Source organism: Polyodon spathula, chromosome 23, assembly GCF_017654505.1.
Source record: "Polyodon spathula isolate WHYD16114869_AA chromosome 23, ASM1765450v1, whole genome shotgun sequence".
Lineage (NCBI taxonomy): Eukaryota > Metazoa > Chordata > Actinopteri > Acipenseriformes > Polyodontidae > Polyodon > Polyodon spathula.
In genome coordinates this window covers 8,075,175-8,147,263 of record NC_054556.1, presented here as the reverse complement: position 1 = coordinate 8,147,263, position 72,089 = coordinate 8,075,175, and the positions used below count along the sequence as shown (strand labels likewise).

The 72,089-nt window shown below is 33.9% G+C and overlaps 1 long non-coding RNA gene across 1 annotated transcript; it reads right to left on the bottom strand.

Annotated features, from left to right (window-relative positions):
- Positions 1-56,061: 56,061 nt before the first annotated feature.
- On the bottom strand, positions 56,062-64,582 carry LOC121297953. Its single transcript, XR_005947245.1, has 3 exons — positions 64,486-64,582; positions 64,289-64,385; positions 56,062-56,097 (listed from the first exon to the last, which is right to left on the bottom strand). It is a non-coding gene; the product is annotated as an uncharacterized LOC121297953 (long non-coding RNA).
- Between the last annotated feature and the right edge of the window lie 7,507 nt (positions 64,583-72,089).

The following is a 72,089-nucleotide window of genomic DNA, read 5'->3' as shown; positions in this document are numbered from 1 at the left end:
TGATACTCTGTAATGCAATGTTTTATAATGTAACATTTTGTAATGTGATACTTTGTACTGTGATATTTTGTAACAATTATACGTTGCCCTGGATAAGGGCGTCTGCAAATAAATAAATAAATAAATAAATAAATAAATAAATATTTTCCCTTGAGATTGATAACATTGGGTTCAAAGGGCTGTTTACATTGGTAGTGATGCATCTTTAATGACTGTGAGAAGCAGTAAGCTGTAAGCTTTTCTCCTACAATGTTATTTGTGATTCAGATTACTATTACTCAACATGATGTAGTAATGTAAGTATTTTGTAATTACTGGAGTATGGAACATAATTTATGCACACTAATGAACTCTTTTAATACTGTCTAATTATTTTATTCAGTGAAGTGCAGGTAAATTTTAATAAAAAACAAACAGCTTACATTTTTTTTTTAAGTAGCATTTATTATAAAATGTTTTATTGTGGTCTTTTAAAACAGATTTAATTCAGTACATACGCTGCAATTAAGCCAGTACACATTTCCCTCCAGAAATAACTCATTAGTTGATGTCACTTGTAGTGACTGATAACCTAAATAAACCAGTGTAAAGGTGAAATCATTCCCATAAATAAATATACAGAATGGTTGTAAAACCACTAGACCACTTTTAACACAATTCCTCAAGAGGTGTTGCGTGTTACTGTGAAAAGGCGGCATTCTATTATTCTTCAATTTTATCTCAACTGCAGAAGAACTTGGTTATAATCTAAAAGGAGCTATAATATAAAGTTTGCTAATATAATTGAAGTTAATATATCGATTCACAACATTGCCCAAGTGAGTGCACCATTATTCCCTGATGCCATCAATGAAGCATTTTACTTGTGAGCAATTCATCCAGGGGATAAAGCTAAATTAGTGCCAGTTCCAAACGGCCTCATGTGCAGTCTGGTACAGTACTGTAAGAGCTGTGCTGAGACCAACTAAACGCATTCATTATGAGATGGTCAGAATAATTCAAGGTGACTTCCTCTTGGATTTCATTCAAAAACTGACTGCCCTGAGGTTTCAAAGTCCTACATGAACATCCCAGCTGTACTTCTGTCACAGCTTGTAGCTTTTCTGGCCAAAATATTGTTTAATTAAGCACCTGAAATCTCCCCCGAGAACATGTAATTATAAAAACATAAAATATAGCAATGTTCTTTAAGATATACATTTATTGTGGGGACTGAAGTTGGAAGAGGACGAGAAAAGGATAACAGCCCTGCTTAGAAATGGCCTTTTTAGTTCTGTATCACATATTGGCCAAGTATATCTGGCAACATTCTTCAGCTGTTACAGATTGCTACACTGTGGTCTCTGACTAAAGTTTAATTGTTTTACTAGAATATTGTACTTTAGTCTTACCCAAGACTACATTGTCTTTAGTTTTATAGTTTCCATACACTTTTCAATTGATAAACTCTCTGACTTCACTTATCTGAATGTGTCATGGTCGTTTCTCCTCCTTTTAACCTAAATCAAGCTGGACACTTTCTAAAGAAGGCTCATCTTTTCCTTCAAATAGACCTGCATAATGTGCTGACGTTCAGGACTCAAATTTAATTTGTAGCATACCCTCTCTGGAACTTTATTTAAATTCAAGGTCAATTCCCTTAATATAAAATCATAAAGGTGGCTGCATTTTTAGATATTGTTGGCAGTACAAAATACAATATAACTGTTTTGTGCCAGCTCTGCTCAGTCTCTGGACCCGTGTAAACAAAATAATAATTTGAAAACTTAAATTGCAAAACACATTAACTTTGATAATATTTTTGCTTTTGTCACTACATTCCAAACACTCATAAGCAGCACATTCTCATCACTTTTTGTGCTAGTGTGGTTAAATTACTGTACAAGTAGATGACCTGGTTGACTAACGGTCCCTATACACAAAGCTTTAACTCATGAATTATTTAAATTATCTCTCTCTCTCTCTCTCTCTCTCTCTCTCTCTCTCTCTCTCTCTCTCTCTCTCGTACCATACCAAAAGACCTATATATAATATAATATATATATATATAATCAAATATATATATATATAAATATTTTGTGAGGGATTAAAAAAAAAAAAAAAAAAACAATTTTGACATTTATAAAACTGTGCAAGAAGGTTGTAGGTTTCTTTACCAACAGTCTAGTTGCCTAATCAGACTAAACAGACTTACTCTTACCAGGGTACATTTTTCTCAGGAAAATTGCAATTGTAGTATTTTGGATTAACTTTTTAAAAATAATTTGTGAAGTTTTAAGTTTTTAAATGCTAAAATGACAAAAATCGAACTATCAAAAGAAGTTGGCTTGATTACCAGTGTGGGCCTGCTTGTTTAAATCCCTGTGTCATACAGAGCCTTGTAAAAGTCGCATAACTGTATTTGTTATTATTAAAACCATGCCAGTCTTCATTTAATACAGCCCATGTTTATTAATGAAAATATGTCAAGCAGGCAGCACACATTTTGTAGAGTGTGGATTCAGATAAAAGTTTCCTTAAATTAATTAGAGAGAATGTGTAACAGCAAAAGCAAGAAGGCAAGAAAGAAAAACATCTGCCAACTGTAGCCACTAGCAATGTATACCAGGAATAGCAGGTAACATTAATTGCACTGAATTACATCATGATGAGAGAGTTTTGACCAATCACACTAGAGCACCCAAATGTTACCAGGCAATAATGGCAGTGTTCAAATGCCCTCTTCTTTAAAAAAAAAAGATGAAGCAATGTTGCTCTACAAACTGGTCCGACTGTAAAAAAGAAACTATTTAAAATAAATAAATAAATAAATATTCAAACAGGTTAATTTTATAAAATGTGGAGTCAACATAGGTCCAGGATTTATTTTTTTTTTTTCCAATCAGAACATCATGGGCAATCATCCAGTGCATTTGCATTTATTTATTTATTTATTTATTTATTTATTTTTAAGAGCACCAAACATATAATTACAGTCAACATAAATTATGACACATTTTCTATTTTCTGTCCCATTATTTTCTATTTCTCTATTTTACCAAAATCTTGGTTGAACAAAGCAACCATAACCTTGTTCTAATGTGTAATATCTATTACCTTATATACATCATTATAAATGCAACAGAATTGCAAACCCTTCCTTACTGCTGTAGATGCAGCTGTCTGAATCATGGATTTAAATAGTCTTGCAACAGCAATATGTCTCTGAGCTCTCATTTTACTACTTTGTGTGTGACATCTCTAGCATTAATTACAACCCACTTTCTGTTCAATACGTCTCTTACCTGATGTGACTGAAGCATGCTTCATTATTGTTCAATCTCCGCCTGCCCTGTTAGCACCTTTGCAAGCAGCCTCCCCATGGGAGGACGACAAATTTAGAATCATTAAAGCCCTTAAATTTCATTTGTGTTTATTTCTAGTTTTGTCTGCCCTAGGTTTCATAAGGGTTTGAATGTTATCAAGAGGACCTTGAAGAGCGAGGTCGTATTGGAAGCCTGCATAGCTGTTTCAAGGCCATAGTGCTGTGTTCAGAACGATGTGCACATAAAGAATCCTGACACTGTGTTTCAGACGAGATGAAGAAGATTGATGGCGAGGGCATAGTTATTTTAAATGGCATCAAACCAGCCAATCAGTACCTCAACAAAGGAGTTTAGAGGGCATTCAGCTTCAAATATAAATAACGTGTGAGCGTTGAGAATCCACAACTTACCAAATAACATAGCAGGTTTCATTTCAACCTGACAAATTAACAAAATGTACAGTATCACACTCATTGGCAATATTGGGACATTGGCATATCAGTGTGTTTAACAGTTGCAATGTATAAAGCAAAATACTACAAATTATACAATCATCATTCATAGCTGTGCAGGGTTTTTATATGTAATCAAGATGCCCTTTGTCTGACACTATTTTGTTTTTACCAGTGCATTTATCTTTACGTTATTAACCAGTATTGTTTATTTATATTTTTCATGCTAGGGCATGGAGCCTAATACATTCTTAGCTATATGATGGTGTTTAACCTTCGTTATTTTTTAATTCTGAGATTGGAATGCAACACAACTACTCATATAATATTTCCTCAAGTACGTGTAAAAGTGACTCGAAAAAATGTGTTTATAATGCAATTTGCTTCATCCTGAGTATAATTTTTTTTAAAAATTTGTGTGCCTTTCTTTTCATATCTGCGGTGTAGATTTAAAGTGTTCCGATAATTTCTGCTGAAGTAATGATTGCCTATTCAAACATATTAAATGACATATTTCAAAGTCAGTTGTAAAACTGGTTCACCCTACCTTGATTCTAATTTAAATTTAAATGTCTAATATGCTATCCTTTTCATATTAACATAACGTATATGTTGTGATTTTTAATAATACTATTGTCAAGGAGTTTGTATTTGTTTCCAAAGTACTGTAGATATAGGTCTAGATATATACTGTAGTGAATAAAAAATTTAGTAATTATTACTGGGTTATATAGAGAATCCTTTATTGTCAGAGTTTTGGTCTTGATTAAGTAATGATGCTGCAATCCTTTACAATTATGGCTTATTGCTAACAAGCACAAGAAGTATACAGTATTAGATATTAAATTAATCACAGCTTGTGTGCAGCCATTTACAATATGTACAGTGTATTACTTATCTAATTACTATATGTGCAAAAGGTTATAATGGGTAGTTAGTCTTGTATGGAAGGGCTTCTCCTTTGCATGCAATACAATTTAAAATGATAAAACACCTTTCATGCTAGGCCTCACAAAGCACAGCACATCATGGATTTAGGTGCCAAGAACTGCAAAGCAGAGCAAATACAATCAATTACTGTATAAGCTAAAGAAAGCAAATCTTTTTTTTTTTTTTTTAACTTCAAAGGAGGGCCTCAATGTTTACAGTAATTCTCTAGGTACAGTAATACGCTTCATGGTGCAGGTAAGTTGATCAAATTTTCAAAGCTCAAAACCGGGACACATTGTTAAATAACTGATAAGACTAATTAAACCATTTAAATATGGCTAATGGTTATTTAAATAGCCATCCTCTCAGTATTCTTCTTCTTTTTTTTTTACACAGCTTGATAGTTTCAGTAAACTCCCGGGTGTATAATTTGTGGCTAATTAGTTTAACTTGCCATATTGTGTTACATACGTAGAGTTTATTATTAATAATAATCAATTAAATAATGAATTATGTAGATTTTTGTTAAAACACATGTATGTTTTGGCATTTTTCTTTGTTTCTTTTACTCATTGCATCAGGATGGCCCTGTTTATCCATGTGGTGGATGTGGTTTAACCTGGTGGATATGGATGCTTACAACCTCTAGCTGCTCTGCCTCTATCTAGTCTCTGGGCTAAATCCAGCCAGAAATGAACAACTACAAAATTACTGTATTACACAATTGTAGATTAACATTGAATACACTTTATATTTCAAATACAGAAGTCATGAAACAAATGCACAATGGAATATAGTATCACAGAGCCTGTTCCTAGATGTCTGATACAACCTGTACTTGTCTCGTCATATACAACTGGCAGTCAATACATTTATACCTGCTCCATTACATAGGTTTAATGTTTTTACCCTTGACAGGTTTTTACATTTTATAGATTTCTCTGCATGAAACTTTTCTGTCAAAAAGATTTAATCAATCAATGTCAAACATACATTTTAATAATAGAATATACGAGAATGAAGATAGAAAATGCAAAGACTTTTTTTGAAGAAGAAAAATGCAATGGAATCATACACACTTCTTGTATGATTTAGAGAATTAAGTCATTTTGATTATCCTACATGTCAAATTATAAAACTGCATAACCTCCCCATCATTGTTCAGCGTGCAAGTGATTTGTCTTCTTTACACTCTTGCAATGGATGTCTGTGCCACAAAAAAGTAATGAGTTACATATTTGCCTGAATTAGAAAATTTCAATTACAAAGCTAATACTGCCTGGATGAAAAAAAAAAAAAAAAACATTTTTCACAGAGTAGCAATATCAATTCAATAATTTAAAACACATCATGACTTAGTTTATTAAACTGCATGGTAAAAAATACAGTCGGTTGGACTGTTGCCTCTTGTAATTAGATATGGAAACATTATTTAAAACTTTAGTATATGACTGTGGCATTTTTATAAATAAATCCACACAGCCGCTGTGATACCAACTGTTTGACCTTCTATGCCAGTCTTTGTGCTAATGATGCTTTTCACAGATTCTTAACTTTGTTGGCCTTTTCAATGCTGAAATATAAATACACTGCTCAAAAAAATGAAAAGAGCAAAATTGTTGTTAATTGTGCCTTGGAAAAAAGTTTGAAAGGTTGCCCCTTTAATTTCTATCTATCTATCTATCTATCTATCTATCTATCTATCTATCTATCTATCTATCTATCTAATAGTATTAGCATCTTTATTGTTAGTCCCCATGGAAGGAACTAGACCTTATAAACAACATTTATCATACCCTATATAAGTTTATGACAAATTAGTTAAAATACATTTGAGGAGCCTTTGAAAGCAACCTGATATTAAAATTAAGTGGGACATTTTAGTTTGTGGTTTCTTAGACAGGCTGACCTTTTCAATGTGATCTTAATTAATTAATATTGTACAAGCAAACAGGAAAATAAGTTTTTCAGGTTGAAGGGAAGCCAATTTTCATTAAATGTTTAGGAGTGTTCTATATACCGTATATACTTGCAATAGTACATTTTATAGAAAAGCTTGATGCTGTGCTAATCTCTTGTTATTTAATGATGCCACATGTTTGTAACCACAAAGGTATTTTAATTAAAGTTAAGCATCAGGGATCAGTAAGCACCAGTAAGCCCTTTCCTTCTCTTTAGTTAGTTTAATTAGTATCCAGTAGCATGTGCCATCATACATTGTCATCAACATGCCACTATCATTAGAAGCTGATTTATTGCTTTATAGATCCGTTGAGGATGTGACCTATTTCTTTAAAAAAAAAAAAAAATCTTAATAATGCTGCAGCAAAACTAAAAACTCTGAACAGAATATGTAATATATATATATATATATATAGCCTTTTTAAATTGACGACATAATAGCAATAAATGAATCGGTGTATAATTAATTAGAGCACAATTATGCTAAACGTTTTTATACTGCAGCAGCAACAACTAAAAAAAAAAGATTGGAATGGAGCCAGCCTAAACAGCATGCATATGGAAAACAGGTATACTTGCATGATATGTGTTTAAACATTGAAAGGGTGATATTACATTCAGATACACAAGATGGAAATGAGGTAACACGCTAGTGTGCAACTCATTAGACACTATACAAAATAATAATAATGCTATGAAAAGTTATATGTTTTCATTAGAAATGGTAACACTAACTGACAATAACATGTTATAAGAATGTTCTAATATATAACCCTTTTGGCTACAATATTTCACAAGATTTCCATTTCCCAGAGAGATCAAAACAGGACCCCACGTTGCCCAGTAGAACCATTGTGTTTTTCAAAGAGGCCACACTTGTTGTATTGTAGGTTACACACTGCTATAGCCTTATGTTTTAGCCTTGTATCTGTTTTGTTTTGTTTTGTTTTTTTCCACTGAATGCATAAATCTGCTTGCAGCATTCCACTTTACTGTATACGGTACTGAACTGGCATAATGGCACATTCCTGGTTTTCATGCTCAGGATGCCAACACAGTCAACTGAATATTGTCTTAAGTGGCTCACTGGTGTAAGTCTTTTCAATGGGTTGCCCAGAATGATATGCTCAATATAATAATTAGTCAGTTTACTGCTAATACCTAATATTAAACTTCAGTAACATTATGCTTAATACTGAATAAGCAACATTGACCTATATTCCAGGAAGACCAGCACACAGTCCTTACTTCATTCTTCTTGCTCCAACAACAAGCTTTCCCATTGGCCACCTTTGGGACTTTTGGACTATATGAGGGACAAATAAATAAGCCTGTTTTATGCAGAACTTGATGTGTACATCTTTCATAACTGCTTCTTTATTTCACCCAATAGTCTACATTGTTCTGGATACATCATTCTGTTTGCTTCAAATCCTTGTCACTCATGCTAGCAAAGCACTTCGAGTTCACACCAGCATTAGACATTGAGACCTTGCAGTTGCACAAACTCCTTAAAACTCAGTACATTCTCTTATTCAGTTCATATCTCAACGTTATACTATATGTAATCATGCAGTAACTCAAGCAATTTCCCCATGGATACATATTGCATACCTGTTCATTAAAAATACAAAATGGTTATATGCCTTTAAATCTTACACACGGTTATTTATAAATGCTTACACATTTCTGTGTCTATAGCTGCAAGCTAACACTGCTAACAAACATTTCAATGCAAACCTTTCACATACCATAGTCTAGCTCCTTCTCAGTAATATTTCACAGACTTACTTGCCTTTGTCTTGTGGAAGGTCATGAAAACAGTACTTACCTTATCCTAGTACCAATTTAAGTAAAATAAAATACACAGACAAATAACACAGTTTTATATTGCAACAATGGTACTGTTACTAATATTGAATTAATGTAATTGCTGTTTTCAAACTTTGGAATGACAGAGATCAGGTCTTTGGTAACAGACATTTCATTTATTGGCAATATATCAGGAATTCTCATCTCTGTTCATTATTACAGTAAGAAAAATCAAATTAGTACGCTCTGTTTCGAAAAGTTTAGGTTATGACCTTGTGGGTTTCCATACTTTTTACCCTCCTTAAGGAAATTAAAACTGTGAAAATATAGTTTATTACTCTAGTAAAAGCAGCTTTAATGTTCTTCATGAAGAAAAGGTCAAACTATATGTTATTACAAATAAAATAAAAACTCACAACTTAACAATATTAGATTTAACACGTGACATTTTAGCAAATCTCTTTTTGGTTAATATCTTCACAGTCTTCTTATTACCTTAACCTCAGTGGCATTAATGCTCAGTAATTACACATCTTATGGATATGTTTGTTCCATTAGTCTTGTAGAGCTGTGAATGCAATTCATTACTTATTAATACATGCCTGAAAGGCCCTCTGGAAGGTCTCACTTCCGTATGGGTCCAGAGCATTATTTCATTTAAAAGTCTGCACATGTTGCTCTGTTCCCTCATCATACCACCTGGACCCTTTGATAGGAATGATGAACGCAAACAAGCAAACACTCATTTACAGGAAGGACTATTCTGTATTTAATTAGTGGGACCTGGCAGCAGCACTTTGCAAAAACCCACCGGAGGCGTATGTGGGTTGCAGTTGTCATTCAAATAGAGTCACATGATCACAAACCTGATTATTTGGTTTTTTGCATCACATAAAATACAAGTTTGGCAAGGGGAGAGGGGAGAGGTTCATAGTTGATCAAAAAAATTTAAACAAAAAAATAATAATCTCAAATTACTAATGGTAAAATGCACAATAGATTACTTGTGGACTAACCCATGTGCTTGACATCATTGTATTGCAGCTAGCTTCAAAAAATTGTATTTATGCATTGTTAAACTTTGAATTCTTGGTTGAGTGATAAAAGTACAGTGTGATGCTCATACTGCTTAGCTGCAGGTTGTAGACATGAATGATACGGCTGGCTGTTTGGTAAAAGTATGATAGCTTTTCTTGGTTTGCCTCTCTGAAGGTTTAAGATGGTGTTTGTGGAACGTGGGGAACTTACTACATTTAATTGCTGTTTTCTTTGTCAGTTTAAAACTAAAACATACATTTACAGATCTGGATATTTCAGAAAAACAGTCTGCTGAGAAATCAAATAATTCTGTCAAGAATGCAAGATCGGTTTCTTAAGGCAAACACAGCCAATACAATTATATTGTTGGTTGAAAAATAAAAAATATTGTTTTTGTTTAACTTTAGGGGAAAGCTTGCAGAACATATTAAAATGAATAACACAAAAGAATTGCCTTCAGGCTAACATATGTTAATATGTTATTTGGCTACACTTGAATGTGCTGTTCTGTATATAAGCCTCAAGCAAATGAAACTGGAGTTAGAATTATGCATGTGCATTAGCAGAAAAATAAAGCAATGAATTGTAAAGTTATTAACATTCATGTCCTACTGCAATATCAAGCTGTAGTTATCCACTCCAGCATTACAAGTACAAAAATGTCAGAATGAACTAGAACACAATTTTATCAGAGTGATTTCTAAAGGTCATTCATGTAGTACATGAAATATTATCCAACCATATTTCCATATATTACATTGAAATATACAAAAACAACTTTATTTTACATGTAGTTAAGTGGCCTTATAACGTAAAGTGATAGTTCTGTAGAATATGTGTGATTCCTTTTTCCCCAAATAACATTATTTTTCCTCAGTTGGTTGAGGGATCTAAAAGTGGATTTTAAAAAAAAATGGAAAAGCTTTACTGAAAGGTTTCAATGTTAATCATCATGAGTGAACATAGCAATTGGATGGTAGCAAGTTTTTGTGATCTTGGTAGTGAATGACTAATATTTCTCTAGTCATCATAAATCTATTAATCAACAAATGTCAGATTTTTAAGTAGATGTGCAGCATTATTATTATTATTATTATTATTATTATTATTATTATTATTATTATTATTATTATTATTATTATTATTATTAATAATTATTTATTGATTGATTTCTTAGCAGATACCCTTACCCAGGGCAACTTACATTTGTATACAAAAACTACATATCAAGAATTACAGTACAATTAAGAGCAAGATACAAAATACAGTGACTTTAGTCCTAATAAGAGCAAAAGGCATTTAAGCATGGGGTGGCTATAAATGAATGTTGATTAAGTGGAAAGCTTATATACAGTGTAATGTACTTTATATTTTAGATGAAGTGTTCTGAAACTTACTGTTCCATAATTTGAAAGTATCATACAACTCTAATTTAAGTACAATTATATATATATAATATAATACATTTCAATATAGACATGGACTTACTTAATATATGCATTATTATAATTTGTATTATATAATAACATAGTTGGTGCTTTATATGTACATTGAAAATTCCAGTTGTTTTGCCCTGAAAACACGTGCCAGTCTATTAAGTACAGCCAGCTGGGTTCTAATTCATTTAATCTTTTGAGACAGCTCAGCTCAGCTCTCACTTTCTATGTGTAACGCCTCCTTAGGAACCGACAGAAGAAAGCGCCTACAGTAAATGGCACAGGATCAAAATCAGTAGTCACTGAGGGAATTGCGCCCTCAGAATGTGAGAAATTATGGTTAACACATCCGATTAAGTCCCTTATAATTCAGTTTCTCACAGGTTTGTTTTATAAGGCAGTGTTACGTAACTGGGGTATAATTAGAGGAGAAAAGGTACAGAATACAAAATCTTAAAATATTTATTAGGAACACATAAACTGAAAGTAGGAGGGTCAATCCAGGTAGGATATCAAAATTTACATTAAAGTGGCCAATTACTACAAACATCAACAGCTTCAAATAAATAGAGCAGTGCAGTAATGTGCTGTAGTTCAGGTACAGAAAAAATGAGCAAACTAACAAAAGTGCAAATATTACTTATACTAATAACTAAAAGAGGAGAAAAAGAAGAGTCATAATAATAATATTTGAACACATCAAAATATATCAATATATCAAAGTACAATTTCAACCAAGGATATACAAACCAACCAAACCACACATGTGCAAAGTGCAAACCTTGCAAATATTTAACTATATTTAATTATTAAGTCAATAGTAAATATGTATTTATATCAATTGCAAATCAAATCAGGTCCTTCACTGGATATTATCTTAAAGCCTTCCCACGGAACACAATACATAAAATAGGATGAAAATTCAGGTGTGTTTCTTTACAAGAAAGAGAACAGAAACTAAAATAAACCCAAACCTCCATCTAATCTACATAATGACTGTGGGGGGCTACACCATACAAAAAGGCTGCCGAAGACTACACTGTATACCAGTCCTCTGTGTTACTTTACAAGTAGCCGGCCACAGTAAAATTAAATTTGCTTAGTTTTGAACAGTACAGTTCATCAGTCGCTTCCCTTAAGGCCTGTCCACATGGATGACTTGTTGAGGGCAACAAGAGGAACACACATTTATTGCCTGTGTATTGCCTTGCATTTTGGGGTGGTCACAGGAGTAACAAGCATGTGGTCTGCAAGCTGGCAACACACAGGCAACAATGTAATGCACTTTTTTTGTCACAAGAAGTAAACATGCTGTGCAGGAAGGCTGCTGCTGCTGCTTTAATAGCAATGTTAGATGAGGAAGAGGAGGAGAGTAGAAAAAAGAACGTTTTGGGATCGGCCCTGGGTTATGAGACGTGAAGAAATATTAGTGTATTACTTGTTTATAAAACTTGCACAAAAAACAAACCTTATGACTTTTTTTTTTTCTAAAATCATTCCAACCATCTTCCAAATCATGCGTCTCATCGCCATTTTATCATGTGACACTACTATCAAATATGATTGGCTGGTATTGAAAATTTTTCCCCACACAAGGCAACAAGCCAGCAACAGCTGTTGCCCCCTTGTTGCTATGGACACAAGTCACCCATGTGACCAGGCCTTTAGGGATTTACTCCCATCAGCCAACTATGGCTGTAGCTAACCAGTTACTAAAGATATATCCAAATTGGTTTCCTCACACCCTCTTGTGATCTCGAGAATAGTTTGCCTGTTACTCGTAGATCTCATAAAGGCAGGTTTACAATAGCTATAGCTAAAAAATATAACAGCCACAGGATTATTTTGTGAAGAAAGTTACACAACACTCGTTCCGGCGACATGACTACCTCTCATTCTCTACATTCATTCTTGTGTCTGCATGGCAACCCGGCCTTTAAAAAGCGAATCAACATACCTGATAGGAGGATGGGACAGGGAGAAAAACTAGGTGGGGCTGTTCTAAAGCAATAACATAAATGACAAAAAATAAACAAGCTTAGTGGTGACCCACCACATACGGATTTGAACTCTTCAGCTGACACTGTTCATTATCAAATGAAACTCCAGGCATATCACTTCTTTACATGTTAACAGACTGACCTTTGACTAGAACCCTTTCTCTTTCTGTGTGTGATATAAACTGAGATTAACAGACAGACCTCTAACCCACAGGTAATTGCCTTTTCTAAACAAAATGCTCCAGTTACTTTGCTCCACATTTCAGTTCACATCTTGCCAACAACTTTTCCATTTTGAAACCAGGACAGTCATAAATAGTTTGTATGAGATAATGGTACAACAAATAAATAATACTTAGAATGCTTATACAGTATAGAGTGGTGCATTCAGGGTAAGAATAATAAGGCAATGCGCCATTGGCTTTGCAGTACCCCAATGTATTACTGGCAGTATTTCTATTCATATTAGTGTGTGAATACTTTTCAGCACCCTGGACACTAATTATAATAGAAGTAAGCTACTGTATTTCTTAAACTCTAAAGCATAGGAATCCTCTACTCTTCACTACTTCTGCAGTTGCTCTCACCATAAACTTTGCCTCATTCATGTATCAAGTAAATTACTTGGATTATCATTTCCCTCAGAGAAATATGACATCAAATAAAGGGCTGTAGAAGCAGACCCCCCAGGGGGAAAAAACCATCAGGTTCACAGACTCCATCCTCTGCTATCAAGGTGATGCAGGACCCTTTAAACAGAGCTCTGAACAGAAATTAATCATTTGCTTCAGACTTTCCAGAAGATTTTTTTTTTTTTTTTTTTTTACATTTTAACAAAAGGTCATAACTGTCATTCCTGAACAGAAAGTCATTGGGTTTAGAATTGCCTAATTAAACAGAAGAATCCCTGTCAGGAAGAAGAAGCAGATTTGAGACAATAATAGGAGTTTCAAATTGACTGGACATCTAAAAGAACGCATTATTACTAATAAATTTGATGATGTCCTTGGGGGTTTTAAAGGTGTGTTTGCACGCATTTAAAAGTCGTTGTTCAACATTTTCTTTGTTAATATATCCAATATTTTCTCCTAAGTTAGTCTCGATATTCAGTCTATTCAAATCTCTGATTAAGGATCAGTCCACAGGAAATATCCAGTAAAAGATTCTTTCTTTCAGCATACTGTTTTAACATACTTTATAAAAGTAATGTACAAACAAAGCGTTCTGATTGTGTGGTAAACCATAATTAAGTTGCTTTGGGAGTACCGGATAGATGGCCTAATGCAAGGGTTAATATGGCAGGTTAATGAGGAGGCAGTGTAGTAAAACATGAAGATTTGTGTGTGTGTTATTCTCTGATTAGATATGTCCAATTTGTATATCTGAACTATAGTTGCTATCATATCATAATTGCATGCAAGTAAACTGTTAAATAACAATGAAATAATATGCAAAAAAATAATAATCCATGATACGTAAGAAGGAAAATGTAAAGATTTCACCATTCTCTTTTTAATGTCAAACATTATCTGTTATACTCACCACACTGTATATAGGCTACTATAGAAGATATTTTTCAGCACTGGTGTGAGCTTGTTACCTTGGTTACCAAGTCCCTGATTTGTTCAGGTTCTCAATTATCATCATCCCCTATACAGGTGTGATGCTTTATCTGTTCCATATATTAATTCATATTTTTTCTCCCCATGTGCACATTCTTTCAGTAGACTACTGTACATTTTACCTATAAGTATTTTTTTTTCACCAGCTGCCTTTTTCCATTAGCACTTATATCTTAACAGCTTGGTACAGAATAATAGTAGACATTCTTATAGTACTGTATGGCTGAAGCATAGCCTGTTTCATTAGTAATAATTGTATAATAGATGCATTATTGATGGATCCTTAAACAAAACTTTTTACTACTGAGTCTGCTTATTGTTTTTGTGATATACTGGTTCTTATAATGAATCAGTCAACTGTTTGTATGGCAAGACAAATGAGATACTGTCATAACAATCTTGTTGAATGCTTTTAAACATTCTATATAATATATCCATGAGGGATTCAGTAGCAAATGTTAAACTAATTTAGTCTTTAACAGATATAGCCAACAGGGGAGTGGGTTTCCACTTGGGGAATTCTTCTTATTACATTTGCCATTTTATAAAATTTGACAGAAACTATGAGAGTTTATATGAAGCCATTTGGACAGCTGTATAAACCTTGAAGAAAAAACATTTCCCTTTGATCAGGCATACAGTAATAAAACACCTCCCTATAGAATGTATTCATTTACTACTGCAGTCCTCTGCTTTAACCTAACACGGTTTATAAAGAAAGCAATAAAACAAACACCTTCCAACTAACATGGCACCTATACTCCAAAACCAGTGCAAGGTTCCTAGTTTTTTGCTTCTCCTTAACGAAACATTGATATATTGAGCCAGAAGCTGGGAGATTGAAGTGGCAAGTTACCTCCCAACTGAAAATGTTAAGATTGCAGAAATACAGAGTATCTTCCCTAATACCATCTGTCAATACCTTGCAGTGAGTTGTTCTGGGCATACACACATGGCTAGGTTGGGTGCCACTAAGGTGCCACTGGACTGGACTGGTACAGGCACAATGTCACTTTATTAAAAAAAAATGTATTAAAAAAAAGTGTAACAAATGGTCTAAACTACTGCAATATTAATAAACACATATATATACACATACAAAGAAAACTGTCAGGAAAAGGCTGGCAGAAGCCAAATGTTAAGATGGTCTGGGCATTGAGGCTGTGTGGTCCAGTGGTTAAAGAAACAGACTTGTAAACAGGAGGTCCCCAGTTCAAATCCCAGCGCAGCTAACCCCAAGCAAGTCACTTAATCTCCTTGTGCTCCATCTTTGGGATGACACATTGTTATAAGTGACTCTGCAGCTGATGCATAGTTCACACACCCTAATCTTGTATCTTGTAAAGCACTTTGTGATGTTGGTCCACTATGAAAGGTGCTATATAAAGATGATTATTGCTGTGTAGCATTCTATGGTAGTAGAAAGAACCAACATTTTTTAAGTTAGGGGTAAGGATGGTGTGTTTATATCTATTAATGTTAGAGTAAGGCACGACTGACAAATTGCTCTGTCAAGCTGTCTTGTTGTTACAAAGGAAGGAGAACACTGTCTTGGAACAGAGCAAACATAAATCTTATACAAGTGAAAAAATATGGATGTTTACTCTTCAGTCTGCTGTTGAGGAAGATTATTGTTATCTTACTGAACGAGCCATGTTCATTTTTAATAAATGGTATAGAAACAAAACATTTGGCAGCACCTACAAAAGGATTTGTAATAGAGTTTGTTGCAAGTTCTTTAATTAGACAAGCCAATGTTTATCTCAGTTCAAATAATGTTCAAGCTGTCAAATATTTATATCTGAAATAATTTAAAAAACTGCATGACATGATCAGGCAGAAAAAGCAGTTGTGATCTAATTTGCATCTTTTTGGTTTCTTTGCTCGTGGCATGTTGTAGATAGATACCAACAGAGGACACAGTTTATTACTTTGGGGCTTAAACTTAATGATGTGTGATACAGATCTGCAAGGAAACTGGCATCAAGGTATCTTAGAGTACACAGTAATGAAGGTACGGTACCTTATATTCGCATGTTCTGTATTTTTCTAGTCCCTGTACTTTTTTCTTACAATAAACAATGTTGTTTGCCAGACATTACAGAGGTTGATCTTATATTTGAATAGACACATATAAGAAACTATGCTTGGGTCCTGGTGGGTATAAATTGTAAAAAGGAATAGCACCTCCAAGAGATGTGATTTCAAATCTAGATACAGGTAAGTAAACTGTGTTTCTTTTTTTAAGTGAGTAAGATGAAAGGAAAGCCATTAACAGTGAAATCGAAATCTCCATGGATTTGCTATCAAGTAACAGACTAGACCTGATAAGTTGTAAACGGAAGTATGTGTACTATTCAGTCCTGCTGAATCTGGCACAATTAAGATATGCCACTTGGAATGGCTTCTGTTTTTATGTTTCCCTTCATATAGATTACTATGCTAACTTCATTGCTGCTAATGTAAGTAAATATATACTGCTGCACCCAATGTGAAAATATTGGACTGAGTTCAAATCCAGAATAACATTGATTCCCATTTGCTGTTGGCAATGTGCTATATAGTCACTGGGTGAAAAGTAATAAAGGATATATATATATATATATATATATATATATATATATATATATATATATATATATATATATAGGGTGTTTTAACAATTTTTCATCACATATTTACCGCTTCTATCCCCTTTCTTTCCCCCCACCCATCTCATTTAGTCTCCCTGTTAAAATGTATTTTAATTGTTTTCACAGTTCAAAATTACACAGAGGGTTCACTTTTCCTAGTGTTGACATCAACAGTTGTATTCATAATCTAAATAATATAATTCACTAATTGTGATTGACCAGTTTAGAAAACTTCAGACTCTTTTGGATGTGTCAAGATTGTGAAATGTTGATAAATGATAAGTTATTCTTCATTCTCATGTGCATTGATATTGACAGAAATTATTTAGATTGAATAACTGTGTTAAACATAGACCTATAGTAAATGTGTCACTCCTGAATGATTGTATTTCTTTTACAGTTACTAAAAATGTATATTTCAATGCTGTCTCTTTAAGGTTACAAAAACTGTATGCAAATATCTAATTGGGTCATTATTTAACAGGTCACATCAACAGGTGAAACCAATTTGGCTTCTTAAATTGATCTTTTAACAATAGTATAGATCAGGAGTCGACAATTAAATTTCATGGTAGGCCCAATGGCCTGTGGGCAGCCGCAGAGCAGGACACTTACGTCAGTTTACTTTAACACTCTGATATGTTGAAAGTGAAATGTAACTCAAAATGTCAGCTGTTCTGCCAGTGCCCCCCACATTTGTCAGGTGGTTTTGAGTGACATATTGTGCGATTAGGATTACAATACCGTAGCGAGGCTTAAATGAAACTCAATGAAGCATTTAAAATTGAAATGTGTGCTACTTTTGAATTGACATGTTTATGTTTTTGTGCATTCCTGTGTATGAGGTTTCCAGTATCATAACGAGGCTTACATGTAATACAGTATGTCGATGTATGCAAAACCTGATATACAAATGTATTGTTTATCCCACAGTCAGCAAGCACTTTGAAATCAATATCGCAAAACACTTGATTTTATGCTTAGTGGCAAGAAATATATTGTAGCGGCTGGCTATGTACAGACAATAAGGTGCAGCAAAAGCAGTAAAACTATTTCTATCAAATAGTTTTCATGCTGGTTTATTCTAAGGGCCTCTCTCTCTCTCTCTCTCTCTCTCTCTCTCTCTCTCTCTCTCTCTCTCTCTCTCTCTCTCTCTCTCTCTCTCTTTCTCTCTCGACACTAGTATATATGAAGATCATATGAGGAATCCCTCATGACAGCCTCCTTGTGGCAATATTGCAATGAAGTTCCGCTCTTGCTCCACCCAGACACAGCCCTGCCAAGAAGGCTTCCACGTGCCAGATGACACCCCTCATTTGCCGACCACTGGATAGATCATCATTGTTTCCAGGCATTTAGTCCTTATCAGCCTAGAGGTGACATATCTGTTGCTCACTTGTCTTGCTTATTCGGACCAAGAATGACACCTCATGCTGATAAGAACTTCATAATGCCCTCCAAACATTACTTTCTAGTTTCTTGTGGATCTAATATCAAATATAATAAATGTCTCAGATGAAGATGATTCACTAACTTAAATGCAGATCGTGGCTTAGCATGACAATAGAGTTTACAGTGTACATATATGTGTATATAAAAATGGATTGATGTGACATTTTCAGTATCTTTTCAGAAATGTTGTCTGCCACTCACCTACTATACTCATTCAGTTCAGTATTGTTCTGATAAAACTAATCTATTTACAATTGTATCATTGTCATATTAAGCAGGTTGGAAATTAAAGATTCTGAAAGGTCCTATGATATACATGTATTCTATTAACATGCTGTGATAGAGGGAGTGGTCCTCTGTTGCATTATAAATGTAAAGATTGTAAATATTATATTTGCATTGGGCAAAAGGTTTTCCCGTAAAACCCCAGCATTTTGTCTAGTTTCCCTCCAACAGGCAGACTAGCCAGTCATGTGAGAATGCGGCTGGACCTGGTTAAGTCTGACCCAGGATTGTTTGATTGTTAACTTAGTTTGACAGCATGTTTAAAGGTGAAGAAAGCCAGCTCAACTTTGTCTTCCTGTGTTAAAACTGTTTTTAATTATTATTATTATTTGTAAATAAAAGTCCACCACCCATTTTTTCTGTGTGACTACCTGTTTGCCTACCCGACCGTCGGTCATCCTTTCACATATATAAAAAGCTGTTTTTAAAATGACTGGTATGCAAATCTTGACTTTGTTAGAAACTAAGAACCTGTCGGAATTTTTAGAATTGCTTATGAAGGGGCATGTCTAAGTTTATCTACATTATCTTCTATTTTAAAGAAATAATTAAATACATTTCAAAAGAGAATATTTGCCTGCCTTGACACTTAGATGCCCATTTAACACTAAATATTGAAGTGTTTATTTATTCTTCACAGTAAATACACAATTTGCAATATTTTGAAGAAAAGTTACCATGCCATACTTCAAATTCATGTCGCAGAGTATGTTGTTCAATTCTTTCATTTGATATTTCTTACTGCAAAAGACTTCTGAAGCATGTTCTGTGATGAATGGCATGATCTGAAATTATGTATAGTGCTTACAAAGTTCTCTGCCTTTAAACAATAAAAATGTGCTTGGCATGGTTGGATTAATGCAAGGGTGCTTAGCAGCAGATGCTGCATTTCCAGTTACATCCATAAAGTCGTTAAATACGACGAAGTTCAAACATCAATAAGGGTCCTTAAATTGTTGATGGTTTCGTATGTCATCAAAGTACATAATTAGTGTAAAAGAGAGCACTCGTCAAATATTATATATATTATATATATATATATATATTCTATATATTAGAACAAACTACGAATATTTCATCTTCCTTCTTGTTTGATGCTTGGGGAGACTGAAGGTGCTTCTTGGAATTGTGATCCACATACTGATAATTATTTAAAATGATAATTAGATACATAATTTTTCTAATTACCTTGACTCCACATTGCTCTTCAAGAGTATACGGAGAATATACAAAATATCCCCAGGTGTGGGACAGGATGCAAACTAGGGCCATTGCAGGGCTCCAGAACAAATGTGCTGCATCAGCTTTAAAAAGACAGACTCCTTTATTGGAGAAGTAGGGCAGGCCTTTATACCACGTTGCTGAGACAATGTATATTTGAACCAGGTACAGAATGTCTTTCCGAAATAAGTACAGGATAGCATGTCATCTAATTTTACTGCAATGCACCATCTCATACACTTAACAGCTAAATTACAATGCACACTTTGAATAAGCATACGTTCCATACGCGTCACCTCAACACTAAACTTCAACCTCCACATCGCAGAATGTACTTTAACTACCATTCTCAACTTTTATTTTTGTAATAATGATTTATTACTTTATATAAAACATATAAAGTCCTTGCATAATGAATTTTTAATTTTTTTTTATTTTATTGAATGCATTTTACAGTAATAAAACACTGAATTAATTCACGTTTGTATGTACTGAATTATAATTTGGGAGGATTCCGTGTTTTTACAGATGAATGTCAGCTCAATTAATATGATTGCCAGGCATTGTTCTGTATTGGTAACAAGAGCTGAGGATCAGACATTTATGTTTTATTTTGTTTTTTCATTCAAATGTAGGCTATTGCTGAAACACAAAATGAAAGATAAATTATATTAATTATAACAAGTTGATGTACTGTATTAATTCCTGAAAAAAATGACTTTGGCCATATTCTCAGTCGGCTTCAAGGTCAAGCCATTTTAATTTGTTTCCTTGCCCTCCAGCCACTGATATAGCACTGTTTCATGTAAATCCATCTTTATCATTGTTACAAATCATATGTGCCACATGTTTGTTAGACATTTTCTATGGACGATATAGAGCTAAAAGGCAAAGCCATTTTGTATTGTGTTGTTTATTTTTCATGAAATCGGCTGTTATATAAGCCTCTGATAAATAAAAGAAAAAAGAAGATTATTGTTGTATAGTGCAGCCCATTAACAGGCTGGAGTTCAGAACTCCTCCTAATAGACAAACACAACATATGAAGCTGTAACTAACAGGATGTACTCAACAGATCATATCACACAATACTGAAGACAAAGCAATTTAAAATAAGGTATACAATGTTGGAAATAAGTTGGAAAAAAAGGGGAAATGACCACAGGCAAGTTTTTTTTTTTTTTTTTTTTTTTTCTGTTAGGAATTCCCAAGCCTAGCAAAGTCTGTGGGTCTAACAGTATGTAAGCAAGATGTCCCCTTGATAGTCAAAGCTATAATAAAGATACCAGTATAATTTGTGTTCAGTTCTGGTAAGAGCTGTATGAAGGATTAAGCAGAAACCAACTTTTTGTTTTGGACGAAACACATAAATCATGAATATATTCTAGAAAACCAGTCAACTTCTGCCAACGCAATAGCTTGCAAACATGTGTTGTTCTAAACTAAGGCTGAGGCCAAAAAACATGTATCGCCTTAATAAATATTCAGGGAACTCACAGTTTTGAATCCATCACATAAAACACTGAATATTATTATGCAGCAAGCTGTGTAACTGGGAGGACAGAATGACTGGGCTGGGTATTAAATACATTATATTAAGTCAGTCCCTTCTGTAATGGTTGAATTATTTTGTAATTACAGCTTAATGGCATTCATTGCCCAGGTTCACACATGCTGCCTTAGTCATGGTTTTTCAATTCCATGCTAAAATCATATAGTGTGATCTTGTATTTGTTTACATTATAAAGATTGTGATGGCTGCCCCTTCTGTCCCTCAAAACAGAAGCAGAAGTGCATTTAACACTTCTGTGTAAGTACATTGCTCAAGCATGTTGCTTTTTATGATAGCTCATGTATTCTTCCATTTGAAAATAATCTGACAGGAGAATATTTGAAAATGGAATGCTGTAAACTATTGTTGTAAGTAGAAATACACTGCACAGTGTGGTAACAGACAAAGTCAAAGAATAAGCCATCCTATATAGCGTCATTGTTCCCAACATGACAAAGCATATAAAAAAATAAATTTAAAAAAAACTGTAAAAGTGTTTGATGCCCTAGATTCACCCACAAAAGAGATAAAGAAGACAATATCAAATGATTTTCTCCTGTGGTGTGATTGGCATGGATAGCATGTTCAATAACTTATTTAAATAAAAGTCAATGATTAAATTCAGGCAAACTTAATTTGAGTAACCATGGAATCAATTTGAGTCGCCCAGGAATAAAAGCCAATCAGTAGACTTTTCAATTAATATGGGGCCTAGTACCTTAATAAAAATTTAATTTGAGGAACATTCCTGTATCTAACCAGATGGGCAAAAATAAATAAAATAAAATAAATGCACAAACATAATTAAACAGGGCAGTGGTTATGCTTAGTATTCAATTCAGATACTTTGGAACATCTATATTCTGAAGAAATGTGGGGGAGAAAAAAACATTTAGTAGTAATATATAAAAATAACTGACAGTTCAGAGGACATGGTTTATCTTGCCTTTTGAGTCTTTTTTTATTTCATTTTTACCCAGTAAATTGTTTGCTGAGACTAGGAACTTGTTTTCACTAAAGTCCCAGGAGTGGAAGATGGTATACATATAACTGAGAGCAATTTAATACAAACAATAAATACATATTAATGATTGGAAATAAAAGACTGAAGCACTAAAATGATAAAGGCTTGATATTTCCTTCAGAGAAGTTTGGAAACATCAGAAATAGATGGCTGAAAAAGTCACTGATACAAGTCTACATTTTTATTTATGCTCTAAACTATAAACTCTTTAGTAAGGCAATTCCTCTGTTTTCCTAATTCTGAACCTATAAGTGTACACAGTTATGCAACTTAGTGAAATACATTTGCAAAATAAAAAATACAGTATGTGAGGTAATGCCTACCGTCCGTTGCTGACAATCTGTAATCTTCAGTTATAATGTAAACTAAAAGGATGTATGTATGGACATATACAGAAGACAGAGGTGGCTGATAGTCATTTTCAAATCTGCAGTTTATATATATATATATATATATATATATATATATATATATATATATATATATATATATATATATATATATCTGCAGGGATCTTTATGTTTGCCTTCTGCACCTGGACATATGTATGCAATGGGGTTTAATCAATTGCAATTTGACAACTGTCTGTGAAGGGATTTGCTCAAGCCATGTACTTGCCTTCTATTTATCATCTTAAAAAGAGGTGTAGAGGCCATGCCAGATGGACTTTAGTAAACCAGAGATGGACTAATGTCAAGCCCATTTGTCAACTTTGAGATGTATTCCCTGTGGTTTGTATATTATGTATCTACAACTTACAGAAAATGTGCTACTGAGCAAAGTACAAGTACAAGCAAAGCTCAACAAATAGGCCACACTCAATAAATATGGATTGTTCATGAATTGATCGTGTTATATTATTTTGTAGATTGATAACTAGACTATACTGATAAAAATATTAATAACACTCTTTCTGCACAGCTTTTGAAAGTAACGGTACTGGCTCTGTGATTGGTAGATAGATACATTGCAATTCCTAACTTGGTTATTTCTTCCAAAAAGACCAAGTCCATGTCAGTTATGTCAATTCATTCCCTTCAAGCTACATTATAAGGGAAAAATAGACCTCCCCACAGGGTTCAGCACAAATCAAATTCCTTTGCTTCACTTGTTCTGCCAGCAATGAGTGCTTGTTAAACTCAGACGGCCTAGTAATAAAGCAAATGATACAAATAAAGACCTTGTTCAGAATTGTCAATAGACTTATATATGAAGGTAAGTATACATAAAATGTGTGTGTGTGTGTGTCTATATATATATATATATATATATATATATATATATATATATATATATTGTAAACAAGCCTTGTGGCTCAGGTTCATTTCACCCTTTAAGTATGGATCCAGACACACAGATAGAGGTTTTTAAAGCACGGATGCGCTATTTTTTTAATAATAGAAACAAACAAAACGAAACAAAAACCTAGCTCTTATGAGCACTAACTGACACACTGGAACATACACCAATAAGTTGGACAGCTAAGCCATTTACTGGATGAAACAAAACACAACAAAAACAGTTTCACACAAACACTCAAAAAGGCTTTCACTACCTTTTCTGTTACGGCTGTGCACGCACACGCACATGCACACACACGCACACGCACACACACGCACACACACACACGCACAGGCTTCTACACACACTTCAGCAGCCCAGAACAGACTTTCTTTAAATCCCCTGCACCTGGCTCTAATTTACAATGACAGCCAGGTGCAGGGGATAATTACTAATAAAACAATTAACACACTAACAGAGTTACTGAAAATAGGGCTTTTCAGTCTGTGACCTTCTGGGAGTTGTAGTCCTTTGCTCCCCAGGACTACACTTTCTCACAATATATTAAACAGGGCAGTATACAGCACAACAGTCCTTCAAGTCTATGGGGTACATTTTATGTTGACAGTCAGGTAACTGCATTAGAGCAATTCGAGTTCAGCAAGCAATTTAAATAAACACAATCTGGTAGCTGCAAGCTGCCATGCTTTTACTACTCTATGACATTGTATTCTTTTACTTCAGGGTATTACACATCCAGATTTTAAATACTAATGTAAGATATAGCAAACTGGTATGCAGATGAAGCAAAATGTGTGTTTAGTTGTAATAACACTAAAACCTGAAAGTATTAGTATTGTAGTACATTAGGTTGTATATTCATTTAAAAATAAATAAGCATAAAATATGTTGTTTTTTTTTTGTTTTTTTTTTTTGCTTAGAAATATTGTTTGTTTGTTTATTGGAAATCACCTCCAGTCCTTATGCAATCACTTAACATTGTCATATACTTTTTGTTTATGAATACATTCCTTACCCCATAATTGTATTGCTTTTGCCTGTATCAACAAGTTTAATCTTAAACAGGTTGACTGGAAATTGAAATAATACAATCATATTAATTATAATTCAGTAGCATTGTGATTATGGCTGCTTTATAGAAAATAAATACAGGCCACAGTGTTTAAATAATGTCTCAGAACAATGGACCCTGTCAGTATCTACAATAATGTTTAGAATCCAATGAGTTCTGCCTCAGTGCAGAACGTGGATAGTGAGTCGGGACGTACAATGGCAGAGAAGATATGCTTTAATCCCATGTGCCCAAAGGCACGAGTACAGTTAGGCTGCTACAGTGCATTCCTTTTAAATAGAATACACATGATAAAAATGCAGCAGTCCTCACTAAAAAGGATAAAAGATTATTTTTGTTCTTCCCCTGCTGAAAATCCTCTGATCTTTGAAAGGTATATTTTGTTTAAGTACTGTAGCATTTGAAACATATGCTCAGGGTTCCTATTGCACAAGGCAACTGCTAGTTTAGCCTTTAAAAGATTTCAGAATTAACAATGAATACATTATTATGAAAATTGACACCAGTGCCATGACTTACTAACCAGTACTGACACTCACAGATGACAAATGTGCCTCCAATGTCTTAACCTACATTAGATTCAGTATAGTAAACAACATTAAACAGAAGTGGCAACCATAATTAGTATGTACATACTGTCATATCTTCATGTAATTTAGATACTAGATATTATAAGGGTCACTGCAAGCAAGCTGTAAGGTTACCACGTTATCCCCTAGCAACACTTTCTATTGAATAACTCCAAATGACCACATGCCAACAACACTTTGGTAGGACAAAACAGATGAAAAAATGTTTTTGCCCAGAATAATGAATAAAAATATAATTAATGATATATTATTATATTAGCTATTTTTTACAGCTCGGCATGAGCCCAACAACTGTATTCCATCTCGACTTGCTCATTTTAGTTTTTAATTTCTATTTTCCACTGCAGTCATGGATAATACACTACAATGGTAATCACTGACACCACGCATGGAAAATAGCCTCATTAAACATAATGTTACGGAGGGTGATGGTGAGCACAGTGTGGACAAAATCTAAACCGAAATGATCAAGAGTGCGGATGATTAATGGGGTTACCTCAACAATGAAATGGTCTGGGAATAGCAGGATAATGAGGGCTGAAATGGATACCAAAGTATGAAAGTTTTTCAGTTCACTAATTTTGCAGATAATTTGCCACCAGAACCACCAACACCCCATTATCAGATTGTTTTCCCAGATTAGCCATCAAGTGGTTGATGTCCAGCAGGTGGCATTTCTGTACAGTACCGGTATCTTGTGTTCAGTTTAAACCCATAACTGACCAAACATATATACATTCATGCCTCCTACTGGACATTAAGTATATAGCAGGTCATTTTCATAAATACCAACTGATGATGGTGTCTAAGCAATTTCATTTTATATTCTGTGTAAAAACAAAAAAGGTATTCTTTAATAATATGTCGCATATTATACACTGGATTCTTGCAACCCTGGTAAGTTCTGTTCTTTGCTCTGCAATCTTGTTCAATTTTAATTTATTAGCATCTGTTCATAATATTTTTTACAAAAATGTTTCTTACTATAAGTCAGGCTATACCAGCTGAATTGACCACTGATGCTGACATTAAAATTGGCAATATTCAAGGTTTTTACACAACTAAATTTCTGTTATTGATTTTTCTGGGTAAGCTGGTATAACACCCCAAGCCTACAACCCTTTGGTCGAACCCAGTTTCTTACCATAATGAGAGTAACAAATCTCTCAAGAGGGAAACCGATGATATTGTAGGAGCAAAGAACTACAACAACAGATGCTCTGTGGAAACAGTTTTCCACTCTGAGGCATGACATTTCAAGCATGGTTTTTTCAGCATGTGTAAAAACCATGCTTGAATTTTTCACTCCAAATGTTTTCAACACATTTTCTGAAAACACCAATTCCAATTCTTAACGAATAAGCCCTTTATGATTCCAGTTCTGGTAACTTTATTGTTTTTGTTTTGTTTTTTTTTTCCTTTAAAAAAATGTTGTTGACTATTTGGAGTAAAAGCGTACATTGTATTTATTAATACCAGATATTGTACAGGCAATTCCAAGAGCATAATATATAAAATACATTTTTGTAATAAGTAAATAAGTAAACAATCCATCAAATGTACCTCATAACACAGTCAATGTCTGAAGATAAAATATATTGGTTATGCAATTAAGCTTTTATACTTATTGTACATAAATCTAGTCATGTAAGTGCATGATAGCTATGTAAATTACACCTTTGATCTAATACAAATAATTAATTTTGCATTTATTTCCAGAGTCTAGTATAGATGAAAAAACCTTGATTCCATGAACAACTAGACAAAGACCTGCATTGTTTCCTCTTCACACACCACCTCTCAGCAGTCAGAAGCTGATTAAAGAACACAGGAAAAGCATCGCCCTGGGACCAAAAATCATTACCATGACTGGGTTGCATTCACAAACAGAAGCTAGTATCATTCAATACCAAATACCACTGCAAATTATCGTAAATGAAACAGTAGCTTTGAAACTGTAATTATTAAATGTTATTGTTAATCGCTATTATTATCTATTTGCGTTCGTTTTATATATATATATATATATATATATATATATATATATATATATATATATATATATATATATGTGTGTGTGTGTGTGTGTTTGTGTGTGTGTGTGTTTGTGTGCATTCAATAGTACTGAAGCTTTAATCTTTATGTCCTGATTGGAACATATTTCAATCTATTCTGTTCATTAGACTTTACTTGATGCAAAAAAAAAAAAAAAAAAAAAACACATTATGGTTCAGTGGTAATAATTCAAGCACAATTAAACAAGGACATTGAGCAATAAGGTAGCAAGATTTTATTAATTATTTAAAATACGTTTCATCAGGTCATTTGACTACTCGTTCTTTTACAGGCTGGTAAAATCATGAAATATAAATCTTTTTGTCCTACATTTACTTAAACATTGCCATGGTCTGTGTTACCAACAGAAGTTGCTTCTAGGAATTTCAAATCAAGATACATTTTCAGTGATACTTCAGTTGCTTTACATTAGCAATAGTGTGGCTGTAAACTTAAAACTGAAGGGAAATACGTCACATGGTTATTAAATGCAGTATGTGTCTGTGACCCAGAAAACCAGGAATAGATTACTGTATGCAATATCCATTTATAATTGCATAATCCCTCTGTGAAAGCCAAACTGTCTTTAAAAATTGTATCATGAGTAGTTTGCTTAGCAAGGTGGTAACATAATACACTAAGCATCTCCACCCCAAACCTTTAACCATAGACACATGCAAACTTGGCTTGGTCCATGGTTCCCTGGATGGCTGAAAAAAGACTGGTAATGCTCCTTCAGTTATCTACAATTGAATAGCTAATAGTTTCTATATACTGGTGCTGTACAGACATTTTGAGGGTGGTTGAACCTGTTATATTTATTATTACAATAAATATTTCAATCATTTGTGAGTGTGCCTTTTGATAGAGACCGCTTACATTTAGACCTCTAATATTTCTCCTTTAGTTGCTTAACCCCTACATGAACCCCCACAAATTGGTAATTTCCAATTGGGGAGAAAACAAGGGTACATATCTAATTGGCATGCTACACAAATTCAACACGTTTGGTATTTCTGAGAGTTGCATATACATATACTTAAATGTGCCTTGTCTGTGTCAAATCTAAATGTTTTATTATTATTATTATTATTATTATTATTATTATTATTATTATTATTATTATTATTATTATTATTATTATTATTATTTATAGTAATTAAAAATTGTATTCTAAATCAAAATAAGAAAACAATTCTACACAATCGTCCTGCAGTTAAACAGATGATATGGCTGCTATATTTCACTGAAGGAAGCAAAAAAATCTTTTTCATGAAAATGTAAATGCAACAACAGGAACAACAGGAGGGTGAGCACAAGTACAGGCTATTGTACCCCTTTCTGCCAATGTGTCTCTAACCTGTCAGGAGCACTCTCATTTGGCATACGAAGGCAATTAAGCCAACGTAATTCTAGAGTGCAAGTGCTCATTTCAGCTGAGTGTCATTGGTACAGAATGCGCCAAGGGAAGAGATCATGCTTTTACTTGGATCCATCTATTGGGAGCTTTGCAGAAAAACTCAGTTCATGTTTAATTTAAATTAAATGCCATTTGAGGACAGTCTTAAATAAAATAAAAATAAAAAATAAAAAAAAAAAAAAAAAAAACGTAGTTAGATTTTTTTATTGAAGAATAATTTGTCAAAAGCAATAAAAATGCATTTTGTTCATGGTTATTTTTCAGACTAGGGGCCTGGGCTTGTTTCTATACTGACAATAAGAAAGTTGAACTGCAATAGGTATGAGAGGTTCTTGATCAGTTGTCATTTGTTTCTATAGTCCAGTCATTACATAATTGGTGTCGTGTTTCAATATGACAGGTATGTCTACAGCTTAAATATTTCCTTTATCTGAACATACCACACATTACATGAATCACACATGAGAACAAGTCAAACATGCATTAATAAATGGCTCTAGGTTTTGGACACCCTATGTTCCCGTTATCTGCTGACGAGGCTGGTTGTATGCAGTTACAGGGTTGGCATTGTGGACATTGAAAAAAAAATATATATACATAAGATAAAAATCATAATAAGAGAATAAGGGGCTGATATCTAAAGGGGATCCGTAGAAATGTAGAAATTAGTAATGCCAGTATTAGAACAAATAATATAGCCCATTATCCTTGGTGGCACACATACTGGTACTCACTCTCACTGGACACTTCCTACAGCACAGACAACTTATGAAATGTGCCAATAGCATGAACTTATTCCTTTATATATTTTACTGTAGATCTCCTGCAGATGGCTATTTAATGTGTTGTATGAATATATATTTTTTTAAAAATCAGCAGGCAAGAAATCTTCAAATAACTATAATTTCCTCAGACATGGCATGACGTCTATTTGATTGTGAGTTCACTGAAGAATCGAGGAAGTCAAAATTCTTGGATGTCAGCCTTTATAGGATATACTTCACTGTAATTTTGTGATCAAAAGCATTTCAAAATGCCTATGCAATTTATTTCTATCTGCTACCACAATAATTGGTTCTAAAAGTGTCATATGAAAGTTTACCTGAATGAAATAAAATGCTATCGATATGTATTTATTTATATTATAATAGTGTTAAGTTGCACATTATTCTCTGTCACTATTAAATGGGATATTAAAACATCAACCACAGCAAACAAAAAAATATGTTTTTGATTTTGAAATATTTTCACCAACATTTCAATGTCAGAAAATGTCACATGTCATTTTAGAAAATATTGTTTTGGCATTTAATCCTTTTTAGATTTTTGTCATGGGAAAGTTCAGATAAAAGGTCACTGTAAGCCCCAGTCAAATACATGTCAGGCATTCAGAGTTGAGATGTTTTAAAATTCGATATCTAACTTGCAGTTTGGCTTATCTATTTAAAGATTTTTATTTCATTTTTTTCACACTTGAGACTTTAACAAAGAGGACACTTTACCCTTAAACAATGAGCATGCACAGCTGACATTTAAAAAGCTAAGACAGTTTGTTATGGCAAAACTGCTATTTATAAAGATCAAATGGAGCCTTTTTAGACTTGAGAGAAAAATCTTTAGCAACATCTTATCATTTTTTATCATCTCTTCTCCTATTTTAGAGAATTTTACTGTAGGGATGTTTTTTTTTTTTTTTTTTTTTTTTTTTTTTTTTTTAATCCAATCTAATTGGTCGTTATCATTCAACATTGGCGGCCAAATAATGAAATAACTCATAAATAAAATGTTACAGAAAAAAAGTTAATGTACTGTATTTATTTATTCATTGCTGCCTTTCATCCAAATTCATTTCTGATGTTGAGCAATTTTTTAACTGAGGACATCATAAAAAGGTAAATACTGTATGTCTACCCAGCTAAGTCTTTTCAAGCTACACTGTAATGAAACCTGCTAAAGTGTACGTCTTTTATAATACATGCAAAGAGTGCGTCTTGTAAGTAGAGCACATACAGACTGTTGCCGCAGTAGTAGGGAATCTATAAGACTAATTTAAAAGGTTAATGGGGCATAGTTCTGTTATGTTAATAAGGATTCACAGTCCATACCCTGTAGGACGCTTGCTTGTTAAGGGTCTATTGTAGTAGCAATAAAATTTTATTAACTGTGTAGATATGAAAAGCATGGAACACGTTGAGCAAATAAAATTCTGTGTGAAGAAGGGGTCTGAGCCTGTTTTTAATCAGCTTTTTTGTTGTTACACTTTGGTGCATTTAATGTCGGGATCATGAGGTGATTATGGGATATTTAGCCGCTGGTCCCGTCTGTTAAGGTGAGAAGAAGCCACTGTTACACATCCTAGGTGGGTGTGTTGTTGTACAGAACAGACTTGCTGGGTAAAGCATGATGTGTCACTGGGGGATAATAAAAGGCTATGGAGCTGTACTTGGTCCAAAGTTGTTGTCAGCGGATAGAAGGAACACATGCAGTAAGCCAGTCCGGGAAATGAACTGATTCTATGTTAGTTATGTTAAAAGTTTTCAGAGTTGAGAACCCCTTTTTTTTCTTTCGCAGCTCCCTCCCTGAGTAACATATATGAAAGGCTGAAGGCAGCATATTATGACCAAAGATGAAAATAGATGGTTGTAGTTTAGGAGTCGATTCAATTCACAAAGTGCAGCTTTAGCAGATATCGCAGACTTAATCAATTGACCCTTCTCTGTGATAACTAACTACTTGACCATAAACCGATAAATGTGTACTTTGCCACCGGATTCATCTGCCCTTGCTAGTCTTTGCAGCAACATGTTATTTTGTAGTGTCTTTTGTTGCTGTACATGCCCTCAAACATTTGAGTGAATGCTGCCAAAAAGCCGTTTCTATGTAATGTTAAATGTTTGGTTTACTTCCTTATTATATATCAAATTGAAAATGAAGCAAATATACATTGTTGGTTCAAAAGCAACCGTGCAACAATACAAAGTATTCTTTGTACTTGTTTGTTTTATGACATATCAACCTAAACTACTAATCATTGGAGGTAAAGGCCCAGCCTGGGACATGTTCTCCTGGATTTGTTTGGCTCCTGTCCAGGTGTCGGTAAAGCATGATAAAATGAACAGCCTTTATTCCAACCCAAACCACGGGAGCCTTGGTCCACAGCCAAGACTGGCAACTCAGCATGATCATGATTTGAACCAGCAATCTCCTGATCGAGTGACTCACCCTGCACAAAGGATAGTGCCTTCACTGGACACACTTCAAAAAACCCTGTCGTGGATTTGAATGTACGCAATTTGCATCTGCTTCCCACTGTTCTGTGCAGCAAATTAGTCAGTTATTTAACTGTTACACCAGCAAGAATTTATAATTATTGTTTGATAAACTACAACCTCTTTATGCAAAGCCTCATGGGTAGCAACAACACCTTGAAATGTGAATACATTAAAGCAAAGTGGCGCCTCAGGATGTACGCAACATCATAAAAGCTCAGTTCAAACTCTGACATGAAATAAGGGGATAGTGTTGAACGTGATTTTGTAAGTTTTTTTAAATAAGATCACAAAGATTCTCCCAAAAGATTTTTTGACAATCCTGACAATGCTTTTTAAAACAGAGTGTAATATGGCTTGTGGCTAAAAAAATAAATAAATAAAAAATCACAAGCATAACATTTTTATATCCTGTGTCTGCTATTAACGCTCATGTCAGTAAGGCAAAAAAAGATGAGTTATGGAGAAAAAAATAAACTGACAGCCTGCCAGACCAAATATTTATCACTGCGTGATTCAACACAGTGATGCTAGTTTAAGTTTTAATGCTACAATCTCCTTGAGCAGACCCAATTGTTCCAACAGTTTCAACGAGCGTACTCTTTCAAAACACATTTTGAATAAAAATGTAATCTTCGTGAAAATTGTGTATTGACATTCAGATTGAATACAATGTCTCTGTTGCATTAAAATGTGTTGCACAAAACCATTGTTACTGAAATTGCAATCAATGCTAAAGTAGAAAACCTAAAAAAAGAATACTAATCACAGCGGGAAAAGGCCCTGGTTAAAAACGTTTTAGTTTTGCAATTTATTTCTCTGTTTCTGAAATATAAATATTGTTACCATACTCCCTTTTAAGTGATGAAGTGCTCAAGAGAGATAATTACTTGTCTCTGAGGTGTATTATTTTTAGAAAAACAAAACCAGGAATAATGAAGCCTTTACCAGATCAACACCCAGTGCAATTAGGGGCAGAACAAATTGATGTTTTACTTTGTAGAAATCCAAATGCAGAATCAGAAGTTTAATTATATTCTATAAGTATATCAAACTCCTCAGGGCCAGACCAACATATGCATATGTACATTTCCTTGTGAGACAAACTGTAAATCTAACCAATAACTTTTACAAATGTGCAAAACGTAGGGAAATGCAACTAGCTGGCCCCACGTTTGTCTTCCATATGTTCCCCAAAAATCGCAATCTTGTTGTAACGGGGACATCCTGAGTGTTATGGTGTAACAACTGCTGGATTCGTATATGTAACAAAAAGAGGATTTTTTTTGCAACTAGACAGCTGTAATATTTCAATTAAACTATAACCTAGTCAAAAATGCAGCAACTAACCATATACAACAGTAAAAAGCCACCTTGTTTTGCCCTTACATAGGCATTTTAGTATGTCATTCAGCAGTGAAACTGGCGGTCACAGAAAAACTGTTGCCAGAGCAACTTGATCCATCTGTCAAAAAAAAAAAAAATCAAAGCATCTTGCTGAATTCTATTTTCTGATACCATCTCAGCCAATCCAGCCCTGAACCACAGTAAAGCAAGTGGGCTTTTAGTAAATGATACTCTACAAGTCTCTGTATTTAAACACACTTTCTTGGAGATGCCCCTCACCAATTGTGAACCAATGTAATTTCTGAACTGTTTGAAGCACAGTAGATGCTTATATGTTTTCGGAAGACAACACAAATCTTGGTTTAGAACCATTTGTGGTCTTACAAATATACAGCAGAAGCCAGATATATGTCCACTCCACAAGACTTAGCATTACTTCAGCCTTATGTTCTTGTATGATACTGTCATGTGTGATATGTTAATGTGTTTACAGTATGTTTTCTCATTTTTAAATGCATGGGTTTTTTGTTTTTTTTTGGTCAGATGGAGTTTAAAATGTCGTGAAACACATTGTATTAAGCGTACATCTTTGACTTTCTTGAGTCTGGTAACTTTCTCTGAGCTAATAAGATGCAGGTGGTAATATATATCCTTGCAACTTGTTTATTTACCCTACATGTAAATATTTTGGAGTTTAATAATGTCCTCTTCATCGGTAGTGGGGATATTTTGGAGCAGCATTTAGGGGCTAACATTGTACCTTAACAGCCAGAGTATGTTACAGACTGAAATCAGACATTCAATCTGACATTTAACTTGGTAAAGTCCTAATTATAGCACGTCTTTTAAGGCATGTATATTGCTATAGCAGTGCAGGTTCTAAGGGCTATTTAGTTTGAATTTAGTTGACTGATATGAGAACTAAAACAAAAAGTGATGATTTAATAACTCTATTGTGTTTGGGTATTAAAAACAATGCTATGTAGTTAAAAAAGAAAGGTATGAACATCAAATAACTGTGCCATTACCAGGTAAATATGACAGATGACCCTTTAACGTTTTAATGATCTAAGAGGGTGTAATGTCTACATAAAAAGATAGTTATATAAAAGACCAGCCAGGTAAGGATAACGTTATTAAAATATACCCATATTAAACAAGGTACAACTGGGACTAGCTCGCCTCCATTTTAAATATGTTATCTCTGTATTATTAACACAACTTTTTGTGTGTATATATATATATATATATATATATATATATATATATATATATATATATATATATATATATAGTATTCTTGTTCTTTTGAATATTTGAAAATGTGTACAATTATTATAAAAAAAATAAAAAAACAAACTCCATATAAATGGCATTCAAACCCACTCCATAGGGCAGACGACAATCTCCACAGCACCGTATATCATTAGGCTACCATTAGCGTCATTCATTTTGATCCATGTGTCTCGAAATGCCATGCAGGTAAAAGTTTGTAAATACATACACATTTCTACAGTGTTTCAAAGTACTGTGTATACCGGTATTTCGAACATGCATGTCACACCTGATTACTAAATATGAAACAAGTTTGATTATGTTTATATAACCAATTCTTGATATCGGCTTAATATGCTGTTTATTGCCACAATATAGGCAATTTACAATTTGCACTTCCCTTAAGTGTAGTTAGGTGCTGTCTTTGAAGTTGATTAAACTGTTTATCAATTACATTCAAAGAAAGTGGATTTGGCTTTACGAATACAGCTCACTACTAATGAAGCATGAATATTATTCAATTTTGTAACACAGAGGTTTAATAGATCTGTAATTCAAGGTGCCTAGCCAGGGACTCTCAATGTGTTTTTCCCTTTTAACAACATTTCTTCAGTTTAACTTGTCATGTTATTTTTGTATTTGTTTTGTTTTAATTCAATATACATATGCATATGGTTCTACACCCTGGTGTTTTTAGCTTGTTCTGTATCTTGCTAGTTTGAGCTCTGTGAATAGGCCTTCAGTCTAGTAACATTCAAACATTTTTCTTTCTTTGTAGAAATACAAGGTGACTTTTTTTACCTGTGTTTTAACGCCTGTCATATAAAGCAATCAGTCATGTCAAAGCTTTTATTAATCTTGCTGAAAATCTGGGGAAGAGATCTATAATCTGAGAATCTGCCCAATCTAATATGGAAACATTTTCAATAAATATTTTATGATAAACAGAAACCTGCAGTATACGTTATCTGGATGTAAAGTGCATTAGACAACAACACTTTCAGTGCTGCTTATGTATTCAAAATATATGCATATAAACGAAATCTGTATAGCAAAAATTAATATACCCTACTGGTGCAGACCAATTGTGATTCATTGTTGTTTTTTTCCTCTGCAGATTCCAGTCAAATAATTGATACTTGTGCTTGTTGTTTTATAAAGTCAATATTTTGTTTCTACTTACCGGTAATTTAATTGTCTAATTATGTTTAATTCACCTGGTTTATAAACACATTACTGCTAATTATACTGACCGTATTTTAAAAAGTGATGTGAATCTTAATGAGAGCATAGTATGGGGCAGTTTAGTTTTTGTTCTTTCTTTGTAGTAATTCATGCATGATTTGACTCATTTCTAATTTCCAGTAAGACAATATGCCTCCATGACCTTGTGCTTCCAATAAATGTGATAAAGTATAAAAGTAATTAACTTTGAAATAAAAATGGCAAATGTGTTATACATTTGTTTTTTTTTAGCATGTGGCAATTTGGCCTAATTATCTGTTGTAAGTTTATATAGTAGTGAAGACTATGTTTTAGATGTAGAACACGAAAGTGGCATTAGAAACATTTAAATGCAAAAAACAAAGGAATGTGAACCAGCAATGCAAAGTAGAGTTATTGATCTTTTTGCCAAACCTAAAACACACCTAAACAGCACAGAGACCTAAATATAATTGCCAGCGATCAGTTTTTGAGAAGTACTGTTGTAAATGTAAGTGTGCTGTAAGTTTGTTTGAACAGTGGTCTGTGTAAGTGATGGAGATTTACTAAGCAATGATGAAATAGCTATTGTTCCTCAACCTGTCCAGAAGAAATGTGGAATGCAAATTAGAAGGGGTGATGTTTCTGTGGAAGTTAATTTGTAATTATGAAAAACAATATTACATTATGTTAATGTATACAGTAATCCGTCGCTCATTCGCCGTTCACATATCCGCCCTAATCGTTTACCCGCCATGTTCAACCTCTTCAGCAACGTTATTACTGAACAGATAAGATTAGTTCAGAGATTGTAGAGCATACCAAAGTTTTCATACACTGTCCTGTATGTACTGATGAGCGATTAATAGAAAATACGGTTAATTTCCGATTATTAAATTAAACACTAAAACCGACTTTGAACAATTCATAAACTGCAAGATTTTGATCGATTATTATACTATAAAACTTCACGTCTTCTTTATGGTCACTCATTATAAAAGTTACTTCCGCATCTCAGCCATTTTGGATTTCAGCAGTTCGTGTCAGGCATCTACTGAAGCTGCTGTCACTCTGGGATCTGTAGTCAAGGGAACCTCAAGACCCGCCCTCCTGTAAAGCTCCCATAATGCACACAAAATGGCATCACAACAAAAACATAGAAAGAGCGTAGCGTATCAGAACTCTTCGTTATAAATAACAAGCAAGTGTTTAAATACTGTAAGTTCATCAATACAAACTGTTTTTATTTTCTTTACACATTTATCAATCACCTTATTAATGACATTTTTTATCACAAGAGAAAAGTGTTGGATGTTAAATTATGGAAATATAGGGTCATGTCAATCACCCTCGAAATGGAAGTGACGGATGTTGATATAACAAAGTATATATTTATAATTTATAATATTATAATTTATATTGTTTTACTGGGACTTTCACTTGTATGTATCTGTTATTGTTGACTCGGTTTCTCATTTTATTTTAGTCAGCGAGGCAGGTTAAGAAATTACATTTTATTTTTTAAATGAAAAACAAAAATGTTTCAAATTACTATTTCTTGTACTATGTTGCATTTAATATTATTACATGAAACATAATACAAGAAAAAATGGCAGCCAGAAACAAAATAATATAAAAAAAAAAATTGTCATTATTAAATACTAACAATTATCTTTATAACATTTTTAAGAATATGAAATGCTACACTGAAATCGCAAGCCTTTTGCTAAGTGTTATGTTGTAAATGTGTAATACTATAATTAAGTCATTGTTCAAATAATTGTTGCGTAATTGTGACAGGGTGCTCACCCCTTGTGTATATTTATTTAAGGATGATTATTATTTTCATTTGTAATATTATTGCTATATTGTGTTTACATGCAGGCGGACGAAGATCGTCCGTCATTGTAATTTATTATTTCAGACTGGTAAAAAAGACGGTCTTATAATGTGTAAGTGGAATGGATGGGGTTAAATGCCCATCCTTATAAATCTTGTGGGAATGTGACTGGAGCATTAATAAGGTAATTGTTTGATTAATAGGTAATTAAGGCCCCAGCCACAGAATATAAAAGGACCCACTCCGGGATCATTAAATGGAGAGAAAGAGAGAGTGAATGCTACCACAACTACAGAGTGAGAGATACTCGTTTTAGGAACAGTTATTATTGTTTTGGCCAATATGCCCATTTCTTTTGTGTGTTTTGTAAAAGTGTTTTTGCTTTATTATTTAATAAATATATATCTATATAGCTGCAGCCCTTTTAGCCTTGTACTTCGGTCTGCCGTATATTGCTTCCGGGACGCTGATGTCACCATCCATGCCCCTCAAAGCCATCTTTGTGACAGTAACACAATGGTATTTGCTTTTCTGTTGAATTTTTCTGACTGTCGTTTTTTTTATGAATCAACAGTTTTCTGTGGATTTGTAGCACAAACTGTGGATTCTCTAATCCACAATATATCTGCCCGCACTCCCCTTCTCTTCAAACCCCCACAGCCACTGTTAGTTAGAATATGCTTAGAATTAGAAAACGGTGACATCACAGAGATGTTTTAATTATAATTAACAGCTCTCAATTTGCAGTACAATATCTCCTTTGTTCTAAACCGTACCTGCCATTTACAGAATTTTGCAGTTAACTTGTTCAATTATGCAGTCCGATGACAAATATACTGTATGATTCTGTGAAGTGCTTCCTTTTTAATAAGGTTCATTTTAACTGTGATCTACAACATAACTTAATCAAACATCATTTTTCATAAAATACCCAGACAGGATATGCTAAGGTATTTATATGTATAACTTGATTTTTTTTTTTTTAATTTTATTTTATTATTGCTGTATTGAATTTCATTTGCTTATCTCTGATTTTGTTATCTTGAGATTCCCAGAGTGCTAATTGTATGACTCAAATTCAGGTCAAGTAAAAAGCTATTCCCGTCTTAGGACTTATTTCTCAGAACCCTGATAAGCACTGATCTTAGACAGTCCAAGATAACTGCTAAATAATGTAGTGATATACTTGCTCTTCTGCCAAACATAGGTTATTGTCAAACAGAGGCTGCCAAAGGAGCGGTGTGATTAATTGAGTAAGACCCAGTTCGCTTAGAAAGCATTGGACATGGAAGAAAAACTGTTGGTAAAAATGTTTTAACATGTTTACCATGCAGCCTTCCTCATATTTTAAACATATTGTCTGTGGTTTATTTGAGAGCTACATGTTTTAGATTTCTTAATAATTTGCTTTACATACACACAATACAGTGCTACCCAGTTGTAATGCGGTTGTCTTGGTTCATATTTAGGAGACTGTGTTATTTGTGTTTGGCCTTATAACGAACATTGGCATTTCTGTTCCTAAAATGATTTACAATGCCCACGAGCCAAATTAATATTGTAACATATGGTGGAAAATGAAGGAACACACAATTTGCAGGTACTCGGATCCACAGTTTATTGTGACAATTATTCCCGGCCCCTGTGAGCCTGGGTCACATCATAAACAAAAAACAGTCTTGTACTCTCACAGCAGCTTGTCTTACTCGGCTCTGCCCGTATTGATGTGCTCACCCGATATGCTTTCATGTCCCCTCCACCCCACCTGAATCTCTATGCATCAACACTAACAGTAAATCCACCCTAAATTAAATGATGAGGGTGAGGATGAGGTACAAATTAAATGAGGATGGGTACAACTTGTAAAACAATTTCGTTGGAATCATGTTTTAGGGCTGTATCATACGTTTAATTACATAAAAACTCAACCTTGGAATTAAATGTTTCATTTACAAGATGACACTTGAAAGATAGCAGTAACTTCTAAAGCCGTGTATCATTATTTTCTTAATTACATGTAATATAAACTTCCCTATGCACACACAGAGAAGAGTTTTATTTGACTGTTCTTTTCATATATTTTCATATGGAATTGAACACTAAAAAAGGCTTTGTAAGAAGCTTGCATGCATTAAAGGAGGGACATTTGCCCCCTGCTATCTTCTTGCGCTGTCGCAAGAACAATAAGTAGATATAAAACTTTTTTGTGAACAAACACATACCCTGTGATACACTTCTCCAGGGCAGAGCTACACCACATGTACCATAGCACACAGGGCCATGTCATCGACCAAACACTTATTAACCATCTACTCCATAACATAACAATAGTTTTCAGATGCCTACCAACTTCCACCAGCATGACCATCCTGCCTTGGTTATTTTAAATGATTTCTCTCAGAATCGAAATGATTTCAGTTGTATAAAATAATTCAGCAATGTATTTCAGAGGTTAACACAAACTATTTTCTGATGGTGGATACTAAAATATATAAAAAACACAATGTGAATACATACCTGACTCATAAGGAGTGCAGCTTATCCACTCAAACATAATTAAAAGCAATATATTACTCAATAATCAGTAATGTAATGACAAAACAATTTCTATCCTTTCATTTCTGTTATGTAATCATTCACTAACCCACCCACCTTCATTTATAATTCAACATTGAAAGTTAAACCATTCTATCTATTTATGTTTGGGCAACAGCTGCTGCCTGGCAGACAGTGTTGTATTATTTCAATAAATGGTAGTTGAATTTATCTTTACACAAATCTGAACACATAAATGAAAAGAAGTCTGCAAAAGTAAACATCACTTTTGCACAGCAGATTGAGAAAGACACTTTTTTAATACTTTAAAGCAACAAAAGGTAAAAAGCTACATTGTATTGCAGGTCCACAAGATCTTGAGTGACTGATTCATACACAGTTGCAGGCAAGTTAAGCTTAATGGTTTTGCTCTTTTCAAATACCATCTGGCCTAAGTACAAGAGCTTACTAAGAAACCTTTTTTTTTTTCTTTTTCTTTCCAGGGTTCACTATTTTGTGAAGGCCAACCAGCATGCCACCATTTCCTTTACACTCACCAAAAAGGGACTGACATTTCTCAAAACAAAATGAAAGGCAGTTCATTTATAGACACAGATTATATAATTTTTATTGAATAAAATTGCGTAGAAATGGCTTACCTAGAATGTTTAGTATATGTATCATCATGGTTAAATAACCAAACTGATTTTGAATAAGGAAGCAAGCAGCTTCAAATGTCTTAATGTCATTATTCAATTGCTTTTATACTCTACCCTTTCTATTGTAAGGTGTTAGCAATCCTGTTGCTCCCATATTGTTATTAGTAATGTTCTCTAAATCAGTTTACCTGGCTCTGAGCTTTACTTGAGCATCCTACAGTGTGTCAAAACTGATCAGCCGTCCTCCTTTCATTCAAACCAACTCTACAACTATGGGCAAAAGCATTGCATCACCTAGAATTTTAGGATTGAGACATAATTAAAGAAAAAAAAACAATATCAACATAATATAGATCTTGTATTTAACATCGTGTAATCAAATAAACTACAACATGATATTGTAAAAGTCTACCAGAAGCCATAATAGTACTACAGTAATTCATGTTAGATTTTAAAATGAGATATTTTCCTTTTTTGTCACTTTTTTGTTAAGTAAATTGACAACTACAAAGCAGTATGTAATTCAATATGTTAATGTAACATTATTCAACAGGTTTCATTCAACCTTATGAAGCAAAATTCTAAAGGGTGATGTAAAATGTTTGTCCATAGCTCTACATACGAGAATCTCAGAGAGGAGGGAGAGGATAGAGAGAGGAGAGAGAGAGAGAGAGGGGGAGACGATAGAGAGAGAGAGAGAGAGAGAGAGAGAGAGAGAGAGAGAGAGAGAGAGAGAGAGAGAGGCCCTTTGAATAAAACAGCACAAAAACTATTTGATAAAAAATAGTTTGACTGCACCCTATTGTCTTTCTCTTCATTGAGTGCCAGAACTACTGCACATAATTGATGTAAAACATTTGTCCATAGCTCTACATAGTGTGTATATATATATATATATATATATATATATATATATATATATATATATAGAGAGAGAGAGAGAGAGAGAGAGAGAGAGAGAGAGAGAGAGAGAGAGAGAGAGTAGGTGGGGCAGACATAGTTGAATGGTACATTTTAACATCGTCTGAATAGAACGAGGAAGGCTGTTAATCCCAGCATTTAGGATTCAGCCAGGAGGAGGCAAGTTTACAGAAAAATGACAATATATTGGAGCAACAAAACCCAGACTGGCTCAGAATGTTTGTGAACAACATAAAATAGGAAGGGCAATTTAAATAATAAAAATAACATTTGAAACCAGAATTGCAAGACTGATACCATTAACCAACCAACTGCAATCCACCTATGAGTGAAATTCTTTACAGAGAGTCCATCCCAATTCATTTGTATCCAGTTTTGACTTGGAAGACAAAGGAGATAACAGATCTTGGGAAGCACAAGAAAACATAGAACATTTTTCTCATGATGTGTTTCAAAAATGAAAATGCAAGACATATAATACATATCAAATGACAATTCACTTCAATAATTAGTCTTGGTAATATTTGTATTTGATTCTGGCCCTTAAATGATAGGAAATTATGATTCAGTGCCTAAATTGGCTATAGTTGAAATTGAATTTATATATATCTAATTAACAAAACTTCAATGAAGCTTGTCCGAAATGCAATCCATAAAATACTGATATAGTGCTAACCAGTGCTTTGAGACCATTTATTTTACCTTGGGTTATCTTTACAGTGGAACTGTATTGTGCTTAGAAGTTTTGGACTATCTCTTTTTTGGTTTTTGATTCAGGCTATACAGATGTTTCAAATATATCACAATAGATAAACTGCTGCATCTTGGAACCCTTTCTGTTGGTCATATGATCCGATTGCAGCTATACAGCTCATGTGTACCAGGAAGCAGAAATAACTTTCAATCTGTAGTGCTGAAATAATGAACATATTCCAAATTGAAGTATAAAATACAAGGAAAGCACTAAATGTTCTTCAGCAGAAGAAAAGGAGGTAAAGTGACAATATTGCTTGTGCTAAAATGGTAAGAAATTTGATTTTAAAATCATAGTTCGACTTTTGATAAGTCAACAAATCGAATGTCACATTGTCCATTGGTTACATATAAATGGGTTTGTTGGGAATCGGGTTATACAGCATGAAATGGAAAAAGTCCAAAATAAATTGGATGCCTAAATGAGGTATCAACCCTTTCCTTTTTTTAATCAGAAAAACCATTATATCAGGTTTTACAAGGTGATGCATTAGCATATGACTATGGAAAGTCACCATGCAATGCTCCAACTGGGCTTGAGACCAAAAAAAAAAGTTAAATACAGCCTAAATAGAACATGTGTTTTAACTCTGACCAAGTAAAACATTAGACAGAACTCCAGATATTCCACAGATGGACTCTCATAAGTACACATTTTAAAAGAAAATACAGTGAACTAACTCCATGTATTGTAAGGGCAAATGACATAGTAATTTTTTTTTTATTTAATGTATGTTTTACCATGGTTCAGTAGTTTTACCCTGAGACATCAGTAAAAATTAAAAGTTATCTACTCTTACTGTTGCTTTGGGCATTAGAAGAAACTTCCAGTACAGCGCTCCCTCATTGTTTCGCTAGCTGAAATATTGAGGGAAGGGAACGACTGAAAGGTCTTTGTTGCATGCTCTGTGTGCGAACGAAGATTCGTGAATTATCAAATCATGATGAAATAACAAGGGAGCGCTGTACTGGCCTGCTTGAGGCAATAACCTTGTTAACTTTAGTTATCATATACTCTGCCACCTTGTTACAGTAGCAGTGTTGATGGGATTGCTACTTCAGCTGATGATGCAGAATGCACATTGTATAATACACTAGGTTATGAACAGTTTTGACAATTTGTTGTCAAAAAAATGATGATCCAACTGTGAGTAAAAAAAAAAAAACAAACAACTTTACTAGCAGATGATACTACAGTAGCTCCACCTATTGGCAACATACAACTCATGCAAGCAGTCTCGGCTTTATTACTGCTGTTTGAAAGGGTTATTTGTTTGCATGAGGCAAAACTACTGCTTTATAGGCTAAAATGTTGGTATGCATTCAGATGAAATGGTTTTAATATCCCAGTAAAAAAGATTGCACTTTCATTGGAAACAGAAATCATTAAATTAATTTGGCTTCATCTGTTGGGTAGAGAGTTTCTTGCAATACTGTGGGAGTCGCTCCTTCATTTTTGATTGGTTTGTGCACTGCCTTGAAACCAGAGTGCTAATTCCAGACCCCTCTGTTTGCCACAATGGTTACAGTAGTACCGTCTATTGAAAATAGATGGTAGTCTACTTTGCAGTACAGTATAAGGTTGTTTACTACAAGACTGAGACTATCTTGTGATTATGTTTGAAAATTCCGCTGTCAAATTGTGCAGTTGTTTACAATGCCTACCCACTGTGTGGGCTTTGAAAAGAAAAAGAAAACATGTTACCAGCTGTCTGTTAATCCTGGTCACAAAACTAATGATATATGGGACTGTCTATATCCAGAGCAAAGAAGGATACCAGCATGTCTTCATGGATTTGGATTCTCCTTCTCTCTTTTTCTCTGCCATCAGTCCATCCATCTGTACATCCACACGTATGTGTATTACACATGGGAATCTATTTTCAACAAACACAAGATGATTCATTATTGTTTTATTATTACTAGGCATGGGGCACATCTGTGAGATTGTGAAATCAGCACCAGATTATGAGACAACGCCACCAGTTTCAGATCCACAGGCTCCATTAACAAATGCAGCCAATAAGGTCACTGGATACACTGATCTGGTTTGCCAGAAGCCTAGTCACTAAACAGGCTTGGGTGAGCCCACCCAGAAGAATGTGCAGTAACTAGCCTCCAGGAGGCCTTTTCTTTGTAGGCTAAATTGTGAGTCTTCAAAGAGAATGGATGAAACAAAGTCTCAGGCCTTCGTAAATAAAGTTGATGGGTGGTTATAGCATTTGTTTTCCTCTGTGGATACTCCAAGTCTATTTTACCTTGTTGCATTGGCTTCATAAGTTGTTATATATCTATCCATTCAAATGCATCCGAAAGATACCTTCTGAAGATTTTCTCAAAAGAATGTCATCTCCATTCCACTCCTTGTTTTAAGTATCCATAGCTATCCCAGAGAAACCACATGCAGGGAAACAAAGAAGAAAGGACTTACAGAACAAAGGACATGATAGGAATTATATATTCAGTTTTTGATAGGGGACAGTATTAGGTGTTTATTTATAACTCAGTATAGTTTGGTTTGGTTTTGAGGATCACTTATTTGGGGGTAAAATGAAGAACAAATATCTAACCTAGTCATTCATGTTTGTTTGTGTGTGTGTGTGTGTGTGTGTGTGTGTGTGTGTGTGTGTATATATATATATAGATATTATATATATATATATATATAGATATATATATATATATTATATATATACTTATATATATATATATATATATACATATGTATATACATACATGTGTGTGTGTGTTTGTACTTACTGATCATATATATATATATATTATATATATATATATATATATAGATATATATATTATATAATATATATAATTCATTAATTCAGCTGCAATAACAATACAACAGGTATGGTACAACAGTACCTCTTTGTCCCTTGAACTAGGATCAAATAAAGTGGCATTGTCAATACACTGTAAAATAAATAAATAAATAAAAAAGAGGTGCTGTGTACCTATATGGAGGTTCCTGGAGGAAACGAGCTGTTTCTCATGGAAAGAAAAAAGTCTTCTTACACAGATCAGAGCTAATCAAGCACGTGTTAATCCAGAATCCTAATTAAGTTAATTGGCAGCCCTCAAAGACGGCCTTGCACATCTCAACAGCTACATTCACTTTGTTGCTTGAAAGTCTCAGAGCAGCTTCATGCAGCTACCATAGTCTCATGTCTCTTGATCTGATAACCCAGCTCTGAGGTTTTTTGTTTTTTTTTAATATATCTCACTAATCTGGCTCCCTTGATTTCCTCATAGTTAATAAAACATTTTCCACACCACTATATGCACCACAGAGCTGCATGTAGGATGCTAATTTAAATGAAAGTGTCATTAGCAGCAGTACTGATGCAAATCACAGTAGATGAGGAGGCCAGTATGTTTTTGAAAATGTTATTATTTTATAGAAGCATTGAACAGCTGCCACGCCAGGTTTATTTCAGCCTGTAAATCTGGAAAGGTGAATACTGTAGGTTAGCAGGCAGATCTTCATAAACAGCCTACACATATGCTACGTTTAAATGAGCATGGGTTGTGTATTGTCACATCAGATCTAGTATGTGCAATTTCTCTATTGCATAACCAGCAATAATTCTAAGCTATTTAAATGAGAGTTAATGAGTTAGCTGTTAGCTTGAGGCCCGGCATTTGAAAGAGCTCAGATCAGAGATAGCAGAAGTAAGTACCAGCAGACCTCATTTAGAGTCAGATTCAATTGTGTTCATCTGAGCTGAGTTGCTCATACAGATAAAGCCAAAATGTCAATACTAACTCAAATATTGGGATGGGATCCAGTATTCTCTGGAACATACAAGACCACATTGATAGAGTTTGTCATGAAACAGTATGAAATGGCCTTTGTTTATTCAGTGTCTATGAAACCAGCTGCTGATTTATTTTGAGAAAGAGTAAACGTTGTTGATTGTAAGCTGGCTTTTACATAACAGTCGCTCTCTGAGACAAAGATTATGTCTACTTTAATACTCTGTACATTATCGACAAGTAATTGCACATTTTGCAACAGCGTTTTTAATCTGTAATATATGAAGGGGATTCTTGTTTTTCTTTTTTTTTGTTTTTTTTAAATAAGGATCTCCTATATGTTGATTTAGGTCAAACTATAACGTATACTATCTGTACTCCCATTTCTTTGCTTACAGTGCCACCTGGAGGCTTTAGATCGGCCCGTAAACAGCAGTGCTAGTCCTTATTAATTATTCTGTAACTCACAAAGCTTTCCTGGTTAATATCTTAAATAACTTAACCATTCAGAAAAATAAAGAGGATTGTTCACACAACATACAATTTCACAATAGTTTACATTATTGTTAGCTGGTGTCTAGTATCTAGAAATGTGATATATGTAAGAGACAAGTGCAATGTAAAAATGAGGTTAGGCAACTTTAAAAGGCTTGATAAAGCTGAATATTTACCAGATATTTTTTTCAGCTTAGCTAGTGTTAAGGTGTTTAACACAGAGAGCAGCCATCCCATCACATATATACTAACTGCACCCGTTGCAGCAGCTTGGCACTGTCACTGTCAGGCTGTGCCACTGTAATATGAGACGGAGGGCCGCCCACCCCTCAAAGGAGCACTGTTATTTTTAATTTTAGTTAATTTAAGTTACTATAACTGGCTGCAGATGGTGACACCTATTAACAAGGCAGTGGATAGAACAAAAGGCTTTTTTTTAAAAAAAAATACTGTTATCTTTCTTTCTGTGCTGTACAGAAAAAAGAAAACATTTCATCCAAACCTCAGAGGTGATCAGTTTTCCAAGCTATCTAGATAGGATAAAAGAGTTCAATGCAACTAGATACACACACATTTCATTTGAATCAACATCTGGTAAATAACTCAGTACACAGATCAATAAATAAATAAAACTGTAGTTTTTTTATTTTATTTTTTGAAATAGGTTAAGTTTGAATCTGCCAAAAGTTTGTTGGCTAGAAAATCTTCTTACTTTGGACGTAGAACAGAGAAAGCTTTAAAATCTTCCAGTCAGCACCACAGTGACCTCTGTGCCACTAAATGTAGCATAACTCATCTTAAATTTTCATTATATATCCCATTAATTTTAATAAGCCTGTTGCTAAAGAACCACAAAATCCTCCCATACAGCCTTTTGTGGAAACGGACACTGCTGTATTAGCCAATATGTAATTATGAGGCTCTGCACAAACTAAAATCAGTACTACAGAAAGCAATTGTTGAAGCTGAATTGTGTGAAAAAAAATGTTTAAATAAATAAATAAATAAACAGATTTATAATTCAGACATGTCTTCGTAAGCCAACAATACTTACTGCTTGTACTCCTTCCTGTGCAATAGAACACTTTTAATTGTCACAGAATTCAAATTAACTGTTTAGTATTCCTTGTTAGGGTTCTATAGCAACACTTTGGAAGACCATTTTTAAAGAAGCCCAGTTTGATTCGCAACACATTCGCCTTGACTTTGACCTTGAGGTGATGCTTAACACCTGTTATTTTGACAGCCGTGCACATTTCTATCTGAAAAGCAGGTGCGAGTTCCAGACAAATTAACAATTACCCATTGCCTTGTCTCCAGTGTGAAAAAAAATAAAAATTACAGGACCACCACAGAATATGAATCGTGCTTCTAGGGCACCTTTCTTCCTCTGCAGTGAACTTGTACCATGCGATTCCTAAACCCACCTTGAAGACTAAGCACAGGGGGAGCGGGGTTACAGACAGCCATGTATTAAGAATGTTAAGGGGGGGGGGTCATCTGTTGAGAAGAGTCTCATTCAAGCACCAAGACAGGAGTCACACCGCCTAGTCTGTTATTGCACAACCAAAGTGTTAAGTAGCGTATTCTATGTTATTACAAATGTGAGTCAAAATAATAGCAGGAGGCCTTATCCACTGTTCATCTTTATTTACATGCTCCATACTTACATGTATGTAAGATAGCTGGCTTCACAGTATTTGCTTGCACGACACATCGGTTCTAGTTGTACTGGTTATTATGAAAGATATCAATGACAATAGCATTTATTGATTGTGATTTTTAACTGCTGATGAATAATCTGGATTTAAAGACAAATACTATACTTGCTGTGCTGTGATACTGTAATCCCGTACAAATACCCTTGCTAGACACCCAGGATTGTAAAGGATGGATAATAAGAACTATTGCATCCATGATAGCATGTGGCATACAGTAGAGCTTGGATCCCTGAATGGCTATGCTGTCTATGTTAATAATCCCTATTTTAATGATGAAAATGACAGCACTTTCTTTTTACACCATACTGATATGGAAACATCTCCAGTAGTGCATGTCTTTAGTAAGGTACAACATTTTGATTTGCAGTTCTTTAAAATGTATTTGGTTGGCAATATTATTTATTTGAAAGAATATGTACAGCCCCGCTTTAGAATAACCGGAAATAATTAAAATGTAGTTCCTACTGTGTTTTTTTTTTACTTGTTTTTTTTTGTTTTTTGTTTTTTTCATCAACATATACAATGCAATTTAAGATATCTCAGTTGAATATATGTATATTATGTAATGCAAAATGTGTTATAGAAACTAGGCAAACTACCAAGAAAGTGTGTCCATCTACAGTATAATGACTTATAGAAAGGCCATTTCATAATAATTTCAGCTTCCCCAAAATTATCACTCCTAATGTAACATCTATAGATGGTAAGTTTTAGAGCTGACAATCTTGTGGATATTACAGTATTATTTTTTGAAAAAAAAAAAAAAAGATAAAAAGTGGCAGATTGTATTCATTTTAAATAATGTTACTGTAGGAATGCATCAGAGATTCAAAAACGTATTCCGACATTAGGAATCAATACCGAAGTTGTGGGCTGTACTGTAGATAGATGTTGTATTTTTATAATCTCCTGCTAGGAAGATGATTTCATTTTCTGTGAATAGCTTTTAGTTTCTGATTATCAGATCTCATGCAAGTTCCATTACATACCTGGCTGATATTATATTAATGGATGTTAATGTTCAAGTCATTTTAGGTGAAATGATCTGGAAATAATCAATTCATTCAGATGACAGTAAAAACTTGTGCAACAGAGTAACCGGCATGAAACTATTATAAAACTGCTTATTCCCAACTCCACAACTTCTGGCTTGTTTAGCTAGGCTGTTTTTGGCTTCTTTAACAATAGTTTTAAATAATCTAATGAATACCACATTCATTGTGTTTTTCAAAACAGACTAAAGCAATCATGAAGAAAAAAAAAACTCACTAGATGAAGTTGTGTGAGGACCATCATTGCAGAGCGAACACAGGATTTTCACTTACTACTGTATTATATGAGGAATTACTGTTCCTCTCAATGCTTGCTTCATAGACATGTTCAGAAGCACACCTGGTTTGTATCTAGTAAAAAAAAAAAAAAAAAAAAAACAGCAGCTGTACAACCCTTATCAGGTCACCTTGCATAATTTTATCATGGAATTTATTTTTTGCTATCAGTTTGTAAATTATACTGTAGGAGCCTGGCCAATATGGTCTAAACATAAAAACGTCATCAATTGCTGTTCATTAAGTCAAATTCTTCAAACAATTAATCATGCTTTCAGGTTTATTTAAGTCAGCACTTAAACAAAAGGACTTGGACAGCCCTGTTGGCCTGTGCAGCAAGATGTTTCAAGTTTGTTTAAACAAGACCCCTTATAGGTTTGTCATCTCATGCATCACAGAGATGGAAAGGTGGAGAAATAAAGTATCATATGCTGTGCAGATTACAGGAGACAGTTAGGCACCTGTTGAGTGATAAGTGTGTACTTCACATATATTTTCAATTAACTGCACACACAACTCCTTTCTCCTGCAGAAGAGCAAATCCTAGATGAAGGGACAGTGCCATTCACTCTTTATGTTGTGGATCAGTGGCATTTGGATCAAAGGGAGTTCACTGTCAAAACACAGAAATCTGCGTTACAGGAATTTCAAAACAATTCAACTTTCAATTCAACCAAAATGCGAGTGCCTGCTTATTCCTGAGTTAATGAAATACAATGTGTATGTTCAGCTGTAGCTAAAGGTAAAGTATGGCTTTGTACATGTTATCAGCATTGATCTTATCAGAAACGCCAGCTAATTATGTGTACTGACAAGGATTACAAACACAGTCCAGGCAATGCTGATGTTTATTTCAAAGCCCTAAGCTAAATTATTTATTTATTTATGTATTTATTATTTTGGATCTGGCTGAGGAGGTGGGAGATTTTAAAGTATAGACACATCTTGAACCCAGTTAGTCAGGTACCCCAAAAAATTCCTCTAACTGATTAGTAAGATTGAAATCACTGTACATATTGTACGATCTACATTTATGGTGGTCTGTTAACCTCTAATGCCTTTAGGTGGTATCTGCACTGTTATCATAGTAATGTAATATTTGAGCTATATATGCCCAAGTATTATGTTTTCTTCACTGCATTAAAATTTATTTTATAGTGAAAACTACAACATTTCCTTGATCATACTACATCCAGTGTATATACCATAACCCAGCCATTTGGGATTTAGAAAACATATCACTTTCTGACCCCTTTTCCCAGATCTTGCCTGTCAAAATATTCCCAAAACAACTCCAAAGTTTAATCTACAAGTACTCCAATTGTCCTGAAGCAGACCTGGTAAAGGCAAATCCTCTTATTGGCCTGACTCTCAATGCCAGAGTACTAAATGTCTCCACCTACTGGTGAAATTGTGTAATGCAAGGACATGCTTGTCAATGGTGTGTTCTCTACTAAGAATTTATTTTCCATTATTTTCCAATGTGTAGGCCTTGTTCAGTAAGTTTGAATAATGCATTTGAGGTTTAAAACTTAAACATCCAATAGAAACATGTTATTCAAGTGCATACTTTCACGCAGCAGGACTTTTTGCCTGACTAGCAAAACTAAATTAAGGTCAACATTTAATCGATAATTATTCATTAACATTTTGTTTATTTTATTATCATTGTTTTTAAATTGACATTGTCAAGTGAAAAATCCTATACATTTCTTTGCACGTTAACTTTAGTAAAGTCAAAGTTCAAAGTTAGTTGATAATTAAAGGGTTATTCTCATGATGTAATACAACTTTGATGTCTCTACAAACAGTACACATTTTATTAAAAGTGGTTGTAAGTAATTGCACTACTAAGGCACCACAGAAAATAATTAGCTGATATTAAAGAAAACCAATTAGTCTAAATATAAATTCCTAACATCTTGGCACGTTCTTCTACAGTTCTAGTCCTTTCCTCTTTAAGGCTGTAAGACTTGGTGACAGTTATGTAATTTGTTTAGAATTTAAACATTTGAACAAGGGTTGAAGTAGCCATGCCTGACTTGTACTAGAATTCTTTGAACTTTGCCTGCTCCTGAGTGACAGATTAACTAAAACTTCGCCTTGGAAATCTGGAAGAAAAAGTGGACTGTACTGAAGTGCAGAAACCTGTAAATGTTGTTTTAATATGTTGCTCCTAGTTTGATACAGCATATGAACAAACGGTGGCAGAAGACTACCTGGCCTGGACATAACTAGCTATGAGGACACCAAGCTCATGTTCTCAGTTGTCATTTTGCATCATCAGTGCTGATGCTCATGTAAAAATTTTTGTAAAGTACAAAAGACTCCTCAATTTTCTCTGTTGGTTTGCCATGTAACATAGATTTGGAGGTTGAATAGTAAATACCAGACAGTCAAATAAACACTGCCAGCTATATCTTGAAATTTTATTATTTATTTTAGTATTTGTTGTAAGAACCACCCAGAAAGACTGTACGCTTCAAATATAAAAAAAAAAAAAAAAAAGTCAACCTACAGCTTCTTAAATTTAAAATGTAAAAAATGAAACTAAATCTTCTCATAGATAGTAAGCACATTGTTTTTATTTGTATGGGATTGAGTATGGGAATTACAATTGAAATAAAAACAAAACAACAAAACCACCTATAAGAACTTCAGAAGGACTGTTGTTCTTTACGTAGTTTATCTTGGATTTTCTTTCAGAACTGTACTAACATAAAATAAAATGTGCATAAATTACTATGTGTGTGTACATTAGTTTGTAATGTACGTGCTAGATTGAGGCTCCTGTCTCTTCGGGGGATTTACGTGTACATAGTCAGTGTTACGCGTTTATTTGTTTACTGTGTGTTTTTTTTTAGCAGTAGGAGGAAAAAAATACCTTAATGCTTCTTTATTGATAGCAGCTTTTATTCAAGGGCAGTCTCTATTATAAATCTGATATGTGACTATGGCGTCAATTCGAGGGAGGTACCAAATTGAACTAATACAGTAAATTAAAATGGTATTTGTAGAAAATAAATTAGATAATCTTAGTCTTTTCAAATTATTTTTTATTAAAACACCATTGTGGATGACTACAAAACGTTATTTGCGTATAAGAGATTCTGATAAATGAATCAGAGCTGGTGAAATGTAACAGTGCTTAATTCCATAAGAAGCACAGGAATGTGGCTCAGGCTAGGATTGGCATCTTGGATGAAAAGAGGGACATGTCCAAACAAATTGAGGATAAAAACACATTTTGCAAACTCTAGTTAAGGCGTCACACCTTGTGTGCTTTCGGGCCCAAAATGATTAAATCAATGTAATAAAGCGTCAGCAAGCCTGACAAACAAGCAGTAAAAGCATGACTGTAGGGCAGTATTGCATGACATTACTACAGCAGGAGGAAGTGGCACAACAGTTACTCTAGCCTTGAGCACCTGGGCCTGACACTGTGATCTACCTGGCTGGGCAACAGCTTTTCAAAAATGTGGGGATCATTGATAGAAGCCCTTAAAATAGTTGCTTTATTTCTTGTTTCATTTTTTTTTTTTTTTAACTCTGTATTTAGGCTAGTTCTGTAATGTGTTTTTTTCTTCTTAATTTTTAAATCAGCCGTAATGTTATTTAAAGCAAATATTGAAACAACCCCCTCTTCTGGAATTTCCAAATCTACTTTTAACATTTAATTATGTGGTGCCTACAAGTCTCATTTAATAACCATTTTGCTGACTTTAAAGTTTAGAGGACTGCAATCTCCCAACTAATAAAATAGTAGATATGTTATTTTGTGGTTTGTGGAAAATAGTTGTTCTTTACAAATGTTGGTCAATTGTAGGTTCATCACGAAGTAATGTTACAGAAAGTCCAGTAATGAAAAATAATACTGTAGATTTTTTATTTTATTTCCTTGGAAGTAAATTTTCTTCAGGCACACACAATTTTGAATAATCTTTATTAGTCTTTATGTAGCTCTTTGAAATCAGGGTGGCTAGAAATAAATATGGTTAAATAATCATGTCAAAGTCTGCTTTCTGACTGTTTCATGTATGCACTAAATTATTGTCAGATTGACAGTGAATGGAAGGGAAAACCAGAAAAAAAAATTTGGTTTGTAATAAAACAAGTGTTACTATTATCAAAATAAACACTGGACCAAAATGAAGGATCCTGTCTCGTAGGTCTGGATTAATAGTGTTTACATTACATAAACAGTGCACTATAGGAAAACATTGCAGAACTTTTTTTTTTTTTTTTCTTGAAACTACTTAAACAAATAGTTGCCTCCCTGCTGACTGGACTTCACTCACTTGGTTCACTTCTTAGGGGTCCATCTGAAGTTGGAGGATCTAAAATAGGGCAAGGATGAAATGAAAGATATAAAAAAAAAACAGTGCATGTGCATCTCTTTAGTGCATTGTTGTCTGAAGCAATGCATGGATGTAAAATACTCTGTTTAGTAAATTTAGTGATTAAAAGGATAGTACTATGTAGATTCACTAGTGGGTTGATTGAATTGACCACCAGGTATTTATGAAGGAACAATTGCTAGATTGTGTTTGTTTGTTTTATTTCCCTTACATATGTATATAAAGCTTAACATAAATCTTATCTAGCTTTATTCTTATGTTTATGCTCCAAAAACAAATGAGAAACTGAGTGCCTTTTCATTGTGCCTTCTTTTCCAAAGGCTACCATCCCTTGCTATATGTATTTCCATACATACTTTGAAATGCGTCATTCAAAGTATATATTTTTTGAGAATCACAAATTCTGATTTGTATTTTTCCCCATCTCCAATTTAGTTATGCCCAATTATAGCGGTTTACTGAGTAGTAGAATCTCAGAACAGATCGTACCAATTTTAATATTCTATTGTGGTTTATTGTAAAAGCTGGTATTGCTTTGAGGGGAATACCCCAGAAATGCTTATATCAGTTCTAACATAACAATGACATGGTGGATTTTCACAGTCCTAAAAAAGATTCAGGGTGCCTGAGTTTTACATTTTATAGAAGGTCCTGATGTCCTGTAAAAATGATCTGAGATAAAAAGAAATGGACTGTTTGCACAGGACTACATTTCATCGATGTCTGTAAAAATTCTGTTTGTGGTGATTTTAGTCCCGTGCGAATCAGGCAACAGAAAGGTCATGGTTACTGCTCGGAACTGTCCAGAAAATGATGTTGTATTGTGTTGAAAACAAAGTACAATATTGAATGGAAATAAATACCTATGGTGGTCAAAAGACTTAAAACTGTAGTTTTAAGTATTGTTTTAAACTGTAAAACAATAAGTGACATTTTGAAACTGGGGATCATCTGGAATCTGTTCCAGTATTCAGTGCATTTTCTGGGGTTGAGTGGCTACTTATCCTACATTTATTTAAAAGCAGTTCATTCAGCATTTGCTGGGTTACTGAACTGGCAGACAGCCTGTCCCCTAAGCGATATGATTTTGGTACTTCTATGACTCAAGTGAAACAGTATCTTTCAAGACTGGGAGCAAGAGTAATGGAATGACTGATGCACTGTCACATTTACAGCATTCCTGCTACAGACAAATGGCACCAAAAACAGAGATGTAATTTCCAACGTGGGTTTGGTGGCTTTAGTGCAGCTAACTCTCTGGATAAAGCTTCTTGACTGATAAACCTCTTTAGTGTTAATTTAACATTAACATGCAGTCTCTCACATCTGTGCCTTATATATAGACAACTGTTATATAAAACCACTGTTTCCAGAAAAATTAAATAGACTATTATTTTTAAAACCCCAGTTTAAAACATAACTTATAGTAGGTATCCACTGTTGCACTTGATGTCTGTGGCTGAAAAAAAAAATCTCATTAGTTAAGGCTGTTTTTGTATTTGGTGATCACAGGTTATCTTACAGTACTAAAATCATGTACTCTGCAGTAACCAGCAACATCATGCACCACTGGTTCACAACTCTGGCCCTCAAGATCTGTTCCAGTCCAGGACTAACTAATTATGGCCTGACTGGAATCCACTGCATTAATGTAAGCAGCACTACTGTTTACATCAAAGGACAATAGAGACATTATGGGTTTATGTCCTGGAACAGTCACTGCATTGCTTTCTTGGCCTTCACATGTTTGAGCCTCTTTCATGAAACCAGGAATGAAGCAGGGGCTGCAATGGCAGCCTGATCAAAATTGCTTTGTTTTTTTTATTTTTTTTTATTTGTGTTTTTAAATAAACTAAATCACATTACCAACAAAATAACTGTAAGTTGACCATAAGGGCTGCAGCTAGTTTGCCAAAAATAAATGGGATGTGCATGTCGCAAACCTTGACAGCTTGGCAGCCACATCCTGTCTTTTTTACATTTTCTTTAAAGTCTGTTTTAAATGCAGATGGTTCAATCAATACTATGACATTGAGCCAACAGTGTGTAAGAAATGTGTTTGAGGAAATATAAGAAGGCCTCAAGATACATAAGAGCTTTAGATTGGTGTGGTAAAACTTTACTCAAAGGAGACAAGCCTCTGTTCCAAACTTCTATCTCCTGCTTTTTGCCTGTTTTTTTTTTAAAAACTATTGTGCAAAGTATGTTAGTGACATGATCTTGAAATCGAAATGCTATATTACAGGGCATTTTTAAACACACACTAGCAGTGTCAATTAAGTTTATTACTATAAGCTATGATGGGCTATTGTTTTCTTATGGTAAATGTACCATAACTATTAAAGTATAATATGCACTGTTTTGCATAGAGAATTTATCAGTGCTGGAAACGGACTGCACGTTTCAAAGTGTACAGTATAATCAGGTTATACTATTGCATGTAGTGTACTTCAGTATTTACTAAGGTATACATTATACAAGGCTTGTACACCAAGAAGGCTCAGTGACATATGTAATACACATGATGCGTGTTATATTTACGAAATTACTGTGATGTAGCAGTAATGGTTTTTAAATGGCCCATGATGTGTTTAAAGCAGGTGTATGTAATGTTGATTTATTCAATATTGCTGTGCAGTAGATTAGACATCTCTGTTCATGAAATTGAACATAACACAGGTAAAACCAAAGAATGAAACAATGTGTCCAAAATTATTACGTTGAAATCCAATCATATGCGAAGTAAATGAGCTTTTTTGATGTCCAACATACTTTATGAAGGTATTATGATTGAACATCTGAAGGTTATTATGTATTCTGATATATACTTGGCAATGCCAATAGTTTTCAAATTGAATTTGACTTTAAACTCAAACAGTTACTGTGGATGACACCATCCCCGCTACCCATAGCAAGTGGTTAAAAACCAGTAGACCTACAGACAATTGCATGCTCGATGCACTTTCCTTTATAGAATGATAAAAACATTCTTATTCACCTCAAAAACAAGCAGAAACACATCCCATGTGTCCCGTGTGCAGTGTTCTATACCCCAAGAAGATAAGCATTTTGATATGGATTTGGAACAAGCAAATGCTGATGCTTCACATACCCAGGATGATAAGGCAATTTGATAGCGTCTTGGCATTCTTGCATCAGCTTCTACAGACAGATTAAAATTCTTATGGATGTCTCATGCTCTCCCTGCCATTGAATGTTAAAGCCTTCTCCCTTGAAGTTAAAAATATATACGAGCATGTTGGGAGTTATATGCATGTAGGCTATTTCATTTCAGATTTCTTGAATAACTATTTGTAGTTTACGGAGTACAGTTGGCAAAGTAATAACACTTTCATAATGTGGCAAACAAACGTCATGCTTTATGAGTGATAAATGGCCTTAGTTGCTGTTTATGAACATTTAATGTAGGCTTATTAACTTATTGACATGTAGGGTTATATTAGTCTGACAATTAACATGCAAAAAACGAAATCATGGAAATAGTGTACATTCAGATGTCAGCATATATATATATATATATATATATATATATATATATATATATATATATATATATATATATATATATATATTCAGCTGCTTTTTTTCGTTATATATAAATTAATTTCAAGTTTCTTGAAAAAAGTTTTAATTAAGTGCACATTCTTCTGTAATGCAAATGAAATCCAAGTCAGTTATTCCAATTTATTTCCTATTTTGAGGCATTGGAGCTGCTTAACAAATCAATTTCTCTTGAGAGTGGAAGTACCCTGAGAAATGATTCAGAACTGCATCCAACCCCGACAATAAATACAAAAGGCTGTGATATTATCCTAGTTTTATTTATTTTTGTTAACAGTTTAGTGTTGTAGTAATGGTTAATGCTTCTCTTCACTAAAATACAGCTATTAAGCTGTCTAAAACCAAAAATCTAAATTTATTTTTATAAAATCAAAGAATATCAATAAAAACATGTGACAAAGGAATGAATACAAACTTACTTTGTTTAGATATAATAAGAAAATGACCTACAAATGGTTTTATTTATTAATTGTGTTAAAAAATGTTAAGAATTTTAGGCCTGTAGGTTCTAGTGAGCTTATTTTTACTCTAACAATGATCCATGATCCATTTGTCAACTTTATTGACAAATACTATTTTCTAAATATTATTTACAGCAATATGCCCCTGGTTTATGAGACCTTACATATCAGAACTTATTTCCAATGACTAAATATTTGTTAAAGGACAAATAGAAAGAGAACAAAAAAACTCTTGAATTTATTTTTAAGTATCAGGTAGTAAGATGCATTTTCTGCCAAACGTTAATGGTCATGTTGTATAAACCGTACAAGCTGTTATACGAAAGCTGTCAGTTTGAAGTTTGCTGATAGAGGCTTTCAGGGGTGGTCTGGAGTACAAGATAGTATCATCTTCTCAAAACACATTTCAGCACTTGCATCTGTCTGTTCATATAATCTGTTCAAAATCACGGTAGAATGTAAAGTTCAAGGAAACTACGGTTACTCAATATGGTTACAGCATGTTGTCCTTAACTCAGAAAATTATATATTATTACATTACCAGTGTTACAATCTCACTTGTAGGTCAAAGTGAGAGGGGAGCCCTGAAAACAAACAAACCAAAATATTTAAATGAGTCACACACAAAACCTTATACCTTCTTGCCTAGCCCCCTCCCAATTTTCACAGAATTTCTCCCTGTTTTTTTTTTTTTTTTTTTTTTCCCTCCAGTTGAATAAAAGCTTTGCAATTATTTATTTATTTATTTATTTATTTATTTATTTAATTTAATGCAGTAAATATCAATAACTGTCTCAATGCTTTTAGTTCACAAATTATGCCATTTACAGCTATGGCCAAAAGTTTTGCATCACCCTAGAGAATTAGCACATTTTATTTCATAAAGTTGAGTGAAACCTGCTGAGTAATGCTGCGTTAACATATTGAACTACATACCGCTGTGCAGTTTTCCATATACACCTACCACTCATTGTATCACCCCTCGCTATACTGTCGATTCGGATATATCGCGGTCCTGTAGTTGTCTTACAATTTTTAATGTCTAACTGTGTATGCCTCAGCTACAATATGCATAGGCACTTAGAATTACTGTTCGTTTCATTTTGTACTGCACATCACAAACAACAATATACATAACAATTAAAAACAAAGCATTAATACCGTACTGTTATCATATAAACACGCATTGCACAATAACACAAAGCAAATTAAATATCTACTTGCTGAAGCGGTTTTTATTTTAGACAACAAGGTGTTCATGTGTGCAGCAATGCAGTAGCAAAAGTCATATGGCAAATACGTCACTTCGCTAACAACAAGCCTCCTATGTTGTGGTCAGGGGTGGATTATTTCATTGTGGCGGGTTTGTACATTTGAAAAAGGAGAGGAAGACTCATTGAATTAATTGGAGACTGAAGTTAATGAGACGCAATTACCCCCTGATTTACAAATTAAAACGGTGTGCTGCTTTTTACAGGAAGAATGAGAAAAAGCAGGTTGCGTAGAGCATTTATACCATACCCTGACACACCCGATAAAAAGAGGGCGTGGTTGTATGGTATTTGTCAGCCTGTTTGTTTTTCTATGGGTCTCTCGCTATATCACGTCCCTTGATATATAGTAGATTTGTATTGGACCCCAACACCCATGATATATTGATTGGGTGGTTTGCTTAAAGAAAAACTGACAACAATTGAAAAATGTGACATTTCGAAATCTAACATGAAATACTGTACTACTATTATGGCTTCTGGTATATTTTGTAGTGTCTGTGATGACATGATGTTAAATAAAATATCTAAATTGTGTTCATATAGGTTTGTTTTTAAATTTTTTCTCAATTCTAAAAATCTTCGTGATGCTAAACTATTGGCCATACCTGTACTTTGTTGAATCTTCTGGCGATCGTAGTTAAAACACTTTAGGATTAAGTGCTGAAATGTGCTTGCATGGGAATTGGGTCAAATATTTCAGCCCCCTTCTTTAGACACTTCCAAGAATATTAATGTAAATAGAACGAGCTGTGTGTTTGTTTGCACATCTGAATAAAATGTAAAATATAGGCTTTTATATTTTGCTAAACTGACAAACCCTTGTGCTTCCCAAAACCTAAACTTGGGAATGAGTTTTATTATTATTATTATTATTATTATTATTATTATTATTATTATTATTATTATTATTATTGTTGTTATTATCTCTTTATTAGCAGACACCCATATCCAGGGCGATTTAGAGTTGTTACACAATATCACATTACAAAATATCACATCACAGATAAGAGCAGTAAACTTACAGTAAAAATGTTTGCTTATAGAGTAAATTCCATTAAGAGCACATTATAAATACTATAAATGGATAAAAACAATTGCTAAAAAAAAGTTGATTTCAAACAATTACAAAAAACTTGAATACAGATACCGCTATCACATGTAAAACATATTTTTGGTTTTTGTAGTCCACTGTACAGCATAACAGAGAATGTTTTAAGGAGTCGTGCGTGTCCTTCATGTTAGACTAACTCAGTCTGAATGGATATTTTTATTGGTATACTGTAATAGCTGGTAACTTTTATGTAGTTGACTTACAAGTGTCTTCACTGTTTGCCATGATGACATGTTGTAGGCAGCATACAGAAGGCAGCAGGACAAGCTTTAAATCTTATTGATGATAATGATGCGACTGCTGGTGCACTTTGATCTCCACACGCAAGAGAAAGCAAGAGTGTGTCCTTAAGATTTAAACTGCATTCCCAAATATTGCATAGTGTACATGTGAGTATAAATGTGCTTAACTAATCTATTCAAGAATGCAGTATTGAAAAACTTCTGTATGTTAGTTTACATTCCAGGGCTTAAACAATAAGCCAAGCAAATAGTGGCACTCCACTGCAGCCTTCTTCCTAGCAGCTCTACCTTGACATATGATCCTCGCTTGAACACAAGACAACTTTGACCAGAATTGTTTTCCTATTCGCCGACATGTCCTTCAGCATAAGAATACCGACGCTGTACATATTTGTTGCACTCAATTAAGATTCACTGTTCTGGAGAAAAACATATTGGGTGTAATATTTAAAGAATGCATGTATAATGGAACAACATAATTTCAGCCATATGTAAATATTTCTCCTGCTGTTATAATTAGAACTCTATTGCAGAAAAGCTGCATGTGTTTTTATGTTTTTTTATATCTTGTGAATTGCTTTATTGTCACTTGTCTCCTCATTACATTTAAGCTTTTTTCACTGTATGGGGACCATGGGCATCTTAAAATTGTATCACTTGTTATCATGCTCTACTGTCTTAATATACTACGCTGTATTCAAATTTATCTTCATTGTGTATTCCTTAACTTTGTTCAAATAAAGGAATTCAAACTTTTACCAATATATTTAAACAGGATAAAGTTGTCATTTCAGACCTTGAAATAAAATCTCAATAAATAAACTAAATACGTGTAATGTATATTGTATTTTATTTGACAGAACTACTTATACTAATTAATTTTCAGACTAAATATACAATTTAATATATAATCAGCTTGCTGCAGTGACACCTAACTTCCATTATGAAGTGAGTTCAACTGCAAAGTATGAATTGTTCACTCAGCAAACCAGTAAAATATAGATTAATGCCTGTCACTCTTGCTGTCTTCCTTATGAACACTTAAGATATGTAATGTTGTAACATTGTGACAAAACTTTGCAATGAAGCTGCACTCCATGTCCAATTGAATATGTATTGCTAAACAGCAGATGAGAATGTCCAAATTTTGTTGGCATGAAAGTAAGAGGATAAGGCTTGGGATCAGACCACTGCGAGACAAAGTCTGTATGCTCTAAGTGGTTTAATATTGAAGTGGTTTTCAAAAGTGATGTCAGATAAAAGACCTATACGTTTGCCAGTATTCAAACTCTAATTGCAGGGCAGAATGTATAGCATAGGAAATGTAATAAAAATGTTAAACATTTTTGCAGAATCAGCAGCCACATCCTCCAAGGAAAGGGTGGGGTGTTTTGATGATTATTAAAAATCGACGTGCCGACATTTTTTATTGTTTTTAAAATATATATATAGTTGCAAGTGCATAAGTAATCTTTATGTTTTATGTTCTACTGAATTGTCTATTCATAGAATTAAATTCAAGTAGAACTTAAATATCTTTGAACTCCACAGTGATATATTAAATGTTATTCCCATTAAAAAATAAAACCTATGGGGAGACTTATACACATACCCAAGTGCAACTTATACACAGTTTTTTACGGTACATAAAACATAAAAATAGCTAAAAATAAGCACAGAAAAATGAAATTAATAATAAAAAAACAGAAGCCCTATTTATATCTGAAGAACATGTATTTCCAACAAAAAGTCCTGAATTTGCTAATAAGTCTGCCAGCTTATTGTCTGTCAAGAGGTTACTGGTGTCACATTTCAGATTTACATTTGTTAAACAGAAGTAGTTTACACCATTTACTAAATAGAAAATTGTTTGTGTAAAAAAAACATATGGATAGTTTAGTTGTTATTCTATTATGCACCAGGAGCTCAAGAAATCTTTATAAAGCTGGAGGGCAATTAAATGTTCTTTAACTTTTAACTCTAAATGATGTAAAATGTGTTACAGTGCTATATTGCATTCTTTTTAAAAATATATATTATAAAAATGGATAACATTTACAAAATATGTTGTGAAATTGTATTTGTTTAATTTAGGTGGTTTGTAACCAAATAGCTTGTATCCAGCCACAAATCTATATGCTTTCATTTTATAAAAGATAATCTAAATATTCTGACATAGATAACCTCATTGCCTCAAAATAATTAGTGTACAAAACTTGCATAAATGTTTGCTTACCAACTGTGCAATCAATCAAATCACATCTGGCTCCACTTTATTTAATCTGAGTTACACAGTAACTTACTGTTATAGATATTTGCTGCTTATAAATGCATGTGTTTATTCCAACCAAAATCCACTTCATTTAGATTACATTACTTTTACTGTTGTGAAATGTCGATTAATGGAAATATTTTTAACTGTTTTGTCATTTTTATGGACAAAACTGTGAAATACAATCTATTATTGTTTAGTAATGGTTTAAATGGAATGATGTTATTAAAGCTGTTTTTTAAGTAAAAGGCTGATACTGTCTTGCAGATCCAATGCAAACGTCTTAAGTGCTGTTCAAAAGGATCAGGTCTCTTTGGAGTGCCAGTTCTTAAAGTGTAGCTCTGAATCTCAACTGCAATAGCAAATGGCATTTCTGTGCTTTGTAACTGGCCATTTTACCCAATGGGCACGTGGCCAGTTACAAATGCAATTTTCACATCTCACACCTACAGGGGCTCCAAAAAGAATGTAAAACCCACTTTTCAAACACCCCTCGAATTCAGCAGGTGGTATGTCCTGATTTGTGATACTAATTGTATTATGCACCTATTTATAGGTACTCTACCACACTACAACGTCATTTTCCAGGAGGTTTCCATGAAGGAACAGCTATTTGCTCAAGAAAGGACACAAACAGATAGATACATATAATCTACAAAATACTTTCCCTTTAACTTGAATTTAAAATCCATTCAGGTAGACAGTTACCCTAATTTGAACGTGTGTCTCACAAGGTAATCCACAATCCACCTATCAATTTGGCAATCGTCCTGTAGACAGTTGATGGGAGAAGTACACAATTATCCTATAGAGAAAAGCATTTTCAAATAATTTCATTACTGAAAATGGAATGATGGAAACGACATGCAGCATCAAATACAATATATGTAAAATTATGTTCTAACCTTAAATTGTTTGGCTTCACAGTCATCGTATAAGGAGCATACTGCCACACTAAACATCGACTGGCTGAGCCTTTTTCCTTTACCAATGGAACTCTACTTTAATGCAGTCAAACAATATTTAGTGGCTTTGTTTAGAGTGTACTTTCTGAAAGTCATTTTCAGGGTTTTTCTGCAATTCGTTTTGAGTGCGTCTGCAACATTTCGAAAGAAGTTGGACGTGTTTTTGACATTTTTTGTAATTATTATTCCAAGTTTGGATCAGAATGCTGCCAACAATAAGAGCATCTGGAATAATTCCGATACCCTCTGGAAATTCAGACACCCTGGAAATCTCTACCTTCTAATCATTTAATCATCTGGAGGATGTAAATAAAAAAAAATTGACTATGTGCCATTCCTTTCTTTCTCCTCTTAATGCGTTTGCCAGTTTCTAACATTTACATTCTACTTTTGAAGTATATGTGTACAAAAACAAAGCCCCCGGTACCTGAATGTTTTAAGTAAAGCTCGTACTGTGGCTGTGCAGCAACTAAATTCTGAACATGTGGAAAAGTAAATAAAAGAGATGGTGACATTGATATCCAATGCATTAATTAGAGGAGTGTTTATTTACCTACATCCCCTGGTCTGAATGTATTTCTTCCACAGAAATCTTGGTTCAAAGGCTGTAGCATGTGTTTTTCTAATTCATTTTTATATGAAAATGGAAAAAAGCAAATATCAAACACATTCCATAGAAGGTTTCTGTATTTCTTTTTTTCATTATTTAGGCAGGTTTTCAATTGTTCCAGACTATATATATTCAGAAAGAAGACACGCCAATGGAATGAACGACCAGTTTATTGATTTGACAGATAAACATGCCTATGAAATGGATTGTATTAATGTTTGAGTCTATGGTTTTGCCCGTTGGAGCTCTTTAGCTGGCAAATATGTTGAATGAAGTATATGAATTAGTTAAAAAACTAATGCCAGTTGGCAGGATAAGTGGCACTTGAGGCCACCTTCCCCATAGACAAGGCACACTGCAATGTGGAGGCAGGGGAGAAGGGGAACCAAACAAACAACAAATGAAAAGGGCCATAGATGAAGTTGATATTTATAGGTTCGATGATTATATATTTGATTAAGGGCGTTTACTCCTTATTGAAATACAAAGTTTCCAAAGGAAATGTGAGTTGCATTAACTTAAAATGATTTCCAGATGAAAAGTAATATACTACATAGCTAAACTTTAGAGAAACACTTGCCTCACAAGCCAGTGTACATGCTACAGCTTAATAATAATAATGCAAAGAATATGGACAATACATTACACTCTTCAACCAGAGGGGTCAGAATTCTTTCCCCAAGAGCGCCACTGTCACGAATTGGCATCTTAGCCCATTGAATTGAATGGAAAGGCCAGGGCTGGAAATGAACCATGTTATTAAAATTAAAGCCCATGCTTCATGAAAATACTGTGGACTGGGTGAGGAGTCCTGTGTCATGTGTTTAGAGTCATCAGTTTTGAGCTGAGCTGCCTCTTACACAGGTGGATATGAAAGTCCTGCATTTATCCATGTAACAGTGGAGAGGTGAGAGTACAGTTGGTTCTGTATGCTCTGATGTGTGTTTACATATGTCTGCGCAGCTTAATTCTGTTTACATTTTTTAAATGCACGTTTGAGATCATTTGTGTTTATTTTTGCCCAAAAGGACTTAATTTAGCATGTTTTGAATGTAAGTCCAGCCCTGCCTGTCTGACCATTAGTCAACCTGTCACACTTAAATTACACAGAGGACTACATTTACTACTGATAACTTCTTTATTTGTCACATTTCCGAAATATAATACTTATTTTGTTTCAAACTAATTAACAGGGACTAGTCACTCACTGGTTGCAAAATTCTGCAAAAACCGAGTGTAAATATGTGAATATTGTTTGATCACAGTGGTTCTAGTGGTTCCTTTTTTGTTTAATGGAAATTAACTCAAAGTTGCTAAGTGATAACTAAAATTCATTCTTCACCTGCTCTTGGTCTTGTTGGCAGTGGGATTTATTGTGTGTCTGAATCCATGAAACATGCTATAATTCTTCACTTTGCTTTCTGCCAAGACACATCTGGTCTGTAATCTCTAAAGCACTGTGTTGACTGTTGTAGTCACATTGACCAGGATCTGTTATTGCTCCAGCAGTAAAGTCTTCTCTTCTGACATCTCTTTGTGCATTGTTAGGTTTACAAAGGAAATGCCTTGCAGATATACACAAATGTTCAGATAAGCTAAGCTTATTGGCCATGTATTTTATGACTGAAATGTGCCTTAAAGATAGAGCAAAAATAAACAAACATGCTTAAGATTTATTGCAGTTTGTTATTTTTTAACTTCTTGTATGCATTGTCTGACAGACTTCCAGCTGAAGTCCAAAAAGGATTTAAAAGTTTCTACCACAGGCAAATACAGTATTCCTGTATTTTGCTGAGTTTTGTCATCTAGCATTAAATCATCTGCAACAGACCAGTTATCAAAAAGACGGTTGTAAACACAGAATTGGTGCCTTGTCAGTACACAGTAGATATTCTACTCCGAAACAGCTTTGTGCATTGTATAAATCACTTTAATAGACCGACCCACTGTGGTCGCTTCCCTTCATTCTGACACAATACTAAATTAATGTGGTTAATTAAATGGTTGAAAAAGCCTATGATAGAGGTCTTTAATTTTTCAGGTATACTTGTAGCTGGATAACTTTCTGGTGACTGACGCATGATTATATATCCTAAAATAGTTTATAATATCTAGTAGCACAGGATACTAGATTGCCTTCCTGTTGGAAAAACAAATAAACAATCAGCCCTGAGAACAAATACTTGTACTGGTAATTGAGATATCCCCAAATCTGAATTGCTCCTATATTATTTTTGTACTTTTCTGCAGCAAACCCCTTAACCTGGCCACTTTTATTACACACCAAAAATAATAACCAGCGTAAGGCTTTGACCCCTCACCTTTGCCACATGGTAATTAATATAGTCCAATGCCACATTCACTTTCTGTGACATCAATTTAGAAAGGGCCCTTCCTGATTACAGTCATCTGAACACCCCCAGCTGAGCACGTATAGATTCCTGAACAACCACCTGCTGAATACAGACCTGCCGAGCAACCCTTTGGTGCTAAACAAGAAGGAGAAGACTATAGTAAACCTCAGGGTTAATGTATTACAAATGAACTGTAAACCAATATGAATGACAATAAAGCTAATAAAGGTAGGACAATACTTTGTAAGACTTAAGGGACCAGTAATGAGGTTACCCAGTATTATATTAGCTATTCTATCTTCCTTCAATCAGTATCTATAACCCTCGTGGACATGCTAGCAATTGTTGATGCTCTTGTAAGGTAGAAAAAGGTTTGCAATAGTATCAATGACATGTATTTATCTTATCTAAGAAGCAGCCATCATACTGCCTGGTATCGGTTGGTAAAGATTGAAGTTTATCACCGATAAGCTGTTGGTGTGATTGTATTATATGGGCTTAATCCTGACAGGTAATTACTCTTCTTTCATTCTCATATCTCAACTTCTAAAGACTTACATTTTATCTTACTGTATTATCTCTGTGCAAGCTTCAAAATATTGAAAACATATTCTGAGAAATTACTAAGGATCAACCCATAGATAATCTGTTTATACTGTGGCTCTTTTAATCAACAATTAATCTGTTTTTAGACAGGACAAATGATACAAGAATTTCACATTTGAAGCAGATAGAGTACAGAAACCACCAAAAACCACACAAAAAAAATCCTTGTTACCTTTACAGCCAGTCAAAGTAACAATAAAGAAAATTTGAAAGCTACTCAGAGTCATTGTCGGTGCTGATGACATTTTGTTGAACCGTGAACACTCGTGTGAGAAACAAACGAAACTGGACCCATGACTTGTACCAACTGCAGTAAGAAAGGTGCCTATAATAGTAAAGTGAACTGTTGTGAGATTGTAAGCTATTCCATGGTGTTGTACATTTTAACAAGTTGACTGAGATGAAAAAGAACCTTGTGTAGAACACACACACACACACACAAACAGTTGTACGAAACCCAACTGCTATATGTGGTATTTGTATTTAATGCTTATGAATGTATGCACTGAGGTAATAAAGCCTCTGATGACAAATAAGTAAATGCGTAAAAAAAAAGTGAGTATTATGAAAAAAATATGATTTACGAATGCTATTTGAAAAGTAATAAAAAATAGCTGAATGAATTGTGTTGTATTGGGAAAACTGCATTGCAGAAACAGATTTGTTGAAGTGTGCGTTCTTGCAAAATATGTGGATGTAAAAAAAAAATGACAACCCTTAAATAGTGTATTAATACATGTAGGCTAATTCACTTTATAACATTTAAAACAATTATTAATTGAAACAGGTTTAGCTTAAAAATGTGGAATGTGGTTCAGAACAGTTTCAGGAATATCAAACTTGAATTTGTTCATAAAACTGATTTTGAATAAAAGCCTTTCGGGCAATTGGCCCCATTCCAAAAATCTGAAAAAGGAATATTAAATAAAAAAAAAATAATAAAAAAAAAGTTAAAGAATGCTTTTTAAAACCCAGTTTGATTTACTAAATCAAAGTTACAGATCGTGAAATAATTTAAATTGTTTCAGAAAGGGTTTATTAGTTTATTCTCATTTATCACAGATTGGTTTAAGAGAACGTTGATAAACATGTTAAAAAAAAAAAGAAAAAAAAAAACAGTCCTTAAAAAAAATCCATTAAGTTTTATGAATAAAGCCCAATAGTATGATTCTGAAGAATTTGAATAATTCAATTTTTAAATGAAATCCAAACCATTATTATATTCTAAGATTATAATTTATTCTGTATTTTATCATTATATACATTGTATTTTGTTATAAATCAAACACTGTCAATTTTTCAACATACATAGCTAATGTTTTCAATGTATATTTAAATATATAATTTATTTACTGTAGGGTATCACTAGTGTTCATTGTTAAAAGGGTGCTAGATTATAAATCACATTACTGCAAGTTACAAAGACAGTTTTTCTTCTACACATTTTGTTTTTTCTTATAGTTAGGGTCATTAACCTTTATGGGAATGGTTTATTTAAGGCAGGAGACCAGCGATCCCTGGAGAGTAGAGGGGTTTAATATCATTACAAAAAACAACAAAGGAGTCTATTGTGTGCACAGCATTGCAATACATTATCATGGACAGAGCGGATTAATTTGAAAACACTAGCGCAATGGTGTGAGGGTGAACATGGACAAAAACAGGATAATTCAGACTTCAAGAACAATTTAGCATAGCACTAGTGCTTTGGTTATATGATATAGTGGAATCCATTCAACTGATTGTGCCATGATTCACAGGATTGAATGATTTTAAATATATTCATACATGGTTTAAATTCCAGCGTCAATTTTCAAGGTCAATTTAAATCAGTTAAAAAAACAATTTGTTGCATTTTCCAAAATTATAATGGCATATATCCTCTGGAAGTTCTTTTGATTTATCGTCAACTGCTAAAAGCAGGCCATACATGTGCCGTATGGGACAGCATAAATCACATATATTAGAGTACATGGCTGCTTTCATTTCAAGCCATTTAATCAGGGATGCTGCCAGTTTCAGCGGCTCTTTGTATATCAGTATACAATCAAAAGAAGCTTCAATCAAATTACCAAGAACCTACAGGTCTGGTGATACGTAATCTAAAGCATTGAAAGTCCAGATTCAGATTTGTTTGAAAAAAAACAAAAACATTTGACTTCACCAAAGTGCAAAATAATGGTTTCATGAACTTTAAAAGGGAGGAGGGGAGGGGTTCATGAGACTATTAGGCAAAGGTTAGACGGATTCATGAATAACTATTAATGATTCTTCTGCTGCTGTAGAGAGAACAGCTTTGGGGGGAATCACCAGTCAATTAGCTTTATAAAATGGTTTTCAGACATTTGTCAATATTTTACCCAACAAGCTGTAAATGTTGTATCGACAGCATATTTAAAAGCATGAAACATAAACAGACCTTCAAGATTTACCAAATCAATATCTAAAGCAAAATATGTAATCACTTTTTACATATGAGCTCAAATAAAACAATTATCTGAATTAAAATGCAAGCATCTGTGAATATAACCATGGGATTCTGACAAGAAATGCTTTTATTTGTGTGGTAATTATTTACATCTACATATTCTGACAAACTCGCAACATGTGTTAAATGAACCCCCTTAGAAATGGATTGCAATGCAGAGACGGGGGGGAAAAAGCTATATTGCATTGGTTAAAGCATAAAAACCAGCACCATATAAAGTATTCAGCTCAACACAGCTTTGTGATAACTTTTCGTCTGAAACATATTAATAGGTTCCAAAGCGAAAATTATTTCCAGATGATACTGTTTATTTCTAGTCCAATGTGATAGGAACCAGATAAGACATGATGACATTTTCTATAAAAAATACAGACCCAACTGGGTACAGAAATTTAGGATTACAACATTAAAATAAACAGTCCAATTTTAAATCTTATCAGCAGCATGAATAGTTCAATGTTATTTGCTCATAAATACTGTTTTTCTTTGAAATGAATAAAAAAAAAATAGTATGGCATTATTTTGCAATGGCAGCTTCAGCCAATGGATGCTGGAGTTTCCAAAGCCAACACTATTTAACTTATGTATGCAGCCCACTCCAAATTGTATCTCAATTTTCTTATACAAGACTTTGCTGACAAAGCTGCTTAAAATGAGGCCAGGATATTTGGGATTAGGGGACAGTGTGTGTGTGTGATATAAAAATAACTACACTATTTATGCAACTGTTGTTGAGATAAAGGAAAAAGGAGACAGTTATGTTTGAAGGGATTATAATGAAGAAGTATTTAGGTGATTTTAAAAGTTGATGCATAGTTTACACCTGTTTCAAAATAACACACAAAGACAACATTGTTCACATCTTGCCATTAATTAATACCCGAGAATTTCACAAAGCAGGTTTTGGTCTCACCTTAAAAAGACATGCAGACATGCATATTCCTTTCCACCAAAGGTCCTGAATGAATGTGGGCGCTTAATAACCTTTTCATTGTTTAGAAATTGCAAACTTACAAAAAACACTAAATTGTTTTAATGAGTCGTATTGTATTTCCTATTGCATTGCCTGTTGCAGTACAACAAAATTGTGTTCTTAAAAATATAGAAAATTTGAAGGAATAAATCCCTGAAACCACATGTCAGATTAACTTCCTTAGCAAAATACCAAGAACCATTTCAATTGCTTAAACCCATGCTACTTTTTATGAATATGGCCCTGGGAAACTTTAGTAACCCTGCCCTTTGTATTGTAGCTCTTAAACTTATGCCAGACAAAATCTTTCTGGTATGTAAGTTCAGAGGTTGATCCTGTCCAAGCTTAACAGTCCTGTTAGGAAAATACTATTGCGAAAACTGATACCCTGGTGTCTTAGAATACAATGTACCTTTTTCTTTCCAATTTGTTCACAGGCCGAGATCACACATGTAGGTTCATTCAGGGCCTTGCAAGCACATATCACTTTGAAAACGGAGCCCTTTAGCTGCC